This window comes from Narcine bancroftii, unplaced genomic scaffold (assembly GCF_036971445.1).
Source record: "Narcine bancroftii isolate sNarBan1 unplaced genomic scaffold, sNarBan1.hap1 Scaffold_110, whole genome shotgun sequence".
In the NCBI taxonomy this organism is placed as follows: domain Eukaryota; kingdom Metazoa; phylum Chordata; class Chondrichthyes; order Torpediniformes; family Narcinidae; genus Narcine; species Narcine bancroftii.
The window spans coordinates 952,910-1,012,970 of NW_027211840.1; the positions used below are offsets into that span (position 1 = coordinate 952,910).

At 44.6% G+C, this 60,061-nt stretch overlaps 2 protein-coding genes across 4 annotated transcripts; both read right to left on the reverse strand.

The window, feature by feature from the left end:
• Positions 1-14,785: 14,785 nt before the first annotated feature.
• On the reverse strand, positions 14,786-20,634 carry LOC138750246 (glycogen synthase kinase-3 beta-like). The gene is made up of 4 exons (XM_069912366.1): positions 20,484-20,634; positions 19,192-19,379; positions 18,468-18,548; positions 14,786-15,148 (listed from the first exon to the last, which is right to left on the reverse strand). The coding sequence occupies exons 1-4, from the start codon at positions 20,485-20,487 to the stop codon at positions 15,068-15,070; spliced, it is 354 nt and encodes a 117-aa protein (XP_069768467.1). The 5' UTR covers positions 20,488-20,634; the 3' UTR covers positions 14,786-15,067.
• An 8,527-nt stretch (positions 20,635-29,161) lies between these two features.
• LOC138750248 (uncharacterized) lies at positions 29,162-52,355 on the reverse strand. 3 transcript variants are annotated; one of them, XM_069912368.1, is made up of 8 exons: positions 52,304-52,355; positions 51,180-51,282; positions 50,046-50,121; positions 41,923-42,017; positions 40,314-40,373; positions 38,341-38,481; positions 35,429-35,587; positions 29,162-30,455 (listed from the first exon to the last, which is right to left on the reverse strand). In XM_069912368.1, exons 1-7 carry the CDS (start codon positions 52,307-52,309, stop codon positions 35,454-35,456), a joined length of 615 nt encoding a protein of 204 aa, XP_069768469.1. In that variant the 5' UTR covers positions 52,310-52,355; the 3' UTR covers positions 29,162-30,455; positions 35,429-35,453. The 3 variants fall into 3 exon arrangements, with proteins under 3 accessions (XP_069768469.1, XP_069768470.1, XP_069768472.1); XM_069912369.1 differs by lacking the exon at positions 40,314-40,373; XM_069912371.1 differs by lacking the exon at positions 35,429-35,587.
• Positions 52,356-60,061: the final 7,706 nt, after the last annotated feature.

Consider the following 60,061-nt stretch of genomic DNA (forward strand, 5'->3'; position numbering starts at 1 on the left):
GTTGAGACCGTGGAAATGGCCACTTTTGATGAATAAAGCCAAAGTAATCTTGCATTTGCAACATAAACATTTTTAAATGGAGACTTAGTTCAGCCCTTGACTGAGTTGATGAAATTTTGGTCGAAGAAAATAGCCACTCCACTGTCTCTTTGAAAAGACAGCAGATTCATCATGTGGAACAGATTCTGAAACCTCCCTGCAAGAGAGGAAAATAATCTCTCGCAGAATAAGTTTAAGAGCAATGTTTTTTCATCCAAGAAATTCAGACGAGTTTGAAAGAGGACCGATGACGAGGTTTTGAAATCCTTCAGTTGCTTTTGCCACAATTTAAAGAAATCGACATGGTGTGAAACGACTCAAATCCAGATACAACCCTTCACAAATTGAGCTCTTCCAGCTCCATTGGGTTTAACCAGCGAAAGATGAAGGGGTAAAGCAACAGGGTTAGAGAGAGTCAGCAGGTCAAACAGGCATAGAGCAAAGAGAAAGAGACATCAAACACGTTGTGGGTTTGTCCCTTCATCAAGGAAAGATAAGGAAGAGAAGGTCAGAAATGGCACCATTAAATTGTGGGGGTGGAGGGCAGGAGGAAGCCAACACACACAGAGAGGGGACTTGGGTACCTGGGGCAAACAGGCGGTTCCCTCCCCCTGCCCTTCTCCCCCTGCCCTTCTTCCCCTGCACTTCTCCCCCTGCCCTTCTCCCCATGCCCTTCTCCCCCTCCCCTTCTCCCCCTCCCCTTATCCCCCTCCCCTTCTCCCCCTGCCCTTCTCCCCCTGCCCTTCTTCCCCTGCACTTCTCCCCCTGCCCTTCTCCCCCTGCCCTTCTCCCCCTCCCCTTCTCCCCCTCCCCTTATCCCCCTCCCCTTCTCCCCCTGCCCTTCTCCCCCTGCCCTTCTCCCCCTGCCCTTCTCCCCCTGCCCTTCTCCCCCTGCCCTTCCCCCCTGCCCTTCCCCCCTGCCCTTCTCCCCCTGCCCTTCTCCCCCTGCCCTTCTCCCCCTGCCCTTCTCTCCCTGCCCTTCTCCCCTGCCCTTCTTCCCCTGCCCTTCTTCCCCTCCCTTCACCTTCCTTGCCCAGCCTCCCCCTCGCCCTCCAACTACCCCGTCACCCTGCCCCTTACCCCTGCCTGGCCCCGCCCCCTCCCCTCATCAACTTTACCCTCCCACTCCAGGTTCCCGCACCTCCCATCCCCCTCCCCCTGCCCTCCTCCCCCTGCCCTCCTCCCCTGCCCTCCTCCCCCTGCCCTCCTCCCCTGCCCTTCTCCCCCTGCCTTTCTCCCCCTGCCGTTCTCCCCCTGCCGTTCTCCCCCTGCCCTTCTCCCCTGCCCTCCTCCCCCTGCCCTCCCCCCTGCCCTCCTCCCCCTGCCCCTCTCCCACTGCCCTTCTCCCCCCTGCCTTTCTCCCCCCTCCCCTTCTGTCCCCTCCCCTCCTTGCCCAGCCTCCCCCTCGCCCTCCAACTCCCCCTTCACCCTCCCCCTTACCCCTGCCTGGCCCCGCCCCCTCCCCTCCTCAACTTTCCCCGCCCCCACCGGGCTCCAGCCCCTCCCATCCCCCTCCCTCTCCCTCATCCCCCTCCCCTCCCCGCCCCCTGCACCGACACCTCGGCTCCACCCAAATACCCCGCCGGTACCGGCCACTCCCGGGTGGGGCCCGGCGGGCTGCGGGTCGCCCGCTTTCCCTGGACCGCGCGGCTGAGGAAGGTCCCGGCGCTGCCGCCAACTTCTTCCCTTTCGGCCCGCGGCGATGGACCCTGAGCAGACGACGCCGCCGCCAATGTCCCGCCTCCTCACAGCAAGAGCCAATCAGCCCGCGAACCCGCCCATCAATCCAACCCGACTTCAGCGTCCAATCCAATAGCGGCCTCACCGGATCAACACATTGGCTCGCGCAACTGAAGCAACCAATCAGCGAGCGAGCGTGCGAACACACAGGTGAACCCAATCAGCATCGCAAGACAGAAAACAAAGGCAGTGGAAGGAGCAGGAGACCTTTCGGCCCTTCCACTTTCAACTACCCCAACAACTCAATCAAATCCTTGAGAAACACAGGATCACTTTGTTTTTGGCTCCAGGATTCCTCTGGTCTCAAGAAATACATTGTACCCCAACTGCAAGGGAGACTATTTATTATCAAACTTTCCTTTATATTTATTACCGCTTCCAATTAAATGGAGGACACAAGTGGTTGTGTCAGCCAGCTGGACCGCCTCGGGGAACCTCATGGAGCAGGCAATCATGGTGAGAAGGTAACCCGTCCCGCGGGAGGCCGGTAGTGACCCTACAATGTCATTGTAGATGTGGCTGAACCTATGTGGTGCTGGCTCGAATGTCTGGCATGGTGCCTTCACGTATGTCTGCATTTTGGTCATCTGGCAGAGTGTGCAGGCCTTGGCCCACTGACAACCTGTTTCTGGAGGCTCAGCAAGACCAACCTATTGACCACCATTTTGACAGTACTGATGGCCGGGTGCGTCAGGTTGTGCACCTCATCATAAAACTGCCATCTCCATGCTGTCGGCACGATGAGGTGGGGTTTGCCATTGGAATGTCGCAGAGGAGCGTCTACTTACCAGGATCGATGTTAACATCCTCCAGCCTGAGCCTGGACATTGCTGTCTTGCTTGCAAGGATCTCAGGGTCATCCTGCTGTCCCCTGCCGAGGGCTAAGTAGTCTATTCACTGGGACAGGGCCTGGATAGACTTGATTGCGGGGATGGGGCAGTGCGTCACCCACGATGTGTTGAATGTCTGTAGTGAACTCAGACTCATATGAGAGGAGTCGCTGCTGCTTGGCCGACCACAGGTCCAACACTTTATGGAAGGCAAAAGTTAATGGCTTCTGGTCCATGAAGACACTGAATTGTCTACCTTCCAAAAATACCTTCAGTGCCTGACTGCCAGGTACAGCACCAATTGCTCTCAGTCAAAGACGCTGTATTTGAGTTCAGGTGGCCAGAGGTGTCTGCTAAAGAAGGACAGGGGCTGCCATTCCACTTTGATGAATTGCTCCAGTGCACCCCCTACTACTGTGCTGGAAGCATCTACTGTGAGAGAGGTGGGTGTCTCTGGCCTGGCGTGTACCACAAGGGTTGTGTTGGCCAGTGCGTCCTTGGCCTTCTGGAACGCCTCCAAATCCTCATTGTCGCAGGTAATGTCTTTACCTTTCTCCGCATGATGTGGGCCACGGGGGGCGTGGCAAGATGGCGTAAGGATCAGACGTGCCTTCCAGTTCTCTCCTGACTCTATCTTAATGTTTTGTCTAGAAATGCCCCTTAAAATTCTTTAAAAGTTTAGATAACTTCAGTGCTGTTAATTTAACTTATGATGGTACAATTGGTGGAAAAAAGCAAAAAAAAACGACAACAGATTATCAAAAAACGACATTTTCCAAAAGTTCAAGTTTTGGAGCCTACCTACAGGAAAGACATCGAGACTCAGCCTGAAATGGATCCCAGGAGAACGGTACAGCTTTCGGATGTAGAGTTCAATATTACGTCGGTAGAGCCCTCTAAAGAGGGTGCCAAACAGCCTTTCGAACAAAGAGTTACTCAGGTTCGCACATGTGCAGTAGCATCTGACGGCAATGTTATGAATGAACCACTTGTAGTAACATCAGTTGAAGTACCGGCTGGGGAAAGGCATTTGTCAACTGTAGCGGTGGCACTGCAAACTGCACCTTTTGAGATAAAAGAACCTATACAACTTGATGGACTGGGGAAAACCCCGGCCAGCGTCCTCCAGTCATTGCTGGAGAGGCTGTGGCTGGGGTTTCCACACGCAGCTATACTACAAGGAAGGCAACCAGAATGAAGGAAGCAACAGAAGACCCTTTGGTTATGCCGAAGAAGCAGGAATCTGTTGAACCAGAATCTCTTCCAATTGAAAAGATTCTTGTGAATCTTGAATCTAAATTATCTTATACAATGCAGGGATTATCCCAGATTATGACTGAACTTGATACTAGGTTTAATACTCTGTGGTGAAAATACATTCTCAACAGATGGCTGAGTTTGGAGCTTTTAAGCTTGAAGTGAGAGATAAATTTAATTCGTGTGAAGATATAGATGAAATACGAGATCATGTTTCAGATGTGACCAAAATGGTCAAAGACTTACAAACTCAAAATAAAAATTTGGTGAAAATGATTGATTATTTGGAAAACCAATCCAGACGGAACAATATAAAGATTATTGGTTTGCCGGAAGGAATGGAGGGACCAGACCCAAGAAAATTTTTTACTGAATGGATTCCGCAGGTGCTTGGTCAAGAACATTTCCCGGGGGGGGTGTGGCAAGATGGCGTAGGGAGTGGACGTGCATTCCCGGTCTCCCCCAGGCAGTTATATAAATACTCGTTTTAAGAAGTCTTTGTTTTGTTTATCAATTGTTTTTAGTTTAAATTGGCAACAAAGATTCAGGAAAATAGAGTTCAAATACAGAACAAAACTACACTCTCCGACTTTGGAAGAAACTCGGCCTACTTGCCCAGACAGAACCACGGAGTCAAGGCTGGAATTTTCTTAAGAACGGAGCTCATTAATTGGACTGTCGGATAAGCTGGCCTTGGACACCCCTCTGAAAGGTGTTTAAAATGGTAATAAAGATTAAGGAAAATAGAGTTCAAATACAGAACAAAACTACACTCTCCTACTTTGGAAGAAACTCGGCCTACTTGCCCAGACAGAACCACGGAGTCAAGGCTGGAATTTTCTTAAGAACGGAGCTCATTAATTGGACTGTCGGATAAGCTGGCCTTGGACATTCCTCTGAAAGATGGTGATGAATATTGATTTGAAATGTTTTATGAAGATAAATTGCAGTAATTGGCATTGGTTGCCCGTGAGTTTTAAAAATCCAGATAACATTAAAGTTTATTAGTGATTTTTTTTGGATGGAATATCGGAAGGATGAACTTATTATCTATAAATACAGAACAAAATTACATTCTTTGACTTTGGAAGAAATTTGACCTATTTGCCCAGACAGAGCCGGAGTTGGTGCTGGAATTTTCTCAAGAACAGAACTTATTAAAGTTGATTTCGGACTCCTTTTTGAAAGATGGCGACGAATGTTGATTTGAAATATTTGAAATATTTTCTGAAGATAAACATATATATGGAACTCCTTGACCTGCAATAAGGTTTATTAGTGATTTTTTTTTGGATGGAATATTGGAAGAGTGAATTTATTATCTGTGAGTATGCATACATTGCAAACAGATTTTAATAGTTTTGAAAAGGTTTTTTTTAAACTAAACAAGATCAGTTTAATATTGAGAAAATTGGAAAAAACGGAAACTTTATTATTAAATTTGGATATTCAGTGGAAAGAAACTATGAACAAGATTGATGATTTATAAAATTAAAGTCGAAAGAGCAATGTCTAAGAAGAGTTAAAAAATTTTGAATAAGTTTTTCTTGAAAATAAACAATAATTTCAACTTAACATTGAGAAGATTGACAAAGTGGAAAATTTGGTATTAAATTGGGAAACACAGAAGAAAGAACTTATGAATAACATTGATGCTTTAGAAGATCAAGACCGAAGGAATTATGTTCAAGAAAATTTTAAAAGATTTGAAAAAAACTTTTTTTGAAAGTAAGCTACAAATTCAACTTGAGACTGAGAAGAATGGAAGATTCGGTGTTGAACTGGGATGTTCAGAGGTGTTTTAATTCAGTAGATGAAATTCAGGAAGACTTGAAAAAAAAATTTAAAAAAAAAACTTTTTTTGATTGTAAACAATGTTTAACTTAGTGTTAGGAGGGTGGAAAGGGTGCAAAATTTAATATCAAGTTTGGATTTTCAAAAAAAAGAATTTATGAATAAGATTGGTTAAATTGATGGACCGGGGTTTTATGCATATAAGAAATTATGATTTTTCGGTTTATACGTGTATTTTGTCTGCCTGGGGGGGAGGGAGTGGTACTTCAGCCACCGAAAGTCATAGGCCACTTGTGGTTTATACCACACCCATTTGGGTTTTTGGGAATTAACCACCACAAGGTGGTTTCCTAAGGGGTTAGGGGAGGTGGGGGGGGGGGTGAAAATTTGGAAATTATTTAGTATCTATTATGTAATATTATACTGTCAATTTGAAATGAATGTATGGAGATACTATAAATAAATTTCGGAAAAAAAAAAAGAAAATTTCCCGGAAGGCCTTGCGTAGAAGACCTATTTCAGGTCAAAGTCCAAGACCTGTTTTGGTTCGTTGCTTGAATTATTACGACAAAGAAATAATTTTACGAGTGGCTATTAGAAATGCACAACAGAGAAAATCACCCTTGATGATTCAAAATAATCGAGTTTTCTTCTATGCGGATTTGAGTCAAGAAGTTATGTTCCAATGACGGGAATTCAATTCTGCTAAAGAGTTGTTGTGGAAGAAAGGTTATAAGGCAACCTTTAGATATTCAGCTGTTTTGAAGGTTTTTCAAGATGGTTGCCAACCAAAGTTCTTTGATTCTCCAAAGGAAGCTATAGCATTTGCTCAAGAGCTGCCAATTACTCGGTTTCAACAGAGACGTAGTCCGCCGCGATCTCTAAGGAGACAAGAGATGGAAGAAAAGAGCCGTGCTCCAAGAAGGAATGGTTGTAATGGTAACTCGGCAGTTGGAGCTGATTAAAAGAGTTGTCCTTTTTTTTCTAATGTTTTTTTTTAATAAAAGGGATATTAAATAATGATGATGTTAGTTTAAGATGAAGTGAGAGTTGGGGGAGAGAACTGGATAGGTACTATTTCCTGAAAGTCATCTGCTACGTGTGAGTTATCTCACACCCATTTTTTTTTGGAGTTATCGCATTGCGTGGTTTAGACGGGAGGGGTATTTTTAACCTCCTACCTGTTCTTTTTTCCTTTTTTTGTATTATTAGATTAAAGAGTTAAGAGTTTTCTTTTGTGTTTATAAAAAAAAAGCATAAGAAAGTATTTGATTGTTTAAAAAACTAAAAATTGATGTGGTTTTTTTTGTAAAGTTTATTCAGTAGATAAGGAATATTTGAAATTTAAATGTGAATAGGATGGATAAGTTTTTTTTAATATTTTTTCTTTAACTTTAAGGTGAAAGGAGTGGTAATTCTGGTGTATATTATTTTGCTATTTTAGTTATAGAATGAAGGGAATAATGGTGAAAGTTATAAATTGAATTGTACAATTCTTAATGAGGCTTGAATTTTGTTTGTGGCTTATGCTCTATTTGTTGAAGATATAGATTTCTGTTGTAGATGTATTTTTATTATTTGGATATCTGAATTTTAACGTAATGATTGGGATATTTAAATGTGGTATTGGAGCTTTTATTGGATAATTATTCAAGGTTAAAATGGAAAAATGGTGGAAGAGTACCAAATTTGAATTGTACAATGTTTAATGAGGTTGGAATTTTGTTTTAAGATGGCAGTTTATGTGACTAATATGATGATAGATGTGAAGTTAGTTGATATTTGGTGAAGGTTTATCTCTATAGAGAAAGTTTTTTTTTCATCTTTTTTTTCTCATGCTACAATTTTCTTTTAAAGAATTGATTATTGTTTAAGAATTTTTGATAGACAATGTTACTAATTTTACTAATTTTTTATATTAAGTTTAAGTTAATTATATGTTTCATCTTAACTCTGTTTGATTTAAATATGTTTTTTAAGTCTGATATCTTAGTATTAATTACTTTTCTTTTTGTTAGTATTTTAATTGGTTATGTTTTTGTTTTTTTTTGTAAGTGGGTTCTTTCTCACATATATTATTAACTTTATTAATTCTTCACTCTTTATTTTGGGGAGGAAGAGGGGTTGGACTAATTTGAGTTGGGTTATTAACGTGTAATAATTATTGGGGAGGGTATAGTTTATTTAGATTACTGATACTGTATTGTAATTTTGTTATTTTGTTCTTAATTTTTTAAATGTAATTCTATATGTTATTCATGTTATAAAATCTTAAATAAAGTTTGAAAACAAAAAAATGGTGTCAGCCACTACCGGTATGAATCGGTGATAAAAATTAATCGTACCAGTGAATTCTTGCAGCCCCTTCATTATGTGGGGTTTGTGGAAGCACTTAACAAACTCTACCTTTGCAAGCAGGGTTTAGTTCCGTGCCTGTTGATTTGACCCTCAAGGAAGTCGAACGTTTCCAACCTGAACTAGCACTTTGCAAGGTTTATATAGTAAGTCCAAATTCCCGCAGCCAGGCGCACCGTCACATTAGACGGTCTCTGTTTAGCTTCATTGCCACCACTTTGACATCTTGTGGTTACTGCCACCCTCTGCTGTTGGAGAATATCCTCCTTGGTCTCAGCCCCTCAATGTAACTAAGAACCCTTAAAATGCCCCTAATGTTTTGGCCTTCATCACTACTCCTGGCAAGGCATTCCTGACACCCACAACTCTGGGTAAAAGAAAATACCCCTGATATCTCCCCTAAATCTTCCTCCCTTTGCTTTAGACAGATGTCTTCTAGTGTTTGCTACTCCCATCTGGGTTTCCGGCAAACTGAAGGGCATCTTTCACCGAGTTTCTGGTTTTCCAGCAGTTCTGGATGTTTGTCTCTGGATGCTCTGCTCCGTGGACCACCCCGCAGTATCCCATCTAGTCCTAGAGTCTCTGTGTCAGACATTCTCTGCTGACCACTGCCTGATGGCTTTGTGGTCAAATGTGTTTGTCTATGAAACCGTTCCCAGGAAGGTAAAGGGGCAAAGTCCTGCTGACTGGAACAATGTGCAGCACCAGGGCCAGGCCAATCTTTCGCAACACCTGAGCCAGGTAGAACCTCAGCACATAGCAGCATTTGGTGCCCTTGCACTTTGGTTGCAAGCACAGCCACACACAATTATGGCCATGCTGGTTACACCCTTGTCCGCATTGATTGACGATGTACACGGTCCTTCTCCAGACTCTATCCATTTTGGACCCCCACATGAATAGGAAATTTGTTTTGGGAATTGACAGGGTGGTGGTGTGGGGATGGGCCAAACCTGGCCCACGTGCAGCAGGACCGAAAGTTCCTTGCACATTGCACCTGATAATCAGGTTTTACCCGAATGACAGAGATGGGTATCTGTGTGGTTCTCCCTGTCTCCTGGACCTGGGGGTCTTTGTACTGCTCCCCATCTCCTTAAGTTGGTGCTTTGTTCTCCACCACCCCCACAAGAAATCCAAGACCCCTGGATGGAGGGCAGAGGCGCAGAGAGATCAATGAGAACACGGGTAGTTTCAACAGGGTGGGGTCCATTCAGACGCCTGATAACAGGAGGAACCAAGTGGGAAGGAGGATGCAGGGCATTCGATAGCAGAACATTGCGAGAGAGTGGATTCCTCGAACTCTTTTTTTTTTTATTTTTATTTTTTTATTTTATTTTTTTTTTATTTAATTTTTTATTTTTCACACCATAAATCACAATAGCCATGATATACACTTTTTCTTTTCCACACATTTACAGTGACTTTTTCTCCCTCCCCCCTCCCTCCTCCCAAGCCACCCCCCCATCCCTCCCCCCTCTCATCCATTTTAGTTATACAATCTAGGTTGCATTAATTCAGTTAGACAATGTTGTCATTCAACAAAAATACACCAGAAATTCTACTGAGTCCATTTTTTTCTTCTCTTCTCCTTCCATCAACTTAGGTAATGTTTGTTCCCGGTAGGTTTTCGCTATTGTATTTAATGTAAGGCTCCCATACTTGTTCGAATATTTCAATATTATTTCTTAAACTATATGTTATTTTTTCTAATGGAATACATTTATTCATTTCTATATACCATTGTTGTATTTTCAAATTATCTTCCAATTTCCAGGTTGACATAATACATTTTTTTGCTACAGCTAGGGCTATCTTAACAAATCTTTTTTGTGCATCCTCCAAGTCAATTCCAAATTCTTTATTTTTTATGTTACTTAGGAGAAAGATCTCTGGATTCTTTGGTATATTGTTTTCTGTTATTTTATTTAATATCTGATTGAGATCATCCCAAAATTTTTCTACTCTCTCACATGTCCAGATTGCATGAATTGTTGTTCCCCTTTCTTTTTTACATCGAAAACATCTATCAGATACTGTTGGGTCCCATTTATTTAACTTTTGCGGTGTAATGTATAGTCTGTGTAACCAATTATATTGTATCATACGCAGCCTCGTATTTATTGTATTTCTCATCGTTCCAGAGCATAACTTCTCCCATGTTTCCTTTTTTATCTTTATATTTAAATCTTGTTCCCATTTTTGTTTAGTTTTACCATTTGTTTCCTCATTTTCCTTTTCTTGCAGTTTAATATACATATTTTTTATAAATCTTTTGATTAACATTGTATCTGTAATCACATATTCAAGGTTACTTCCCTCTGGTAAACTCAAGTTGCTTCCTAATTTATCTTTCAAGTAGGATCTCAGTTGGTAATATGCCAGCGCTGTATCTCCCGTTATATTGTACTTATCTCTCATTTGTTCAAAGGATAAGAATCTACTTCCTCAAAAACAATTTTCTATTCTTTTAATCCCTTTTTTTTCCCATTTTCTAAAGGCAAGGTTGTCTATTGTAAAAGGGAGTAGCTTATTTTGCGTCAATATTAGTTTTGGTATTTGGTAATTTATTTTATTTCTTTCTACATGAATCTTCTTCCATATATTGAGGAGATGGTGTAATACTGGAGAAGTTCTATGTTGTACCAATTTTTCATCCCATTTATATAATATGTGTTCAGGTATCTTTTCCCCTATTTTATCTAATTCTAGTCTCGTCCAGTCTGGTTTTTCCCTTGTTTGATAAAAATCTGATAGGTACCTTAATTGTGCGGCTCTATAATAATTTTTGAAGTTTGGCAATTGTAAGCCTCCTTGTTTATACCATTCTGTTAATTTGTCTAGTGCTATCCTCGGTTTCCCCCCTCTCCATAAAAATCTCCTTATTATTTTCTTTAACTCTTTGAAGAATTTTTCTGTCAGTTGTATTGGCAATGCCTGAAATAAGTATAGTATCCTTGGAAAAATGTTCATTTTAATACAGTTTATCCTTCCTATCAGTGTTAGTGGTAGCTCTTTCCAATGCTCTAAATCGTCCTGTAATTTTTTCATTAGTGGATTGTAATTGAGTTTATATAATTGGCCTAGATTTTTGTTTATTTGCACACCTAGGTATCTTATTGCCTGCGTTTGCCATCTGAATGGGGATTCCTCCTTAAATTTTGAGAAATCCGCGTTATTCATAGGCATTGCTTCACTTTTATTTACGTTTATCTTGTATCCCGACACTTCTCCATATTCCTTCAATTTCTTATATAGTTCTTTTATTGATAGTTCTGGTTCTGTTAAGTACACTATCACATCATCCGCAAACAGACTGATTTTATATTCCCTGTCTTTTATTTTTATTCCTTTTATATTATTATCTCTTCTTATCGATTCTGCTAGTGGTTCTATAGCTAGCGCAAACAATAATGGTGATAGTGGGCATCCCTGCCGCGTTGACCTGCTTAAGTTAAATTGCTTTGATACATGTCCATTTACTGTCACTTTCGCTAACGGTCCCTTATATAATGCTTTAATCCAATTAATATACTTCTCCGGTAAACTGAATTTTTGCAATACTTTGAACAAGTAATTCCATTCTACTCTGTCGAAGGCCTTCTCTGCGTCTAAAGCAACTGCTACTGCCGGTGCTTTATTTCCTTCTACTGCATGAATTAAGTTAATAAATTTACAAATATTGTCTGTTGTGCGTCTTTTTTTGATAAATCCTGTTTGGTCTAAATTTACCATTTTCGGTACCTGTTCTGCTAATCTGTTCGCTAATAGTTTAGCTATTATCTTATAATCTGTGTTTAGCAAAGATATTGGTCTATATGACGCTGGTGAGAGTGGATCTTTCCCTTGTTTTAGTATCACTGTAATTATTGCTGTTTTACATGAATCTGGTAAGTTTTGTGTCTCATCAATCTGGTTGATTACATCCAGGAGGGGCGGTATTATTAGGTCTTTAAATGTTTTGTAGAATTCTATTGGGAGTCCATCCTCTCCTGGTGTCTTATTATTTGGTAAATTTTTTATTATCTCTTGTATTTCTACTGTTCCAAATGGTTCTGTTAATTTATTTTGTTCCTCTATTTGTAGTTTTGGTAGTTCAATTTTAGTCAAAAATTCATCTATTTTCCCTTCTTTCCCTTCGTTTTCGGTTCGGTATAATTGTTCATAGAATTCTCTGAAGTTTTCCTTAATTTCTTTTGGATTATATGTAATTTGTTTGTCTTTTTTCCTTGTTGCCAATACCATTTTCTTAGTTTGCTCTGTCTTAAGCTGCCATGCTAGGATTTTGTGTGTTTTTTCCCCTAGTTCATAATATTTCTGTTTTGTCTTCATTATATTCTTCTCCACCTTATATGTTTGTAATGTTTCATATTTTATTTTTTTATCCGCCAATTCTCTTCTTTTGGTTGTATCTTCCTTTATTGCTAATTTTTTTTCTATGTTTATTATTTCCCTTTCCAACTGCTCTGTTTCCTGATTATAGTCCTTCTTCATCTTGGTTGCATAACTTATTATTTGCCCTCTAATGAATGCTTTCATTGCGTCCCATAGTATAAACTTATCTTCCACTGATTCCGTATTTACTTCAAAGTACATTTTTAATTGTTTTTCAATAAATTCTCTAAAATCCTGTCTTTTAAGTAGCATGGGGTTTAATCTCCATCTATACATTCTTGGAGGGATGTCTTCTAGCTCTATTGCCAATAACAGGGGTGAGTGGTCCGATAATAGTCTAGCTTTATATTCCGTTTTCCTAACTCTCCCTTGTATGTGGGCTGATAACAGGAATAGGTCTATCCTTGAGTATGTTTTATGTCTAGTCGAGTAGTATGAGTATTCCTTTTCTTTTGGGTTTTGTTTCCTCCATATGTCCACAAGTTTCATTTCTTGCATTGATTTAATTATAAATTTGGTTACTTTGTTCTTCCTGTTAATTTTTTTCCCCGTTTTATCCATATTTGGATCCAAATTCAGATTGAAATCCCCTCCTATTAGTATGTTCCCTTGCGTATTAGCTACCTTCAAAAAGATATCTTGCATAAACTTTTGATCTTCTTCGTTAGGTGAATATATATTAAGTAGATTCCAAAGCTCTGAATATATCTGACATTTTATCATAACATATCTCCCTGCTGGATCTATTATTTCCTCTTCTATTTTAAATGGCACATTTTTGATTCCTCGAACTCTTGAGGGGAGAAGGCACTGGTCGATCCATCAGTTTAGGTGGGGCAGGGTATAGACATGGCAGCTGACTGGAATTGTCAGCGGGTTACTGAGACCTGGGAAAGGAGGGGAAGGAGGGTGCAGTAGTGTTCTGAGAGTGCTGAGGGAGAGGCAACATGGGTGCCACCTCAAGGCAACGGTCCCCTGATTGTTTGCAGGGATGGGCTCTGTAAATAGACTCATAGATATCCAGCTCAGAGCATCTTTGTCCCCCTGCCATCAGGAAGGAGATATGGAGGAATAAAAGCAGAGCAGCCAGGGAGGGAAATAGCTTCTTCCCACAGGCCGTGCGATTGACAAGGCAACATGAGCTGGATGGGAGCTAAGAATGAAAAGGGTGAGAGGAATATGGACTGATTACAACAGCTCAGCTAGCAGGAGAGAGGGGCTGAAGGGCCTGTTTCTGTTTTGTCTATCTGGACCAGCCTTTTGAGTTCAAGCTTTAAAAAACCCAAACATTTTTAAATTTAATATCAACGGTACAGAATGAATCAAGAGACAAGATGTCTGTCCAGCAGCAAGCGTCGAAGGCACTTCCTGAAACGGAGGCTCTGAAACCACAGGGAGGTTCTGGACGGACAGAGGCCCAGCTTCTTCTGGAAGGAGGAGAGGAGAGGCAGAGGAAATGCGGGGGAAGGGAAGGGGAGGGGAGGGGCTAGGGATGCCGTCCACCATTCACCTCTCCTTTCCTCTACCCCGTTCCCCTCCCCTTTCCACTGCCCGTTCCCCTCCCACATCCCCTCCCCTCTTCCCTTCCCCAGTTCCCATCCCCCGCTCGCCTCCCCCATTCCCCTCCCCCTTCCCTTCCTCCTACTCCTAACCCTAACCCCTAACAAAATCCTAAACCTAACCTTAACACTACCGATACCCCCTACCACCACTCCACGTCCCCTAACTCTATCCCCACCCCGTCCACTAACCCTAACTTTATCCCTACGCCTATGCCGCCCCCTAACCCCAACCCTAATGCTACCCACCATCCCCTAACCCAAAACCTCACTCCTCCTCTACCCCACTGCTCCTACCCCCTTCCCCCATACCTAACAGAAACCCACTTCCTCGAACTATAAACCTAACCATAAACCAAGATATAGCCCTACCCCGTCCCCTAACACTAACCCTAATGCTACCTCTACACTGCTCCTAACCCTAACTCTACCCAACTTCCCCAACCCTAAACTAAACCCTACCCCTATCCCTTACAATCTACCCCCTTCCCCTAACCCTACCACCTATCCCTTCCCCATACCCACACCCCCTACAACTACCCCCTACCCTATCCCTTACAACCTACCCCCTTCCCCTAACCCTACCTCCTACCCCTTCCCCATACCTGCACCCCCTACCACTACCCCTACCCTATCCCTTACAACCTACCCACTTCCCCTAACCGTACCTCCTACCCCTTCCCCATACCCGCACCCCCTACCACTACCCCCTACCCTACCCCTTACCACAACCCCTACCCTTACCCCCTTCCACTACCCCCTTTCTCCTACCCCCTTCCCCTCCCCCTCCTTCCCCTAGGTTAGGGGTAGGAAGGGGAAAGGGAAGGGGGAGGGGAAGGGGAGGAGGAGAAGGGGAGGGGAAGGGGGAGGGTTAGGGGAGGGGAAGGGGGAGGGGAAGGGGAGGGGGTAAGGGGAAGGGAAGGGGAGAGGGGAAGGGGGAGGTGAAGGGTGGAGGGCTGGGGTTAGGGCATAGGTGTGAGGGAAGGGGAAGGTGAGCGGGAGGGGTAGAGAAGAAGAGGGGAAGTGGGTGAAGGGACATGGAAAAGGCAGGGAATGGGGTTGGCAGGGCCAGAGGGAGAAGAAGAGGAGGGATTCAGGCCATCATGATGTGTCCGTCCTCTGTTCAGCTGGGATGCGAGGTTCTTCTGGACTCGTGTCTTGTCTCTGAGATCGCTCCTTCTCCTGGGAAGAGAAATATGGGTGATAGAGATATTGTCTCTGAGGCCTGATCACAATGACTTTGGAGGGTCCCAAACCTTCCCCCATCATCCCCCCTACCCCTGAACACTGGAGCCTTTCCCCTTCCTCTGCTTAACCTGAGGAAGTGTGTTTTGGCGAAACCCACGATCTCTCTCTGCAGAGCTCAGAGCAACGGGTCTCCATCAGGCAACACCCTGGTTCTCCACGATATGGCAGCAAGATGCTAGACAATCATGGATGGATCAGTCGAGACCGTTCAGCTGATCCATCTGAACCTACCCCACAACAATGTTACCCTCCCCTCCCTCACACCAATACCCTCCATTTTTCTTTAATTCCTGTCCATATTAAAATCCTTTTCATGCCTTTTTTGGACTAGCCTCCGCTACTACCCCGGCAATGCATTCCAGCCACCCACTACATTCTGTGTGAATAAAATGTACCCCTCACGTCTTGACTAAATTTCCCTCAGCTCACCTTATTTAGACGTCCTCTGGTATTCTCGCCCCAGGAATGCACACAATATTCCAAGTGTGGTCTGACGAGAATTTTATACATCTGCAACGTTACCTCTCGGTTCTTGAACTCAATCCCATGACTCCTGAAGGCCAGCACACAATACACCATCTTAAACTCCCTCTCAATTTGCACAGCAACCTTGAGTGATTTATGGAGCAGGATCTAAATATTTCTCTGTCCTGCACACTGGTCATAATCCTGCCATTAACCAAGTGCTCTGCCCACACATTCTTGTAATCCGCATTCAATGAAGATATTGGTCTATATGAAGCTACTTTTAATGGGTCTCCAACCTTCTTTGGAATAACTGTTATTTGTGCCCTTGAAAATGACTCTGGAAATAAACCTGTACCAGTTGCTTATTTTAGTACATCTGATTTACAGGATTGAACTCCATCTGTCACTTCTCTGAAAACTAGATGACCTATGACAACCTTCTACACTGTCTACAACATCTCTACCTCTGTGTCATCCCCTGACGTACCCACCCTTCCACTCCCATCATCATTCATAAAAATCACAAAGAGCAGGGGTCCCAGAGCAGATCCCTTTGGAGCGCCACTAGTCATTGTTCCATCTACTACTACCCTCTGTTTTCTGCAGACAAGCCAATTCTGAATCCACACAGCCAAGGCTCCATGGATCCCACGCCTCCAGACATTCTGAATGAGGCCTCCGTGGGGACCTTGTCAAGAACCTTACTAAAATCCTCGTGCAGCACATACAGACCTTGACCTTCATCTATTTCCTTTGACACCTCCTCGAAAAACTCAATTTGACTCGTGAAGCAGGACCTGCTCCTCACAAAACTTTCCATGAGTTTGCCCAGCATGTTTGGGCATTGCCCTCGGCCCCAGTATCTGCAGACTTTCTGGCCAGTCCCTCCCTTACCCCTTCCCAGAGCTTCCGCATCCATTACAACATCAAGCATTGCTGCCGAGTACAGGCCCTTTGGCTCATAAAGGCTGTCCTGACCTTTGGAAATGTTCTCCACAACCTTTACCTGTACCACACCCATAGGAACATTGGAAGTGGGAATAGGAGTAGGACAAAAATGGCCTATCGAGCCTGCTCCGCCATTCAATACGATCATGGCTGATCTAATTTATGACCTAACTCGACCTACCCTGCCTTCTCGCCATATCCCCAAATTCCTCTATCATATAAAAATTCTGTTCCCTTACATCGACATGCTCGTCTCAGAGACTTTTATATGTACCTATTCTACCAACCACTACCACTTTCTCCGGTGATGCATTCAAAGCTCTCACAACTCTCTGCATAGAAAAAATCTCGCCTTACCTGACACTTTAGGAAAGGTTTCTGGCTGTTAATTCCATCTAAGACCCCACAATTTTATTTAGAATAAGTTATTAAGCTGTGGAAGGGGCAAGTTGGGAGAGGGAGGAGGGGAGGGAGCTGGTGGGGGAGAGGTGAGAGCTGGTGGGGAGGGGACAAGGCCGTGTTGGGGAGAGGGATCAGGACCGCGTTGAGGTGGTGAACGGGCAGACACGGGTGGATCTACCTGCCGAAATAAAGGAGCAATAAGAAGGCCATCTCGGGATCTACCAGCATCTTCTGGGGCTTGATGTCTCAATGGCAAACCCCCTGAGGATGGATGTAGGCCAGGCTCTGCTACAGCTGGTACATGAACATCTGGCAACACAACTATATAACATGACCCACTCTGCCTCCACACTGGCCGGGTCTATATCCTGAGGATAAGGGGAGGTGGGTGAAGGGCCCCTCCCTGCCAATCAACATCCATCCTCATCATCCTCCCCACCCCTCTCCCCTCACTACCCTTTATCTCCTCACCAATACCCATGGAGACCCTCATGCACCCTTCATCGATATCCAGTCCCCAGCGAGACTCAGCCAGTAAACTCCTTCATATCCTCCAACCCCACCATCCAAGCTTGCCCCAGTGGACAACTTGACCACCCAGACCCACAACCACCTTGATGTAGATCATGGGAATGGGCTGCTTGGCCTTGTTGAAGTGCTGGGCCATGCAGTGAACCGTCTCGGGAACATAGTCCAGACCCACATTCAAATAAACCTCCTCTTTCTCTTGAACACAATACAAACCTGTCAGCTGGATTTACCCTCCAACACCCAGCGCCTCTCCCAACAGGAGTGCAAGCCCCTCCTGTTCTCTGTAGGCATGATGCCCCCAGTGCTTAACACAACATGGCATGAATCCAAGGGCTCAGCGAGCAGAGCGTCAACAGGCCGTAGTGGACCCGTCCGCTGCCCCATCATTCGGCTTCTGGTGAGACTGCACAAAATGTGCAGCTCTGACCGACCTCCCTCGTGAGGCAAGGATTCACCGGGAGAGAAAAACCATTGACGTTTCGAGATGAGAAATATATGCAGCCGGGTGTTGGCTGGGGTCGAACATGTGGAGGCTGAGTTGTTGGGACGATTCAGAGCAGGCGTTGATTTGGAAGCGCACCAAAAGGTTCTGGGGAAGTGAGTTATGGGGGAAAATACATTCGTGAAATGAATTGGGGAAACAGACTGGAGGGGCTGAGTGGCCGAATTTGGCGACCTTGTCTTGTGGTCTTGGCTGCTGCTGTCTGGAGTTGAAATGGCAAGAGGTCATGAGTTAATGGGTGAGGAGCAGGGCAGCCAGCGTTAAGGAGTCGACACTGGTCAGAGGGGCAGGATGGAGGCAACAGAGGGGCTGCAGCGAGACAGATCGATTGAAGGAATGGGGAAGGTAGCAGCAAATGAAATGCATCGGAGTGGGGGTGGGGTGGGTGCAGGTGGATCTTACCTTGACTACAGAGGAGTAGAAGTTGAGAAGAGGGACGATGATGGTGTGATCCAACTTTCGCACGATCTGCAGTTTGCGGTTCTATGGCGAGAGAGGAACATCAGCAAGGCTGGGCGATGGGTCGGGGCCCTGAGGGGCGACTTGTCCAAGTTGAGGGGGGAGGCGGGGAGGAGATTCGTCAAGAGGTCAGAGGTGGGGAACTCCTAGGGAGGCCGAAGTGGGGGACTCATCGAGAGTTGGTGGGGGGGACTTTTCGTGTCGCTGGAGCGGGGACTCGTCAGGGGGTTCAATTAAGTATCACTTCAGTTTTTATGATTGTTTTCCCAGCTTCTACTAAACAATTAATTTGCAGAAAATCTCTGATATTTGCCAGGTGTGTGTGTGTGTGTGTGTGTGTGTGTGTGTGTGTGTGTGTGTGTGTGTGTGTGTGTGTGTGTGTGTGTGTGTGTGTGTGTGGTGGGGAGGGTGGGTGGTTGTGTGTGGGGAGTGGGGGTGCTGTTGTGGGTTTGTGTGACTTTCTCTGTTTCCAAACCCCATGGCTGCTTTGGTCTCTGTCAGATGCTCCTCTTTCCACCCACCCTTCAAAAATGTGTTTGTGGTGTTTTTCAATTGGGTGTAATTGTGTGAAACGGGCTCATGTGTTGCAAGGGCCTGTGAACATGCTGTAGGCCTAAAGTTAAATATCATGATATTCCATTTCCCCACAACTGCTCCTCCCCCTCACCTTGAATCTCTTGTCCTGCAAGATCTTCTTGATGGCAATCAGCTCTCCGGAGTCCACCAGCCTTGCCTGGTACACCACACCGAAAGATCCATTGTCGATGATTTTAACATCTGTGCAGGACATCACCTTGGGGACGTTGGGTCCATGACCCGGTGTGGCCACCTCTGTTGTGACCTTATTGCCATGTTCTCTAGGGCAGAAGCAGCAGCATTTACACACCCAGAGGGTACACAACAGGTCATTTTTACCAACCCAGCCTTGCTGTCCAAGTTAGTCTCCACCCCTTCCTCTAACTCCCTTCCAAGGGTCACCAAAATGTCAGAATTGGTCCTCTGGTGGTTCTTTCCAGCCTCTCAGTAGAAATATTGCCACCCCAGTTCCCTCTTTGATCACTCTCCTCAGACTGAGGCCAGTTCCGCAGCCGTTCACTTTGTCTACAACCCTCCCTCCATGAGAGCACGTCCCGGGGAGATGAAGCACTCTGAACCCCACCACGGGTTTAGCAGAAGCCCTCCACATTCCCAGAAGCTCAGCAACACCGTGATCTTCCATGATGCAAGCGAGACCTCGTCGGATGAGGGAGCAGGTGGGGCGGAGATAGACCCATGCTTTATCGCTCAACTCTGCTGGGTCCGCCGTAGCAGAAACACTTTCTAGCACCTTGATCCAGGTCCACTGGGGGAAAGAATCCTATCCAGGTTTGGCGGGTGTGGGGGTGTATGCAAGGGTGGAAGGGATCTTGTAACCCGGGGGGGTTGGGGGTGGGTGGAGGAGTGGTCCTGTCTCTCAGTGGACAGATCCCATTAAGGTGGAGGGGGAGCTCTGTCCCATTTCTGTTGAAAGGTCTACCTTCCATCCCCCTCGCAACTTCTCTTCTCCCTCAGACACCTCACACTCTCCTCTGCCCCGATTCCTCTACCACACTCTTATCCCCCACCCAACACCACCCCCATGGTTTCCCCAGTGCTTTCCATCCCCTCGCACCCCATCCCCCCAGCTCAACCCTATGTCCCCTACCTCTGATCCAATCTCCCTTTACATTACCCTGTGGTGCAACACCGTTCCTTCATTCTCCCCTCCAATCCTACAGACCCCATCCCTGTATCCCCTCACATGCCATTGTTCTCCCCTCCCCAGCCCCCTCCAGTGGCCTCATAAAGTGCCCTGCACTCAGGATGGGGAGACGGGAAATTAAATGCAGCCTCCATTCTCTCCGCCCACACTGGTTGAAGGATGGTGCCAGAGGAGGCTCTGTCCCAGTAGGGGAGCCTGTAACAGGCTCTTTATCTCACCCATTGGTGCAGGGTGCTTCCAAACACAACCCAGTTGATCAGAGGGTCACTGGGATGAGACAGCGTCCTACTCCAACATGGGAGCCAGAATCCCCTTCCAGGAGAGGCATCTTTCTCGTGTTGCTGTGCCATGGCACGACTCAGCTATGGCTGCCCCATGCAGTGACATCATCACCCCCTCTGTGTCATCATCTCCCCCCTCTGTGACACCTCCCCTCTCTGTGACACCACTAGTGTAATGGGCAGGGACATCCAACCATTTAAACCCTCCTCAATTTCCCCAAGCAAGGGGAGAATAATTCAGCTGGTCTAAATTACTCGTTGTTATCTATTCTAACTCCTAGATATTTGATTCCATTTTGCCTCCACATTTGTTGACTATTTTCTTGACATTGGCTCTAATCCCCCTTCCTAAGTGACATGATTTTGCACATATCCCAAAAGAACTTATACCCAGAGATCTCCCCATAGTCCTCCAGGGTGGAGCACAACTTGGGCAATGAGTGTGTCGGGTCTGTCAGATATATCAGAACAACTTCTGCAAATAAATTGATTTCATGCTCTTCCTGGCCTGTTCTGAAACCTTTAATGCCTGAATCCTGGTGAATGGCCTCAGCTAATCACTCCATGGCCAGTACAAACTCACTCACTGGGGGTGTGGGGGGGGGGGCGGTGTCTGACCTTGATCGGCATGCCTGTTGGCTTCCTCTGTCCCTCTCATCTCGACATCAGTGGCTCAGGTTGGGAGAGTCTGTGCTGCCTCCTGCAGTGCACAGCAGCACTGCTGGACCACCTTTATCTCCTTATTTTCCTGGGCCCTCTGCAAATCTTTCCTTTCTATGATCTCACATTGGTTTCCCAGGAGAAACACTGGCAGCCAAAAGGCACCCTCTGATTCCCCTTAGATTTTGGGAACCCCGACTTCTTGAAGTGGGACCACACGTGGTGACCTATTTTCTCAAGATGTGGATCCTGGAGCTTGGACCAGTCTACCAATTTGCCGTGGTCCACCAGCATGCTTGCCAAGCTCCCCAACCCTGCACTCTCGTCAGTCCACCACCAGATCTTGTTCTCCCTGCCTGCACTAGATTTCCTGTCCCGATTCCAAAGCATCTCCACTGCAGCTGTGTTCAGTCGGAACTCAAAGGACCCTGCTCACTGCACCAATTATTATGTGTGTGAAACTGATTCGAGGGGTCCCAAGGGTGGAGAATTTGAACACAGTTGTCTTTTATTGACATGTAGTGAAGTCGCATGAGGAGTAAAAGACACACACAGACACAAACTCGCCGGATTAATCGATACACTTGCAACCACTCGTGGAGAGAAGACTTGACAATCAACTTGTCACATACGATACCTTGAACAGGTCATTCATTCACTCATTGATCTTGGATGCCTGTGGGTGGTAGGGGATATGCAGGTGGCCCCAAATACTTGGCATCACCACCCATTGCTGGTCGGACGTTACCCGATAGGGTATTCCACATATGGAGCACGCTTAAATGGTGCTTGATCGGCCCGCTGGCAAGATATCCGAGTATGTGCTGACCATCGTGAGAAGATATCACTTTTTATTTTGGCAGGGGAGAGGCCTGTTATGGTCAATTTATCAGACTTGGCCAGCTCCCGAACCCCAGCGAATGTGGCCCTTGGTTTTAATTGGTGACAAATAGGGCATTTGGCCATCACAGTTCTTGCAACATCATGAGACCCCCAGATCCTTTGTCCATCATAGTTCCCCCATATGCCCACATTTATGATGCACCAATGCTGCCAAGGCTCCGGGGTCACTCTGCTTGCGGAAAATAGTGGCAGAGCATATTTGAGCAGCTCAGTTCCAAGTGGCATCGCGTCAGCTTCAGCGGTTTTCCTGGAGGGGTGTCCATCCACGTGGTGGACCCTGACTATTCTTTTGTTGTTCCACCTCTCAGAAGATCTGCCAGTGCTGTTGTCCTCAGAGCAGGCAGCCATGGATCTGCCTCCCTGTCTCCTGCCGCCGACCCATCCACACTGACGTGCTGTTTGGCACAGTCCAGAAATCCTGTGGCACTAATCGGAAAGGAGGCTCCTGGGCCCGCCTGGTTGTCCCTTTTCGGATCAGTGCCACAGCTGCCAACTTGGACAGTTGGCTCTCCCCTCCACCTCACCCTCTTGTGTCAGTACTTTATCTGTGGTGGGCTGGAGCACTCCCACCTTACACCGCTGTTTTTCGCACCTCCATCAGCCGGAGCCGTCAGTAAACCAAGCTTTTTCCTGCTGTCCAGCATTAAGGATGTTGAACGGTTTGCCCCAGGCCATGGTGCCAAGCTCTTCTCGGGGTCATTCAGGTGGGAGGCTGTCACTTTCGGGCAGGACATGATCTGTTCTTGCAAGTGGCTCAGCCCTTCGGGCCCGGCCTCTCTGCAGTCTGCCATGTACTATTTCTTCGGTCCGCTGTGAGTGGCATCCGCAGATTTAACCCATCACATGTTGGGGAGGTGTGGCTGGAGTGTGACTGTCTCAACTGCCATCTGGTTCTCTGTGGTGAGCAGGCGAGCATCTGACACTCACATGGGGAGTCGCGGGAGGCAGCTTCCAGGAGGGAATTGAACCAGAAGCTGTGTGGGACTCGGCGACCTTGCCTCTTTTGCTCGAGGCTCCACTAGGCCATTGTCTTCATGGCAGAGACAAATAATTCAAAGGGTCTTCCAGTTTTGAGGGGTTGGGGGGTGCTTGTGGTCAGTGGCAGTGGTGTTCAACAGCGTGTTTTGCCATTTAAGAAGCCATTTGTTGTTCAGGTCATCAATGAAGCGTAGAGTTTTTTTTTCTGGGCAACATTGTACAGTAGATGGAGGGGCAGGGTGAGATGGGGAATATGTTGGCACCAGTAACCCAAAAGACCCACAAAACTTTGTGCCTCAACTTGTTGGTGGGCACCGCAATGAGGATTTTGCTTTGAGCAACCATTGATATTTCTCTGCTGCCTGGATTCTCAGGAAAAGGACTGTTGGACTAGGACCCTGGACCTTTTCCAGGTGGTGCCTCCCTGGTGCCAGTGTCTGGGGTGTTGCTGCTGGTGTCCAAGACATCCTAAAGTGGGCCAGAGGTTGTGGTATATGGAGATACCAATGACATAGGGAGGAAGAGGGAAGAGTTCCTGAAAAGTGGGTCCAGGGAGTTTGGTGAGAGCTGAAAAGAAATAGAACAAAGGGAGTCATGTTGGGATGACTGTCTGGGCCATGCGACAGTGAGAGCAGGAACAGAATGAGGTGGAGGATGAAGGCGTGGCCTGAAGGTGTGGGTTAAAAGCCCCTTGAGGACATCCTTCTTGCCTTGCTCGGGAGGCTGATGTCGGAAGTCGATGAGCCTTGCTGCCATGTCCTGATGAGCAAGAACATCATGGAGGAGTAATGGATGTCATCAGCGGTGATCTCTTGGAGGTGGAACTGGTCCTTGGCCTGTTTAAACCCCACGTGTGGCTGCGACATCCAGAACGTTGACAGCTTCAACCAAACCATCTGAAGAGCCACCTGGACCGTGACTTCAAGTCCAACTGAAGGGTTGGGTCCTGCTGAGGTCACCACTGTAGCAGACACTTCTGTTGAGGAGAGAAGGGGGAGGGGGTAGGATATTGGGGATTGGGTGGGGGGTGGTTTCTTTATTCTTTCTTTTATAGATGCCACACATTAGATGAGCATTATCATTGTGTGAATTTGTTGTGGTTTTAAGTTTATAAATATTTTTTTAAAATGATCGGCAGGACCACGAGTGGCAGATAGGATCATGGGGACTCTCTCCCCCCAACCCACCCACCCCAAATATCAATGGGATAAACCGGGTTCATTGTCAAAGTTGTCGAGGATCCTTTCCACCTGCCCACAGCATTTGGCAGCTCTTGTCGTCGGGAAAGAAGTCGAGGAATATCGGAGCCAGTTGCACCAGGCCCAGAAACTGATTCTTCCTGCAAGCAGGGAGAATGGAGAATGATGGATGACCGGCTCAGACAAAGACTCCATGACTCTGCTATTGATTCAACAGAATTTATTTCTTTTTTGGGAGGGACTGCACATGTATCATTTGTCTCTCTGTGCATAGGTCCGGTTGTGTGTTTGCAGAGGTTTCCACCATGAACACAGTTTCCTCGGGTTCAATTTGAATGGGTACAGAGGAGCTTTCCTGGATTGGAGAATGTATCTCATGAAACAAAGTTGACTGAGTTTGGGCTTTTTCCTTTTTCACCCCAAAATTAACTTTATTCTAAAATTATTGACCAAGAGGACAACTGTTCCATGTCTTTCCTCATCCTCGTGTTGCATGCCTATATTCCTTTCACTGCACCTGTTCTCTGTTTAGCATCATTCTACCACTTTGACACCTCGTGGTTACTCCCTGCACTCTGTGGTTGAAGGGGTTCCCCTTAGTCTCTGCCCCTCAAGACCCGGAGGATTAGAGTCCTTCCCCACAGCGCCCTCATGTTGGCTGCGCCAAGCCTCAGTGCTTCTCTGGAATAGGCCGGTGGGCAGCGTTCCCTCATGCACATCTCCATGTGCTAAAAGACCAGCAGGTTAACGTCGAACAGCTATGCCCTTCGGACCTCGATGTTGTTCTGACCTATCAATTCCAAGCAAAATAAATACTAGACCCTTCCTCCTTCATAACCCTCCATTCTTGCAATGGAGGGAGTGCAGAGGTGATTCACCAGGCTGATACCTGGAATGGCAGGAATGACTTATGAGGAAAGATTGCGCAAATTGGAATTGTACTCGCTGGTGTTGAGAAGATTGAGAGGGGATCTCATAGAGACATATAAAATTCTGGCAGGACTGGACAGAATGGATGCAGATGGGATGTTTCCGATGATAGGAAAATCCAGAACCCGGGGCCATGGTTTGAGGATAATAGGCAAACCATTTAGGACCGAGATGAGGAGGAATTTTTTTACCCAGAGGGTGGTGAATCTGTGGAATTCATTGCCATAGAGAGCAGTAGAGGCAGGTTCATTAAATATATTTAAGAGGGAATTAGATATATTTCTTCAGTATAAGGGTATTAAAAGTTACGGAGAGAAAGCTGGGACGGGGTACTGAACTTTAAGATCAGCCATGATCTCGTTGAATGGCGGAGCAGGCTCGAAGGGTCGAATGACCTACTCCTGCTCCTATCTTCTATGTTTCCTTCATTCATGTGTCCAAGAAGCCTTTAAATGCTGCAAATATTTCATCCTTCATCACCACTCCTGGCAAGGCATTCCTGGCACCCACAACTCTGTGTAAAAACAAGTACCCCTGATATTGTCCCTAAACCTTCCTCCCTTTGCTTTGGGCTTCAAGTGTTTGCTTCTCTTATCTGGGTTTCAGGCAGACCAAAGGGCATCTTTCATTGAGATTCTGGTCTTCCAGCAGTTCTGGATGTCTGTCTCTGGATGCTCTGCTCAGGGGACCACCCCGCAGTATCTCATCAAGTCCTAGTCTCTGTGTCAGCAGGAATTCCATGCTGACCACTGCCTGATGGCCCTGTGGTCAATAGTGTTTGTCTATGCAACCATTCCCATGAAGGTGATGGGGCAAAGTCCTGCTGACTAGGACATTGTGTGGCATCAGGGCCAGACCAATCTTTCGCAACACCTGAGCCAGGTAGAACCTCAGCACATAGCGTCTTTTGGTGCCCTTGCACTTTGTTTCCAAGCACAGCCATACACAATAGCCACGCTGGTTAGGGTTATGCCCCCATTGATTGACGACGTACATGGTCCTCCAGACTCTATCCATTTTGGACCCCCACATGAATAGGAAATGTGTTTTGGGAGGTGTGGGGATGGGCCACACCTGCCTCACGTGCAGCAGTACCAAGAGCTCCTTGCACCTGATGACCAGGTTCTACCGGATTGACAGAGTTGGGCATCTCTGTGGTTCTCCCTGTCTCCTGGAACTGGGGGTCTCCTTACTGCTCCCCATCTCCTTGAGTTGGTACTTTGTTCTCCACCATCACCACAAGAAAACCAAGACCCCTGGATGGAGGGCAGAGGCACAGAGAGATCAGTGAGAATACGGGTAGTTTCAACAGGGTGGGGTCCATCCTGATGCCTGATAACAGGAGGAAACCAACGGGGGAGGAGGATGCAGGGCATTCGATAGCAGGTGGGGCAGGGTGTAGACATGGCAGCTGACTGGAATTGTCAGGGGGATACTGAGACCTGGGAGAGGAGGGGAAGGAGGGTGCAGTTGTGTTCTGACGAGAGAGTACTGAGGGAGGGGCAACATGGGTAGAACCTCAAGGCAAGGGACCCCTGAATTTTTTGCAGGGATGTGCTCTGCAAATAGACTCACAGATATCCAGCAAAGAGCATCTTTGTTCCCCCTGCCATCAGGAAGGAGATATGGAGGAATAAAAGCAGAGAAGCCAGGGAGGGAAATAGCTCCTTCCCACAGGCCGTGAGATTGACAAGGCAACATGAGCTGGATGGGAGCTAAGAATGAAAAGATGGAGAGGAATATGGACAGATTACAACAGCACAGCCAGCAGGAGAGTGGGGCCGAATGGCCTGTTTCTGTGTTGTCTATCTGGACCAGCCTTTTGAGTTCAAGCTTTAAAAGACCAAACCATTTTTAAATTTAATATCAACGGTATAGAATGAATCAAGAGACAAGATGTCTGTCCAGCAGCAAGCGTCGAAGGCACTTCCTGAAACGGAGGCTCTGAAACCACAGGAAGGTTCTGGCCGGAATGAGGCCCGGCTTCCTCTGGAAGGAGGAGACGAGGCAGGGATAATGTGGCGGAAGGGGTGGGGAGGGGAGGGGGTAGGAATGCCTTCCTCTATTCAACTCCCATTTCCTCTACACCGTACCCCTCCTCATTCCCCTGCCCATTCCCGTCCCCCATCATCTCCGCATTTCCCGTGCCCCACTCGCCTTCCCCGCTCCCCACCCCAACCTAACCCTAACCCCTAACAAACCCTAACCTTAAGGTTAACACTACCGATACCCTTAAACACTACACCACGTACCCAACCCTAACTCTTATTTCCACCCTGTCCCCTAAACCCAACCCTAATCCTACCCACCTTCCCCTAACCCCAACTCACACCCCACCTCTACCTCCTACTCCTACCCCCTTCCCCTAAACCTAACACAAGCCCACTTCCCGAACTCTAAACCTAACACAAAACCTCGACCTAACCCGAGCCCACATCACCTAACCCTAAACCTAACTGTACCTCTACCCGTCCCTGACCCTTTTTAATTCTACCCACATTCCCCAACCCTAACCTAAACCCTACCCCTATCCTCTACACCTACCCCCTTCCCCTAACCCTACCCCATACCTGCACCCCCTACCACTACCCCATTACCTACCCCTACCCTCTCACTACCCCCCTTTCTCCTACCCCCTTCCCCTATCCCTCCTTCCCCTAAGTTAGGGGTAGGAACGGAAGGGGAGGGGAAGGGGAGGAGGGGTAGGGGAGGAGGGGAAGGGTATGAGGCGAAGGGGAGGGGGAAAGGAGAGGGGAAGGGGAGGTGAAGGGAGGAGGGCTAAGTTTAGGGCATAGGTGCGAGGGTAGGTGAAGGGGAAGGTGAGCGGGAGGGGGTTGGAATGGAGGAGAGGTAGGGGAGAAATGGTGGGGGGGGGAAGTGGGTGAAGGGATATGGAATAGGTGGGAAATGGAGTTGGCAGGGCCAGAGGGAGAAGGGGAGAGGTTCAGGCCATCATGATGTTGTCCGTCCTCTGTTCAGCTGGGCTGCAATGTTCTTCTGGACTCGTGTCTTGTCTCTGAGATCGCTCCTTCTCCTGGGAAGAGAAATACGAGTGATAGAGATGCCGTCTCCGAGGCCTGATCACGATGACTTTGGAGGGCCCCAACTTTTCCCCCATCACCCCCCTCCCTACCCCTGCACACTAGAGCCTTTCCCTTCCCCTGCTTTACCTGAGGAAGTGTGTTATGGAGAAAACCACAATCTATATCTGCAGAGCTCAGAGTACCGTGTCTCCATCAGGCAACACCCTGGTTCACCACGACATGGCAGCAAGATGCTGGACAAATCATGGATGGATCAGTCGAGTCCCTTCAGCTGATCCATCTGAACCTACCCCACAACAATATTACTCTTCCCCCCCTCTCACCAGTACCTTCTGTTTTTCTTTTATTCCTCTCCATATTAAAATCTTTTTCATGCCTTTTTTGGACCAGCCTCCACTACTACCCCTGGCAATGCATTCCAGCCACCCACTACATTCTGTGTGAATAAAATATCCCCCTCACATCTTGTCTAAAGTTCCCTCATCTCACCTTATTTAGACGTCCACTGGTATTCTCGCCCCAGGAATGCACACAATATTCCAAGTGTGGTCTGACTAGAATTTTATACATCTGCAACGTTACCTCTCAGTTCTTGAACTCAATCCCCAGACTCCTGAAGGCCAGCACACAATATACCATCTTAAACTCCCTCTCAATTTTTTTCAAAATTTATTTATAGTTCTCCATACATTCATTTGAAATTGACTTAGTATAATATTACATAATAGATACTAAATAATTTTCAAATTTTCACCCCCCCCCACCTCCCCTAACCCCTTAGGATACCACCTTGTGGTGGTTAATTCCCAAAAACCCAAATGGGTGTGGTATAAACCACAAGTGGCATATGACCTTCGGGAGCAGAAGTACCACCCCCTCCCCCCCACCCCCATGCAGACAAAATACATGTATAAACCGAAAAATCATCATTTCTTATATCCATAAAACCCCGGTCCATCAATTTAACCAATCTTATTCATAAACACTTTTTTTGAAAATCCAAACTTGATATTAAATTTTCACCCTTTCCACCCTCCCAACACTGAGTTAAACATTGTTTACAATCAATAAAAGTTTTTTTTTAAATTTTTTTTTCAAGTCTTCCTGAATTTCATCCACTGAATTAAAACACCTCTGAACATCCCAGTTCAACACCGAATCTTCCATTCTTCTCAGTCTCAAGTTGAATTTGTAGCTTACTTTCAAAAAAAGTTTTTTTCAAATCTTTTAAAATTTTCTTGAACATAATTCCTTCGGTCTTGATCTTCTAAAGCATCAATGTTATTCATAAGTTCTTTCTTATGTGTTTCCCAATTTAATACCAAATTTTCCACTTTGTCAATCTTCTCAATGTTAAGTTGAAATTATTGTTTATTTTCAAGAAAAACTTATTCAAAATTTTTAACTCCTCTTGGACATTGCTCCTTCGACTTTAATTTTATAAATCATCAATCTTGTTCATAGTTTCTTTCTACTGAATTTCCAAATTTAATAATAAAGTTTCCGTTTTTTCCAATTTTCTTAATATTAAACTGATCTTGTTGTTTAGTTTAAAAAAAACCTTTTCAAAACTATTAAAATCTGTTTGCAATGTATGCATACTCACAGATAATAAATTCACTCTTCCAATATTTCATCCCCAAAAAAAATCACTGATAAACCTTATTGCAGGTCAAGGAGTTCCATATATATGTTTATCTTCAGAAAATATTTCAAATCAACATTCGTCGCCATCTTTCAAAAAGGAGTCCGAAATCAACTTTAATAAGTTCTGTTGAGGAGAAAATTCCAGCACCAACTCCGGCTCTGTTTGGGCAAATAGGTCAAATTTCTTCCAAAGTCAAAGAATGTAATTTTGTTCTGTATTTATAGATAATAAATTCATCCTTCCGATATTCCATCCAAAAAAAATCACTAATAAACTTTAATGTTATCTGGATTTTTAAAACTCACGGGCAACCAATGCCAATTACTGCAATTTATCTTTATAAAACATTTCATCACCATCTTTCAGAGGGGTGTCCAAGGCCAGCTTATCCGACAGTCCAATTAATGAGCTCCGTTCTTAAGAAAATTCCAGCCTTGACTCCGTGGTTCTGTCTGGGCAAGTAGGCCGAGTTTCTTCCAAAGTAGGAGAGTGTAGTTTTGTTCTGTATTTGAACTCTATTTTCCTTAATCTTTGTTGCCATTTTAAACTAAAAACAATTGATAAACAAAACAAAGACTTTTAACAGAAAAGAAATATTCTTAAAATGGGTATATATATATAACTGCCTGGCGGAGACCGGGAATGCTCGTCCGCTCCCTATGCCATCTTGCCACGCCCCCCAATTTTCACAGCAACCTTGAGCGATTTATGGAGCAGGATCTAAATATTTCTGTAAGTGTGATAATCTCCCAAATATTTATATATGTAGCGGATACTTCAATAGAGCTACTAAAGCAACACACACATACCAGGTTAGTCAACACAAGACTGCTTTATTCATTCTTTACAGGCTTCTTCTATTTACAGCATGTCCCGGGCTCCATGGGTCAAGGTGCGACATCATTTATGAGTTTTCTGCAGATCCACAGGACCACAGGTTTAAATTAAGCCCTGTGAGTGTCCTGTACCTTCCGGCAGGGGAAATCACAGATCAACGTGCCGTTCCTCGGCACGCAGCACCACGTGCATGCGGTCAATTAAATGGCTGAGTTCCCAGCTGTCTGCCTTATGATTTCATGTGCTCGCCAAATAACCTTGCCCTCTCGGCCCGCTATACAGCTGCTACACCCCCCCAGAACCGTCGCCAGAAAGTAAAACAGCAGCTGCATGCACCTTAGGTGGACACCCTCATTGTCTGGGCTGGGGGCACTGAATGGGTGAAGCGGGATCCACATGGGCAGGGTTGTGTCTGTCCAAACTAAACAGCTGCGAATGTCCCCTAATGTCCAAAGTATACTCAAACCTATCCTTCTTCACCACGCAGAAAAAGCCCTCATACGGGTCATTGTAACAGCACTCCTGGGTCCTGTCTGCACACAAAAACAAAATCAGCGTCCAGGAGTGGTGGGGCATGTTCTGTTAAGGGGATCCAAGCCAATGGGTAGGAAAAGCTTTGCTGATCACGATACCATGTCGAAGCTGCTGAAGGATGTTCAGATCAGAGTTGGTTGAAAAATAAATGTCCCATGAAACTGTAAGGACCAGACCATAAACCATCTCTGCGGACAATGCAGATATATCTTGCGTTGAAGCTGTGCGCACTCCCAAAAGAGTTCATGGCAACTCATCAACCTAATTGGGACAAGTGAGTCGGGCCTTAAAAGTGGACTTCAGTTGTTGGTGGGAACGTGGGTTAATTGTGTTCCATGGACTGAATTAATGTGGGAAAACCAAATCTGGCCATCCAGTTGACGATGAATGCTCTGGCCCTTTTGTCAGTGTCACTGGATGGCAACGGGATGGCCTCTGGCCAGCGCGTGAAATGTTCTACAACTGTTAGAATGTATCTCATGTTTTGAGATTCTGGCAATGGTCCAAGCAGGTCCATATGCACATATTCCAACTGCCTGCATACTGTCAGTAAATGTTGAAGAGGTGCCTTAGTGTGGCACTGAATTTTGGCAGTCAGGCAGGAGATAGTTGTGCAAACCCATTGCACGACGCCTTTTCTCAGTCCATGCTATACATATTTATTTGACATGAGCTTGACAGATATTCTGATGGATGGATGAGATAAGCTGTGTCTCTGGTCAATAAGGTGTTTCCTCCAAGATGCAGGAAACATTGGTCAAATGTAGCCCAAAAACATGTCACAAAGTAAGGTTGGCCACCCAGTTGTGCTGCCCCCTGCTGTATGTCCAGGTTAGTAATGGCCGTACTGTATGCCTGAACATCGGGGTCCATTGCCTGGACACTGGTTAATTCAGGAATATCAATGTCACCCTGAATATGATATACAGTCGGTCTGGACAGAATATTCGTGATGCCATTGTTTTTACCAGATGTTATCCAAGTAGATGTAAGGGAACTCTAAATCTCTGCCCAGAGTGTCTATAACCCGCTGGCAGGTTTGAACACCATTCTGCAACTCAAGAGGCATCCAAAGACATTCAAAAAGCCCAGAAGGGATAATAATCACCATTTTAGGAATATCTTCCTCATGGATGGGATCTGATGGTATCTCATGACAAGGTCAACCTTGATGAAAGCACAGAAATTGTGCAGATGGGAGGCAAAATCTTGCATATGAGGGACGTTAAGACAGTGGGTCTTATCCTGAGATATGGTCTGCTGGCCTTCATAAATCATAGCATAGACTAGAGTATAGCTGGAAAGTGATGCTGCAACTGTTTAAGGCATTGGTAAGGACAGGTTTGGAGAATTGTTTTCAGTTCTGGTCTCAAATATAGGAATGAAATAGATAACGTGGAGAGGGTGCAGAAAAGATTTATTAAAATGTTACGTGGCTTACAACATCTCGAGTACAGAGAAAGATTAAGGAGACAGCGACTTTATTCATTGGAACGTAGGTGGATGAAGGGGGTTATGATAGAGGTATTCAAAATTATGAAAGGAATAGATAGACTGGACGTGAATAGATTCTTTCCCCTGAGGGCAGGGTAGGTTGGAACAAGAGGGCATGACTTCAAGGTAAGGGGCAAATTTTAGGAGGAATGTGAGAGGATGCTTCTTCACTCAGAGAGTGGTGGCAGAATGGAATGATCTTCCAGAAGAGATAATTGCGGCAGGGTCCTTTCTGTCATTTTAGAGAAGTTTGGATGTGTACATGGATATGAGGGGGTTGGAGGGATATGGCCAGAGTATTGGTGGGGAAAACTAGTGGAGTTGTTCATGTGAACTGGCACAGACTCGAAGGGCCGATATGGCCTGTTTCCGTGCTGTAAACTGTCATATGGTTATATGTGCTGGGCTCCAAGGGACAAGGTGGGACATCATTAAGAGTTTGCTGCCAGCGGGTTTGATTTAAGCCCCGTGAGTATCCCGCGCTTTCCGGCAGGAGACTCCAAAAATCGAAAAGATGAATTAACTATTTCCATGAGCCCTCCCCTTTTATGTCTATTTTTCTAAACCCACTCCATGATCTTGAAATATTCACTTAACCCAACCCATATTTCTTCTCCCATTCAAAGCACTCAGTAATACACCAAGGCAGTAAAATAAAGACTCAATGCTGGGTATACTCAGCAGATCATCTACTGGAAAAAATAATCGGAGTTAAAACCTTCAGGTCGATAATCTTTGACTGGGATTCAGAAAGATGATCAAATAAATCTGATTCTCTTTGCTGAGAAAAAGAGGGGAAATAACAAATTGAATATGTGGGATTAAAAGCCCGAGCAGCAGAAATGGCAGTGGTGCTGGATGAGTGGAGTCGACTCGTTGATCAGCATATCTGTCTGGATGGAGGGGTAAAGGATAAACAAGTCAAATATGATGCCGTCACTGTGAGGTACAATACGACAGCTGCAGAGAATCTGAAATGAAGGAATGGTGAAAATACTTGTTTTTGGATCAATGTGACAAAATTTGACCTGACAAAAGAAAACAAAATTGTTTTGCTCTGCCAGAACTCTCTAGATCAAGGGGCACAATAAAATAATCCAGAAGCCAACATTATGAAATTGAACAGCAAAGTTATAGAAATCGGCAGCAAGAGATAAAACACAGTTACATAATTCCATGAAAGTGGTGTCACAGGACGACAGGGTTCTAAAGACAGCTTTTGTCATCTTGGCCTTCATTAATTAACATATTGAAAATAAGAGTTGGGAAGTTATGATGAGGTTGGATAAGATGATGGTGAGGCCAAATATGGAGTATTGTGTGCAGTTCTGGTCACCTAGCTACAGGAAGGGTATTAGTAAGATTGAAAGAGTGCAGAGAAGATTTACTAAGACGCTGCCAGATCTTCAGGAGTTGAGCTGCAGAGAAAGGTTGAACAGGTTGAGACTTTATTCCTTGGAGTGTCGAAGAATGAGTAAAAGATTGCTTAAAGTGGCATATGAATGGGAAAAAAGGCTGAGAAAGACTGCAGTGGACCCAATTGTGAAGGAAATATTTTGCCTGAGAAAAATTGTCATTGGCCCATTTCCTCTGGAGTTATGAAACCACGCACAGAACAGGTCAATGACGTACAATTAAAACAGTGGTTTTCAAACTTTTTCTTTCCAATCACATACCACATTAAGTAATCCCTTACTAACAGAGCACTTCTGTAAAAGGGATTAAGTGGAATATGATCCGGGGGGTGGGGTGGGGGGTGGAGGAGGAGTTTGAAAATCACTGCTCTTGATGAAAAGGTTTCTCCATCTCCGTTTTAAGCAGACATCCTTTTATTCTGAGGTTGTGCCCACTGGTCCTAAACTCTCCCACTACTGGCAAAATTCTCTCTATCCAGCCCTTTCACTATTCATCAGATTGCAATAAAGTCCTGCCTCATCCTTCTAAACTCAGGCGAGTCCAGACCCAGAACCATCAAATGCTCCTCCAACATTATTCCTCTCATCCCCAGGATCATTTTTGTAAATCACCTCTGGGCCATCACATCCTCTCTTCGAAATGGGGCCTAAAATTGCTCACAACACTTATTAGATCAGGACAACAAGAAGGTGGTCACGGGACAGCTGCAGGGCTGCCTAGAGTCCATGGATTTGATGGTGTTCAAGGAGTCAGCTGAGGGGAGGGGGGATTGTCGTGGAAGAATGGCATCGGAAAATGACGTGAGAAGACACCTCTCCCTGACTAAACTGTTCAATACTCGAACTGTAGTGACTTTTTTGATTTTTATCAATGTTTTGAACAGTAATTTACTACAGTAGGATTCTGGAAATGAAGAAAGGAAAAAAGCAGTGTTGGGCACTGCCAGTTGCCCCAATAATCACAGAGACAAAGAATTAGGGGAATGATAGGCTTTATTACACACAAGACTGCAGGCCCGGGTCCAAGTGAGGGAAGTGAAGGGATGGAAGAGGTGGCTCGACCTTTATGGCCGGGTCACAGTGGAGGAGTTCAGGGAGGATTCTAGGAGAGGATGTCATCAGGAGGGTGGGCCATCCCATGCCTGTACTGGTAAGTACATACAATACCATTTCATTACCAGCAACTTAGAAAAAACCTAGGTTTTCAACCTGTGAAAAGTGCAGAAGAAGCAAGGCCGACCTTCCAGAAGGAACCTCGGGAGCAGTTAGAGATAGATCCGAATCCTCAACGTGGAACTTGGGAGAAGCTGGAAGAAACATCCACATCCTCTGTGCATCCAGTGACGCAAGATGTCGTCAATTTGTTTGGCCTGGGGGCGGGCCAGGAGGAGTGCGAGGTCTGCCGGAAGATATTGAAGGTTCAGATCCTGTAAAATTATTTTTGGAAATGGATTCCAGAGATGCTGGGAGTCGAGTCTTTTGAGATCGGGCTCATAGGGCGTGAAGGAGAAAACCTTTTCTGGGTCACATGTCAAGAGCGCTTCTTTTAAGATGTTTGTGATATCAGGATAGAGAAATTATATTGTGGCTTGCGGATCAGAAAGTCGCCTTGATCAAAGCCCTACGATGTATCAAGGCAATAGGGTTTTATTTTAAGCTGATTTAAGTCAGGAGATTATTAAGTGATGGAAAGAGTTTAATCTGGTCAAAGCAGTGCTGTGGAAGAAAGGGTATAAGTTTACCTTTTGGTATCCGATTATATTTAAGGTGATTTATGGGCAAGATCAGTCTCAATGTTTTGAGAGTCCTTATGGTGCATTATCTTTTGCAAATTCCTTCCCAGATTTGAAGGAATTGATGGGGAAAATGCCCGAGGATAAGATTGGGAAGGGAATGGGAATCGGTGAATGATGTTGAAGATGAAGCTCAAGCTCAATGTGGCTGTTATCACTGGGATGACTGATGGGTTTTAATGTTCGGTTGGGGGGTGGTGGTTGACTATACTACTTCTAAAGTCATCTGCCACTTGCGGTATTGACTGCACCTGGTCCACAGAGGGGGGTCTGACTCTTGGGCTCTTAGGTTTTTACATTTTTTACAGGGCTTTCTTATTGTTTGAAAGGGGGGTTTGGGTTTGAAAAAAAATTATATCTAATTGTAATTGCTGTGTGAAGTGTCAAACTCAGGAGGAAATTAAGTTATGGCTCATTTAAATTTTGTGATCTTTAATGTTATACGACTTAATAATCCGATTGAAAGGAAGGAAATATTAAAGAAAATGAAGGTTGATCTTGCTTTTTTGCAACAAACTCATTTGTCTGAGAAAGAACATATGAAATTGAAAAGAGATTGGGTTGGACATGTTTTTCATCTCCATTTAATTCGAAAGCTCGAGGTGTTGATACTTTGGTTCATAAGAAGATACCGTTTCAGTTGGAATCATTCTCTGCCACATTGGGTCGAGAGCTGTTGGTGAATTGTAAAATTTTTGCTGAAGCATGGACTTTGATGAATGTTTATCCACCCAATTAAAATAATGAAGACGCTATTTGTGAAATTTTTTGAATCTGGGTCAAGCTAATGAAAATATTTTGGTTGGTGGGGATTTTAATTGTATGTTGGATAAATTTCCAAAAACTGCACAAAGAACGAAAATGGCAAAATGGATGTTAGACTCAATGAAAGATTTGAATTTGGTAGAAATCTGGAGGAAATTAAATCTGACAGAATAACTTTTCTCTTTATTCACCCAGACATGATTCTTTTTTGAGAATTGACTTTTGCTTAATGTTAGCACAATTACAGGGTCGATTTATACATGCAGAGTATAAGAGTGGGATTTGTCTGATCATTCCTCATTGTTAAGTAGAAGTACACAATCCTTTATCCCGACATCTAAAATCCGGAAAGCTCCAAACACCAGCAAGTGGGGAGAGAGACGGCAGCGCGAGGCAGGCGGGAGAGGGGTGGTGGGGAAATGGCAGCATGACTGGAAGGGAGTGGGGGTGGATACAGCAGCACAATTTGGGTGGGCTTAAATCTGGGTTTCTGAAATCTAGAAAAATCTGAAATTCAGAACACAGGGACCCCCCCCCCCAAGGGTTCTGGATAAAGGATTGTGTACCTGCACATGTTCTGGTTTGCATAATGTAGACACCCCTTATCGGTGAATGTTTAATGGGATGTTATTGAAGCAACCAAAGTTTCTAAGTTATATCAAAGACCATATTCAGTCTTATTTGCAAATTAATACATATTCAGTACAAAGTAAATTTGTTTTGTGGGATGTTTTAAAAGCTTATTTAAGAGGTCTGATAATCAATTATACTGCAAGAATTAAGACACAGCATTTGGCAGAGAGCCAAAATTTGGAGAAGGAAATAACAATTTGAGAGAAGGAATTCCAACGAAATTCGATTGTGGATAAAAAGACTTTTTTGATTCAGTTGAAAGTGTTACAATATAATGCAAACATATAAATATGAAAAATTAATACAATGATCCAAATAGCATTACTATGAGTAAGGAGAAAGAGCGTATAAGTTTTTCGCTCGGCAATTAAAGACTGAACAGGCATCAAGGACAATAAATGTGATAAGAAATAATACAGGACTCACTTTTGAACCTCAGGAAATGAATAATGAATTTCACTCATTTTACCAGAATTTATATTCTTTTGAAGTAAGTCAGGATGAGGAACGTGTTGAGTCTTTTTTAGGTAGCTTGGAGTTATTGGTTTTGGACGATAAAGATAGGACAGAATTGGAAGTTCCTTTCAATTATTTAGAAATTGAAGAAGCGATATTGAATATCACCTGGAGAAGATGGGTTTACAGGAGGGTTTTATAAAGAATTTTATGAAGTCTTGTCTCCTGTTTTGATGGATGTTCTTAAACAATCTACAGAAGAGCAAAAGCATTTCCAGAATCCTTTTCTAGAGCTAGAATTAGTTATTGCAAAAAAGAAAGAGCCCCAATGAAAGTTGCCTCATATCGAACAATATCTTTATTAAATGTAGATTATAAGATAGTAGCTAAGGTATTGGGCAATAGACTTGCGAAGTATTTAACACGTTTAATCGAGCCTTTGATCGAGTTGAAAGGTACTTTTTATTTAAAATACTTGAAAGATTTAAGTTTGGAACTTTTTTACCTGGTTGGTTTAAAGCCTTGTATAAAAAGCCTTTGGTGAGTATGGTGACAAATAGACAAATTTCAGATACGTTTAATTTAACACACTCCACAAGGCAAGGTTGTCCTTTGTCACCATTGGTGATAGAACCGCTAGCCCAAGCTATAAGACAAAATGATAAAATTAGTGGGATTAAAATAAATGAAGAGAATATAAGGTTCCTTTGTACCAATATATTTAACAAATCCTCAGTAATCATTATGACATCGACAAACCTATTTGGTTCAATATGGAAAAATGTCTGGTTATAAGGTTAATCGGGATAAGAGGAACATATTACTAAAAACACAGGAAGATTATCCTGCTTGTAAGCAGATTACACAGCTTAGATGGACTAAGAAAATTAAATATTTAAAGCTAATGGTTGATGTGGATTATGTGTAAGTTTAACTATGTTTCTCTATTGATAAAATTAAAGCTGATTTAATTAAATGGAAAGATCTTCCTTTGACATGAATGGCACATGTGAATTGTATTAAAAATGAATATTTTTCCTTGAATTCAATATCTTTTTCAATCAATTCCATGTTCGTGTCCAAACATATTTTTTAAAGAGTTATGCAGCAATCAGAATATTTTTATAGAAAGGTTCATTGTCTAGAGTATTGTTGCAAAACTTAACATGGTAATATGCATTAGGGACAACAATGGCCTCATCTTCAGAATTATTTATTAAATTAATAGTTAATTATCAGTTAAAATTTATTAATAGGATGTTCAATGTTAATCAACCTCCACACTGGGCTAAAGTGTTATTATCATAGATTTCACATTTTATTATACATTAGTGTATATTTAGATGGACTCCTCGTCTTTTGCTTTATTATAATTTGCCAGTATTATGACATGTATGTGATACTTGGTATAAAAGAAATCTGTCAATAGGAACTGGAGATAAGGTTTCATTACAAATTCCATCATATCAGGATAAATACATCTCCTTCTCGATGAATAATCTCAGTGTTTAAAGATTTGCCAGATGAAAGGTGTTCAAGTGTTAGCAGATTGTTTTGAAGATGGGATATTTTTTTCTTATGTTAGGCTTCAGGAAAAAATTGAGGTACCGTTAAATTCTTTGCTTGCATATTTTCAAGTACATGCTCCAGTAGTGAAGAGTTTTGGGCGGGAATCGAACATGCCAAAGTTAACTAAATTTAAAAATTTAATTGTAAATGGGGCAGAAATTGATTTATTTCAGAAATGTATTCTTTGTTGCAAGAGAAAATGGCTAAACTGGATTGAGATAAATCAAAGCTTAAATGGGAGAAAGATTTATCCTTAGAATTATCCCAAGAAGGATGGACTACTCTGTGTGAAGATAGTGTGACTACATTTGGTGAACTACAATTTTCTCCATCAGTTGAATTAAACACCAGAAAAGTTAAAAGATATGGATTTCATCATTCAGATTTATGTATTCATTGTGGGACTCAAATTGGTACTTTTTTTTTCAATTCTGTCTGGTTATGTGATAAAGTAAGTCTTTTTGGATAAAAATTAAAGAGTTTAAGGCAGATTTATTAGAGACTACTTTAATGTTAGATCCACTGCTTTTTTTTAAATGGGGTACATTACAACTTTAACAATGGGTTTAAGAATGGATAAATCTCAAATTTAGTTTATTCGGTTCGCATTAGCATTGGTTGGGGAATCTATTGTTATTACGTGGAAAAATGATGTGGATTTAAATATGAATCGTTGGCAAAATGAAAACTTGTATTTGTTTGGAAAAGATAACATAATTTACGTGATAATTATTTTTTTAATGTGAAGATGTGGTCTAAAATTTACAGTCTTTTGCCTCTCTTCCTTCTTAAAGAGTGGAGTAACATTTACAATTTTCCAGTCCAGCCTGGGCAGACAAGGATAGATAGATTTTAAACATGAACATGGTGAGGAATTAGCAAAGCTATTCATTCAAATATACTGCTTACAACTAGGTAATTCCAAATCATCCAAGTTATGGGGTTCCATATGAGAGACGAGGCCAATAGCTGCAGAGATCAAGACAAAGCAGAATCATGCACACCATTACTACCAAGATTTACATTAGTGACATATCAGAGTCAATGCGATACTTTAAGATTAGTTACAACACAGTAACAGACCGTTTAGGCCCACAAGCCTGTGCTTCCCAGTTGACCTTCAACACCCCCATACTTTTTGAACAGTGGGAAAAATTTGGAGGCCCCTCCCCCACCCTGGGGAAAACCTAAGCACACACAGGGAGAACATAGAAACTCCTCATAGAGAGAGCAGGATTTGAACCCCACCCCTATCACTGGCAGCGCAACAGAGTTCCGATTGTGCCATCCACTGTCGAACCATGTTGGACAGGAAGAAACTCAAATCAAGAAAGTCAATAAATGGCGAGCATCAATATTTCGTGAATTGGTATGGATTAGTTCAGATTTTGAGAAAAGATGGATGGACAGTACTTTGCAACAACATAATGACAGACAGTACAAAAGAAGGCACAGCAAGCTTTCATGGGAGCCAGGAAGGGAAAGTAGCCACTTTATTAAAATGGAGGCAAGAGAATGGTCTTAGGAGCAAGAACCCATGGGAGAGAAGTTCTGGTTCACGAGCAAGTCACTAAAACCCAATGATGCCTTCCAAAGTGCATTCCGATTTGGGAATACGAGGCATTCATCTCGACTTATTTCTCCAGTTTGGGCATTTTAGATCATTAATATTCCCCGGTATTCTTAAAAATCTGATGATGAGGTGTTACATGTGTTGCTATTAGGTGTAACAATGCATCTCGCAGTATTTGCACAGCAGATACAATAAGGGATCCACCCTTCCCCCTCTCCTTCATAGTGTCTATTTAAGACAAACATTTTTTCTGTCAATTTGCCCATAATCTGCAAAGAAATGATGATGAGATCACGAGATGAAGCAGTAGAACTTCATTCATCTTTTGATTTGATCGTCTAAACAAGTTTAAAAAAAATTACAGAGCAGTGAGGGTCTGGGATGCATTGCTGGGGTGGAGGTGGGGGCTGGTGCAATAAGGACATTCAAAACACTCTAAGATACATGGATGGAAAAATAATAGAGGGTAATGAGTGTGAGGTAGGGAAGGGTTAGATTTGTAATGGCACTGATATACCATCGTTTACAAACAATTAAAGAATACCCTCACTCGTTTCTTCCAGAAGACAATGGAGTCGACCTTCTTTATCCTCCTCAGACACAACATTGCATTCTTCAACTCCCCAAAGACCACCCAGCCAAACCCCTTTGACCTTCGCATTGGCTCATTGCCACATTGTAATCCTGACCCTCTCTCTCTACTCCTCCTGCATCGGAGATCCATCACCCATACACTGATGTTTAACACTCTCGGACACATGGGCTATTCCTCCAGCGCGATGCTTCAAATACATTATCAGCGGCAAATGGCACTGTTCCCAAAGCAGGCAGATGCATCACCGTGACAGCCCCCTCCCCACCCTCACCTCCAGCCTCCGAGCCATGCAAGGAGGCGACTGAATGGAACTGTCCCCAGTGTAACGGTCTGGAGGGTTGACAGTTCACCTGATACTGGAAGACAGGCGATGCAGGGATACGACTGGTCCTTTTGCTCTGGCCCTGATGCAGAATGTGGACATTCGAAATACACTGGCTTCAACCTGTTGATGGAAACAGTGTTACCTTTTCCATTCCTGTCAATAACAAAACACTATGGATGGTGTCATAAGACCTGGAAAGAACCATCGTAAATGGGCTTAAGTGGTTTACGAACAACATCATGTCAAAGAAACACACGAGTACAGTGTTGACAATCATTTGGCACATCCACTGCAGAAGATGCTGCCACATATGAGAACATCAGAGTAATCTCATTTTCTCAAAGACGGTCAAGATAACTGACCTGTTCATGGAGCACTGTGTTTGGACTCAGATTCACAAACTCACCTGGCAAGGTCAGCATACAGTCATAGACTATCTCTACCACTAAACATCCATGATCTGCCCTCAGAGCTGCAGTCACGCAAAGGAGAACCATGGGCAAACGTTCGCTCCATGTAGATGATTTTCTCCCTGCTGTCAATGGTGCTTTCGATCGTCAATGGAAATGCTCAAAGAAGCTGTTGGCCCTGAAATGCTTAGCCATAATTCAGGTAGTGACCAGAGGATCAGTGAGAGCTCAGACCAATGCTGACTCGAACTGAGACCCTCGATCTGTTGTAATAGTGCCCAGAACACCAAAAGATGGAATCCAATGATCCACAAAAGCCCAAGCAATTGTCTCTGCAGAGATGCCGATGATAGGAATTTCGTCCTTCCACCTGGTAGTCCTGTCCTCACCCGTGAGCAGAGAAGTACATTGCCAAGATGGCGGAAGTGGACCTTCCAAGCCACAAGGTGCATGTGCTGGAAATGGGAATCCAAAACAACAAAATCCCCCAGCTTGAATTTCATGTGCCTGGAGACTTTAGGGCATTGACTCAGCAAGCAAGTCCTTGCCCATAATCCAACATTCTGTTTAACACGAACCCAGGTAAGATGTTCCTTAACCAGTTTGATTGATGCTCTTCTACCAGGAAGAGATAGATTGTGAAGAGAAAATCTCCTGCCTCATAGCCACCCACACAAACAGCCTCGTCCTTTCTGTTGGGGAAAAAAAAAATCACAAACCAACTTTTCACCTGATTCATCCAGCATCACATCTTGAAAATGGAGACCAGAGTTGATCTGGTTTCACCGGATGAAATCGGCATCAGTGTGCCGTGCATGAGCCATGGCACTGAAATTGATGGATGTAGTTTTATGTAATGTCGAGCCTGAATAGGGCACCAGCCACAGCATTCACTTTTCCTCAGATGTGCTGTGTGTCCGATGAAAATTGTAGGATGAAGTCCAAGTGCCGAATCTCTCTGGGCAAATAGAGATGTGTGCTTCTGCTTGCAGTATGCAGACGAGGCTGGTGGTCTGTACAAATGGTCAAAGAATGACCTTCCAATAAAAAGCTGAAATATCAAATTGGAAAATGGGATTCATGAGAGAATTACAAAGAAATTTATTTCAAAATTGTATCTACTATTTCAAGAGTAATCTCCAAATCCAAACTTGAATAAATCAAAAGAAGGATGGGAATTGGATTTGGGAACTGAAATTGACCCTTTTTGCTGGTCTGACGTTTGTTGGGACAATAATTATTGTTTTTGATAGATTAGTTAATAATAACTTTATTCATCAATTATATTTAAAGCTACAACAATTAATTTATTCCTAATTTTTCAAATTCATATTTTGGATGTGGCACATAAACTGGTACATTTATACATTGTATCTGGAGATCTCTCAAGGTGACATCATTTTGGAAAAATGTGGGCAAGTTTTTGGAACAAATTATCATAATGTTTACCATTAACACCTGAGCTTTTACTTTTGGGAAATGTTTATGATTTGGAAGCCTAATTCAATTTCTCAAAGAACAATTAATTATTTTAATAAGTCGCATTGGCAGTTACCAGGAGATGTATAACAATTCCATGGAAATCTGAATCCCATCTTAAAATTGATTGTGGGGAAATGTAAAATTGTATTCCCTTAGCAAAGGTGACTTATAATATTCGAACTGGGTATGATACATACTTCAAAATATGGAAACCATATTTAGATATGGGTTTGGATATCTAATGTATTCACTTCTCCACCCCACCACCAATTTTCTTTAATCTTAATGGTTGAACCTTATCATGTTGGTTTAATTCTACTATTTTATAAATATCCTGCCTTTCCTTTTGGGAGGGAATAGTTATCACAGTAGCTTTGCACCTAGATCTGTATTTTTTATCTTTTATACTTTTTTCTCTTCTCACTTTTCTGTACAGTTCAACCATTTATTTTTTATTCTATTTTCATAATTGTAAGTTTCATTTGGATACGATTCTATAATTATATTGAACTGTATACAAAACTATACATATATTTTTTTTAAAAACTGAAATATTTCACTGCGAGATAGATAGCTAAGAGTTCTTGCCCAAATGTACTATATTTTCCTGAGCTGGTGACCACTTGGCTGGAAAAAAAATGTCAAAGTTTCCAATTGCCCACAGACTCGTTGTTCGAACACTGGTCCCACAGCACTGACAGATGCATCTGTAGTAAGAGAGCAAGGCCTTGGGCATTTGATGTACAAGCTTAGTGGCCTTTGTAAGAACAGTGTTCACATCATGGAAAGCATACACGGCATTGTCTTTCAAAGTTAAGGTCTTTTTGAAACAGGCATCAGATCCTTTGAGTCATTCAGAAAGAGGTAATAGAGATGCTGTGGCATTCACCAGGGAACAGCAATAAAAATTCCTCCAACTTAAAAAAAACATCACAACTGGCCAACTTTAACAGCGGGAGGAAATTCTCAAAATTTACGCATTTCCCATTCATCAGGCAAAATACCATGTTGCATAACTCTACGTCCCAAAAATACAAGATCAGCAGCTCCCGAAACACTTTCCTGGGATTGATCACGATGCCACATTCCTCAAGCCTCGGAACCAATGAGATAAGGTGGCTCTTGTGCTTCTCTTCATCCACACTAACAACCAGAATCTCCTCGATCAACACAAGCACCAAAAAAAATCCAAGGCCAGTGAGTTCGTGGTCCATGAACCACTGGAATGTCTGAGCTGCATTCCATAGACCGAATGGTATTCTCAGAAACTCAAACATGCCGAACGGGAGCATCACTGCTGTCTTCGTGACATCCGGAGAGTCAAATGGAATCTAATAGTAAGCATGTACTAGATCTATTTTAGCAAATACATATTTGCCGTGGAGGTTGGCTGAGAAGTCTTGTCAATTTGGAATATTGTATCAGTCAGGCACAGTGGAATTGTTCAGGGGACGATCATCTCTGCAAGGCCGCCAATCCCTAGTATTTTTCAGAACCATATGCAACCGTGAAGCCCAGCAGCTGTCAGATCTGTGGACGACACCCAACTCTTGTCAATCCAATCTTGCGATTTTAAGATAATCTGGGGGCATTACGACCTGCGTCTCAGACCGTGCCTTTATATGGTGGCTTATTGCATGTCTGTACACCATTACGATGGGGTCACGAGGCGAGGAAAACACTTGAGCAAGGCTTGGAAAGGGCAGGAATCAGGTTGAAGGCTTGTCAGGCAGCAGATGGCATTGGAAGGACAACAAATGCAGCTCAGTTGCATTCAAGAGCTGCAGTCCACACAACAACGTTTTTTCAAATACATAACGGAAAAATGTGACAAGAAATCCACTCCCAAAATGGAATTTTCCACATTTACAACTGAAAAACCACCCAAAAAGATTGCAAGACAGAAATGAAGCACGAGTAACCTGTGGCCATGTTTGAAAAAGAGAATCATTTGTAGCTGAAAGAACACATGACATATTAGAAAGACTATGTTCCTCAGGGATTGGAGGGACCAGCACTGATCCAAAGTGACAGATAATTTTGGAGTTTTACATAGAGATGGCAAACAAATAACCTACTCCAACAATTGCCTCAAATTGTTTCCATTTTTCTCAGTTGCCTTCGATAATCTCTCTCAAATGAGAACAGGATCCCAAGACAAAAGAACAGAACCAGGCCACCAGGCCCATCGAATCTGCTCCGTAAATACACACTGAGCTACTCTGCACTCCTTCCAATTTCCAGCCTTTTCCGCATATCCCTTCATGCCCTCACTAACGAGATACTTGTCTATTTCTTGTTTAAATACTCCCAGTGATCTGGCATCCACTGCTGTATGAGGCATTAAGTTCCACAGCTCCATGACACTCTGGCGAAAGAAGTTCTTCCCAATATCTGTTTTGGATGGATAACCTCTAATTTTCTTGTCCTCGACTCACCCACCAAGGGAAACATCTTACCCGCATCCACCCTATCTAAACCTTTCAAAATACAAAATATCTCCATGAGCTTTCTTTTTTAATTTCCGATACCCCAATGAATACAATCCAAGAGCTGTCAAACACTCCTCTTACATTATATTTTGTATTCTGGAAATCATCCTCATCATTCTCCTCTGCACCCTCTCCAACAACATCACATCTTTTCTCAGATAGGGGGCCCAACACTGCACCCAGTACTCAAAAGGAGGTCTCACCAGTGCCCCATAGAGCCTCATTAACATCACTTTTCCCTTGTACACTATTCATCTTGAAATGAATGCCAACATAGCATTCGCTTTCTTCATGACCAATTTCACCTGGTCATTAACTTTTAGTTTTCCTTGCACAAGGACACCCTACTGCAACTTTACGGTTTCTACATTTCCTACTCTGTCCCCTATCTTGGTGACCTCCGCAAATTTGGCCACAAAACCATTTAAACCACAATTCAAATCATTAATTTATTTTTCCTTGGAATATATCTATCCTGCATTCCATTTATTACTGCCACATGCCAATCCAGAATCGATCATGACTGAACCTGAACATGTTTATTGTGATAAACATCTTCTAATAAATGTTCTGGGTTTAATGTTTTAAAATGTTGTTGTGGTTCCTCTTCATCACCTCTTTGGAAGCTGAATTCACAAAATTTTCCAAATATTTTTTCAGCAATAATTCTGTGGTACAGAGGATTACTCATCTTTCCTTGAGGTTAAAAGTTGCATTTTGATTTTCTTGTCTCAACTGAACATTGTACAAGGTGAAGGCTGATTAAAATGGATTCAGTAATGATGGCCTTTAACTTTGCATTATTGCTGTGGCTACACAGCTTGAATGATAAACTGCTGTTTCTACGGGGAATTAACTCATGGAAATGTTCTAAATACATTCATTGGAGATAGACCTTTGTGAAAAGTTTATTGCCCTTCGGCAACAATCCTTGAAAAGAGATGAATCATCACCCAACAGAGCAGCCCAGGAATAGGCCATTTGGTGAACAATGTCTGTGGTGACCATGATGCTCATTTAAATTAATCCCATCTATCAGCACATGGTCCATACACATCACCCATTATTCCCTCTTGTTCATGTGCCCAACCAAATGCCTCTTAAATCGTGGTGATTTCACCACTATCCTGGCAACGTGGGCCAGACCCCCACCGCACTGTGCATAAACCTGCCTCACTTCTCTCCTTTTCCCCTCTCATGTTCAATATAGGCATCATAGTATTTTTACATCTCCCACAGGGGAGGGGGAAGAAGAAATCTACCTTCTCCAGGACTACAATAATTGGATAAATTTCAACTAGGTCATCACTCAGCTTCCAATGTTCCAGAGAAAACTATCCAAATTTGTCCAACCTCTCCCCAGAACCAATGCTCTATCCCAAGCAACCCCCTGATAAATTCTTTTTGTCATGCAGCAACTAGAAATGCAGAAAACACTTGAAATGTGGTCTAACCACATTTATACTTCATGCCCTGCTCAATGAAGAATACTTTCTTTAACACCCTACACTTTTGTTGCCACTTTCAAGGAGCTCGCGCTTGCACCCCAAGATCCCTCATTGCAACTCTACTACAACTCTTCTCAAAGTGCAAGACACTTGTCCAGATTAAACTCCATCTGCCATTTCTCTGCCCAATTTATGTCATCTGGTTTGGAAGGGAGAATATGAGGGCAACTGGGTGAATCAGCAGGAGAGAGAGTGAAACTTGGAGGGGGCGGTGGGTGGTCGGCAGGTTCCATGAACTTGGAAAATTCCATATTCATACCATCGAGTCATAGAATACACAAGTGCAATAAGAGGAGGCAGAAGACAAAGGTTAGTGGGGAGAATTTAAAATACCTTGTGACCATGATCCAGATGGCCATTGTGATCAAAGTGCAGGTGTTCAGCCAATCTGTCATTTACTCTCCATTGGGTTTCCTTCCACAGAGGGTTCGGACATGGTTGGAGGAGGAGAATGTGAAACTTTCCCCTGCATGAGAATCCCTGGATGGTGGTAACTGTTGTAGATTGCAGGGGAAAATGCCCGAGGACAGGGAGGAATTAGGAGTCTGTAATTAGTTGAAAGATCCTACTGCAAGATTCATCACCAACGAGTTGGAAAGCCGCTTCACACTATTCTCCCTTTCAGAAAGATTTAGTTAATAAACAAAACAATCTTTCAGCACAGCCAGGGGCAAAAGGGCTCTTAATTTAGTCTTACAATCAACAGACTTTGAAGTTACCCACCGTAAATGACTCAAAATTCAATTCTAGATTCACTTCTGGTGGAAGTATAAGAGCCAGTGGCTTGCTAAATCAGATTAGCCTTATTCTGAGTTTCCATTTTGACTTTCACACCATCAAATGCAAGCCCCAGTTTTTTATCCCCAAGTATTTTCTATCCTTACCCACTTTGCAACCACACCTACCTGAAATTGGAACAAACAACAGCTAATTTTAACATGTATAAATCATATACAAAATAATTTACCCTCATTTTCACATCACTGTCGCCACCGAGTGATAACTTGTGCCCGTCAGGATACTGCACCAGCCACAAAAGGGTGCTATTTACCTTGGTGTTACTGACTCTTTTCCAGTGTTAATTTTAGACATAATGACATATTCAACATGCACAATATTTCTTTTCTTACTGACGAGAACTAGAAAGCATTGTGTAAAAAAGAGAAAAGCTCGTCAACCAGGAGATACAAACTCCTGACTGCAATGTTGCTGTGCACATTTGCTACATTATTGAAGTCTCACAGTACTTACAACAGATATTCAAAGTCAAGCAATAACAGAAATAACAGAATATTACGGCACGGTACAAGCCCTTTGACCCACGATGTGTTGATCTTGATATTTCTAACAAAAAAATAATACCCTGTAGCGGCTACTGCGGTAGCTGCTACTAAATAAAGGCAAACACATACAAAGGTAGTCAACTCAAGACTGGTTTATTGCAGACATACACAGACCTTTTTTTCCCTGCCTGTCAATGAGAATATTAGTTAACACCTTCCAGTCCACAGGACCAGCAGGTTAAAGCTATGAGCCATTAGTGCCCCATGCCTTTAGGCAGGGGCTTCATCTGATCCACTCACTGTACTTTGGTACCCAGCACTGTTAGCCCGCGACATGTCAGGTAAGTCTGTGAACTGATGGTGGTGGTTTGTAATACTGCGCTGTGCATCCGATACAACCCTGTTTTTCTTTCACCCATATATGACTGTCTAAGAGTCTCTCAAAATGCTCCTTACGTGATATTGTAATGGATAAATATATTTGGAGAATTTGGTAATATTTGGTATTTTGGTAAGATTTAGAGTAGGTTACATACATACACACACATACATTTTAAAACATCTTATTTGAAAGACTGAAGAAATATTGAAGATCTCTGGAGAATGTTCTGCACATTCACAAGTAGGTGTTAAGCGAACTGATGTCATAAAATGAATGACCATTGTTTGGAAATGGAGCCAGGATGGCTACAAGTACCTTTCTGCAGGCTGCTTACAGGAAAGTCACTCCTAGGTTTTGTTTATCTAACACTAGGTTAAGCAGAAGAAAGAACTCCTGTTGTTTGGAATAAGACGAATGGAACTCTGTAGTAGCTTGCAGAAATAAGTTACCATCTGGAAAACCCTAACGGGGCAAAGTTCATCAGTGAGACATTGAGGTGACTAATGGTGGTACCTCAGTTGTGGAAATTCTGGAACAACACATCTCTCTCTAAAAACCCTACAAGAACTATCCTGAGCGGTAAACATTTACCTTTCGAGCACCAAATCCTGGTGAAATTTATACACATTCCATTCTGTGCACAGCGGAATTGCCTGCATCCAGAAAACTTGGAAGAAAGAGAAGTAAGATTGAACTGTGAACCAAATCATTTTTCTTAAATTTAAACACATTAGAAATATGTGCACTTAGAATTAAAAAGAGGTTAATTTGGGTTTGTTAAGTATAGAGTTAGGATAAAATTTAATTCTATTTTCATGATTAAATTTGATTAAAAATAACTTCTCTTTTAAAAACCACTTGTCTTGGTGAATGTCTCTTGGTGCTGGGTTTTGGGATCCTTTGGGCTCTTAACAATATCTGCTTGGATAATGACATTGGGCCTGTTCAAAGTAGGAAATGGCTTCTACCAGCAGGAATTTCTATTTGATAAAAAAATATTGATAGGTGGCTGGCCACATACTTTTCCTAAAAATTAATACCCTCTCCCTCCCTAAACCACATTCAGCCCCGTGACATCTTTCTCCGTTGCATTACTGGGACCACCAAAGACCTGACCCATTTCCCATCTCTCCTTGCAATGCCAATAATGGCAGCTGCCATTAAGAAGTGACAAATCACATTTTAATTCAGCAAGCAAGATGAAAATCATCCTGACATACTGCTTAAAAAAAAGGGTCAACAAACCTTCCTAATTTTGTCACTTCATTTTTATTTTGCTTCCCATGGGGCATTAGCAAAAACTGTCCTATCCATTGGCTCACCAAATTATGAGTAAAATCATGATCCCTGTTCATGAAAACCCATAATTTTCAATGTTACACAGATAAACTAGGAAGAATTCTGTAATAAAAGTGAATGAAACATTGAAAGAATTTCCCCCTTATCAACGCTGAGATTGTAGCGCACCAGGCAACTGGGCAAGCAAAAAAGGCCAAATCACTGCAACACTTGGACAGTCCAAGATGGCACAGAGTCCCCTTTACCACTGAGCAGGAGCCTGGGCCTTGCACCATGTGCGGGCTGAGATGCCCTTCACTTCCGCGTAGCGGCCAGCCAGCTGGAGAGTGATGCTGGAAATCAGAGGTACGTCACCAGAAGTGGGTGGGCCAGTGAGCACATGTGGGGAATTTAAACCAGAAAAGCCAGTCTTTGTTTTACACTCACCTTGGTTGGATGTCTCTTTATTTGGTAGCGCTGCCGCAGCGGATGCTACAAATGAAAAATTTCTTACTTGCTGCAACCAAACAGGTCTGCAAGATACACCAACCTAAATAGAAAACATGACCAGAAATCTCAGAGATCATAAATTCAAAAGGATTGGTGAAATCTTTACTCTGTATTTTTAACACCAAAGTCCCTATATTTTTAAGGCATTCGATCAGGTAACTGAGAAACATTACATTTTAAACACATGGTACGTCAGGATCAGAAGGATTGGGGCATTATTGTTCAAGTGACACAACTTTAAAAAAATAACATCTAACTTTATGAAGAATGTGATGCTACAACAGGAACAACGGATGGAATCAGACACATTCTATGAGCATTGGGAAGCAAAAAATGGATTAGTTTTCCATCCCTTCCTCAGCGACCCAATGACCCCGACAGGTCCTCCCCGACCTGCGACCATAGTGTAGTCCAAAGGATCAATCAGACCCCACAATGGTCGCAAGTCGGCGTTTTGCCCCCGTGCGAGGAGCCCTGAAGTCTTGTAGGAGTTTATAAATAGTTATTATTTTAATTAAAGGAGTTTAGTCCAAAGGTCCCACAAAGGTCGAGTCGGGGAGGAGGGTGGGTCCACGATGGTCGCAAGTCGGGGTATTTCCCCCGTGCGAGGAGCCCTGAAGTCTTAGAGCCTATATTTAAAATCAAATGATTTGACAAACGAGAACAATCACAGGATTGACTTTGTGACTCAGGGTCCATGAGCTGGGGGCAGCCATCTTAATTTCTGTGCGCATGCGCCAGTCGTCAGTTGCCGCTTGCGCAAAGGGTTCGTTTCGTCGCCCTCAATCGGCACATGCGTATCTTCAACATATGCGCGAACTCACCACGCATGCGCAAACCAGACTTGCCAATCACCTGACACCGCCCCTTCCCGCTGCAAGTAACCCCGCGGCCTCCAGCCTCGCCCTGTCGGCGGCATCAGGCCTCGCACCGACACCTCGGCTACACCCAAACACCCCGCCGGTACCGGCCGCTCCCGGGTGGGGCCCGGTGGGGTGCGTGTCGCCCGCTTTCCCTGGACCGCGCGGCTGTGGAAGGTTCCGGCGCCTCCGCCAACTTACTCCCATTCGCGCCAGAAGCGACACGACGGACCCCGAGCAGACGACGCTGCCGCAAATGTCCCGCCTCCTCACAGCAAGAGCCAATCAACCCGCGAACCCGCCCATCAATCCAACCCGACTTCAGCGTCCAATCAAATAGCGGCCTCACCGAATCAACCCGTTGCCTCGCGTAACTGAAGCAACCAATCAGCGAGCGAGCGAATACACAGGTGAACCCAATCAGCATCAGAAGACAAATCAAGCAGTCGAAGGATCAGAAGACCCTTCGGCCCTTCCACTTTTTACTAATCCAACAACAATCAAATCCTTGGGAAACACAGGATCACTTTGTCTTGGCTCCAGGATTCCTCTGATCTCAAGCAATACATTGTACCCCAACTGCAAGGGAGACTATTTATTCTCAATCTTTCCTTCATATTTATTACCGCTTCCAATTTAATGTCTGCTACTTTTTTCAAAGTATCTACATCTAAGTTCAATGCATATGATCCCTCTACGATTGGGTACGGCAATAAACTCATCACAAGTCCACGGATCCCAATTTCAAATGCACCTTCAAAAGCGGAGAGAATTCCAAGGATATTACATTTTCATTGAAGACATTTCTTAAAGTCTAAGCAGCTGATCGGTTATTGGGAAATTGTGACACTTGGTGTTCGGCTCCTTTGCATTATCCTCTCTCGATCCGTGCTGCTGTGTCCTCTCATAATGTTGTAAGGTCATCTCCCTTTTTACCAACGACCAAGAGATCCACATTCAAACTTTCCTTCTATCACCTGCTTAAAACACCCCAGAAACAAATCTGACGATCTTTGTGCACTTCTCATGCTTCAGGTAAGGAAACTGTACACGTGACTCCCGATGTAAGATGAGCAAGACCATTCGATGTGAAATTAGAGCGTGCGCGCTACTGTGATGGGTGGAAAGGCGGACACACGCCCAAACATTCAAAGTCAAAGACTCCTTTATTACACTCGCAGCTCTGCTTCTATTCTCTCCCTGCTGCTGTCGACTGGAGTGATGTCACATCCATGCCGGCCTCCAATTGTTCGGTGTTCCCTTCTTTGTTGATTCCTGCCGTGTGCGTTGTCCCCTGGTATGAAAGTTGTTGGTCCCCGTGGACTCTGAACAGTTGCCACATTCGTCGGCCATCTTGTGTACAGGGTGGCATCCCAGTTAGCATGATGCCCCACCTCCCTAGAACCAGCACTGTTCGCTGCTTTCGGTCGCCTATATCTGGGTCGTGGGGACTGAATTTGCTAATGTCCAGATGTGCTGGTTTGAGGTGGTCAATGGTGAAAGTCTCTTCCTTTGCACCGATATCCAGCACACTCACCATGATGTGTGGAATGAATGATACACACCCGTGAAGTCGAAGTCGAAGACTGGTTCGTTGAACTGGCAGCTCTGCTTATATACTCTCCCGCTACTGATGACAGGTCTTTCGAGATGGCAAAGCCAGCCTCGGATTGGTGGGTGTTCTCGTCATTGCTCATTGCTTCCCACTGTGCGGGATGTCACCTGGGACGAAGATGATTGGTTGCCGCAGGATCTGTGTAGTCACCGCATTCGTCATCCATCTTGTGTACTGGCTTTCGTCCTGGTGAGCAGGCCGCCTCAACCATATATTGTGGAAGAATATGGACCCCATATTTACAAAGGTGGCTCTAACATTCCCTTTCTCCTTAAGGCCTCAGTTTTTGAAAAGGAACGTTAAAGTAATTGGTTCTCCTGTTGGGGGTCCCTTGTCCTCATTTTTCTTCTTTTTCTTTTAGAAAGGGGATGGAGGGGAGATGGGGTGGTTTAATGGGGGGGGATTTTTTTATTCTTTCTTTTAACTATGACAAGTGTATTTATATATTATTTGTGTTATTATTAATTTTGTGAATTCTTTGTGGATTTTATTTATAAATAATATTTTTAAAAAATGATCAGAGGTCAATCCACAGGACGTAAAGTGGGCTAGAGCAACACTGGGGACACCCTCCTGCCCCACCCCCCCACCACCCCAAATATCAATGTGATCCACTATGATCATTGACAAAATCATCGAGCACCCATTCACACGGCCAACAGCATCATCCAGCTATTCCCGTCGGGAAAGAGATCCAGGACTTTCAGAGCCAGTACCACTAGGCCCAGGAACAGCCTCTTCCTCCAGGCAGGGAGAACGTGGAACGATTGATGAGCTGCTCATACAAATACTCCTCGACTCTGCTATTTATTCAACAATATCGAGTAATTTTTTCTGGACGTGCTGCTCATGTATCATTTGTCTGTTGTGTGAGGGCTTGGTTGTGTGTTTGCGTATGTTTATCCCAAGAACTCTGTTTTATCAGGTCGTACTTGTGCTATCCAAGGGTAATAAATTTGATGTTGTACTCTGGAGCGGGTGCAGAATAGATTTTCTGGATCGGAGAATGTATCTCATGAAGCAAAGTTGACTGAGTAGGGCTTTTCTCTTCCCCTCCCCCCAACCCCGCAAAATAGACTTTATTTACAAATTATTTCCAAAGAGGAAGACCATTCCAAGTCTTTTCTCCTCCTCCTGTTGTATCCAGATATTCCCTTCACTGCACATTGCTGCATACGTCTCTGTTTACCTTCATTGCCACCACTTTGATACCGTGTGGTTACTGCCCCCCTCTGCTGTTGGAGGAGTTCCCCTTGGTCTCAGCCTCTCAGTGCACGGTTATGGAAGGATTATGATCCATCCCCACAGTGCCTTCGTGTTGGCTATGCCAAGCCTCCGTGCATCCCTCAGCATCTACCCCTGCAGCCTGGAATATGCCAGTCGGCAGCGGTCCTTCCCCGACATATCCGCTTGCTGAAAGACTGACAGGACACGTTTAACATAGAACATGAGAGCACAGTACAAGCACTTCAGCCCGCGATGTTGTGCCGACCGATGTATTCATACCAAAATAAAAATAACTAACCCCTTCCTCCCTCATAACCCTCTATTTTTCTTTCATCCACGTGACTCAGAGCCTCTTAAATGCCCCTAACGTTTCAGCCTTCACCACTACCCCAGTTCTAGGGCTCGTCCCATGTCCATGACCTGGTACACATACACTGCATTCCCTCCCTTTGTCACCCTCCTGCTCCCCCCACCCCGAGCCAGTAGTGAAGGTGATTTCTGTCCCAACAGGTGTGGCGGACGTCATCCAGGGAGCAGATCCGGGAGATGAACCCAAACTGCAACGAATTCAGCTTCCCGCAGATCAAAGCACGTCCGTGGGCCAAGGTGAGTGACCCGAGGTGAACCAGAGCTCCAGGGGTGGTTTGTCCTCTGGGTCCTTCCCTAATACTGTCCCCTGTCACCCACCTGGCCCTTCCCCAAAGCCCTCATCTCCCACCAGGCCTGTCCCCAAAACCCTCCCCCTGCTGAGATCATCCCCAAAATACTGTCAGGCCTGTCAACAAAGCCCCTATTCCCCACTGGGCCCATCCCCAATGCTCCACCCATTGCTTGGACCGTCTCCAGAGCTCCTGTCTCCCACCAGGGCTTTCAACAAGCCCCTGTCCCACAACATGCCCAGCCAAAAGTCCCTGTCCCCGTCCCCCACGCCAATTCACCTGTATCCAAAGGCCCAACATCAGGTCTGTCCTCCCACCAGACCAGTTCCCTCACTGGGACCCTCTCCAATCGATTACCCATCACAACTACCCCACCAAAGTTCTTTAACCAAAGTTCTTTAACCTTCCCCTTCCCCCACCCACAGGCCTTGGTATCTGAGCTGCTCCTAGGACCCCTAGACAGTGGAGATGTGGGGAGGGCAGTGCTCCATCTCATTCCCGTTGACAGTGTCCCATACCTTCACAAAGCTGGGGAATCCCCTGACCCTTGGCACACAGATATCTATCCCATCTGAGCCAGTCCTCTCTCTCTCTCTCTCTCTCTCCCCCCACCATCCTGGAGAATGTGGCCCAGTTCAGCTAGCTGCTACAGTACACACTGCCCTTCACCTCTTCCCCAGGACTTCTGCTCCCACTTGTCCTTCAACGAGCTGTGTGCCCACAGCCAGGAGCTTCCCCCTCCTAGTTAACCTTGGCCCTGTGGGTGAGTGGGTGGGACATGACAAGGGTTTGTAGGTGGTGGAATTGGGGTAAGAAAGTTTGGGTGAGACCTGGGAAAGAGAACGGTGATAATCCGGCCGGTGTGAGGCATTGAAGACGGAGTCAATGGGCAGTCCCCTGCCGGGTCCATCCCCCAGCATGTCTATCTCCAAAACTGACATCGCCAGGTCCATCCTCAATATCATCCCCTGCCGGGTCCATCCACAATCCCGTCCCCTGCTGGGTCCAACCCCAAAACCGTCCCCCGCTGAATCTGTCCCCAATACCGTCCCCCGCCGGGTCCATCCCCAATTCTGTGCACGCCGGGTCCATCCAAAATCCCGTCTCCCTCCGAGTCCATCCCCAATCCCACCCCCCGCTGGGTCCATCCCCAATCTTGTCCCCCACTGGGTCCAACCCCAATACCGTCCCCTACCTGATCCATCCCAATAACATCCCCCACCGGATCCATTCCCAAACGCATCCCCGCCGGGTCCATCAACAGCCCATCTCCTGCTGAGTCCATCCCCAATGCCATTCCCAACTTGGTCTGTCACTAATTCTTTTGCCCGACAGGTCCTCCGACAAACCCACTGGTCTCTCCCCAAAGCCCCTGACCCCCACCAGGTCCATTTCCAAAGCCATTGTCCCCCACCGGCTGGTCCCCAAAGCTCCTGCCTCCCCACGGGATCTGTCCTGAAGCCCCAGCCCTCATGTCTGTCATGTCTGTCCTCCCACTGGACCGATCCTCTCGATCACCATTCAGAACTACCCCTCCCCAATTCCCAAACCTCCCCCTTCCCCCACTGACAGGCCTTGGAACCTGAGCTGCTCCTGAGACCCCCATTTGGTGGTGATGTGGGGAGGGCAGTGGTCCAGTCTCCTTGCCGGTGGCAGTGTCCCAGACACTCATGGAAAGTAGGAGGAAGAACCCTGGGAATAATTGAGAGTGGCGAGGTTAGTGCCGCGGTTAGAAAAACGCTGATAAGGGGCCAGCGAGCCGGGAATTCCCTGACCCTTGGCACCGGGACATCTGTCCCATCTGAGCCAGTTCTCTCTCTCCCCCCACCCTGGAGGCTGTGACCCTGTGTAGCTGGCTGCTACAGTACACACTGCCCTTCACCTCTTGCCCCAGGACTCCTGCTCTCACTTGTCCTTCGACAAGCTTTGTGACTACAGGCTGGACCTTCCCCCACCTTGCTACCCTTGGCCCTGTGGGCGAGTGGGTGGGCCATGACGAGGGGGTTGTAGGTGGTGGAATTGGGCAAGAAAATTTGGGTGAGAGCCAGGAGAGACTGGTGATCATCTGTCCAGGGAGAGGCATTAGGGACAGAGTCACTGGGCAGGGGTCAGAGTCTCAGGGAAACATGGGCACTGGAATTGGAAGCAATCACAGCTCATGGAAAGTAGGAGGAATAACCCTGGGAATAATTGAGAGTGGCGAGGTTAGTGCCGCGGTTAGAAAAACGCTGATAAGGGGCCAGCGAGCCGGGTTCAAATTTGACACTGTCTCTGGGGAGTTGTACATTCTTCCTGTGTCTGCGTGCATTTCCACAAGTTGCTCCTGGTCCTTCCACCATTTAAAACATACCGGGGTTTGTAGGTCATTGGTGTAATTGAGTGGTTGTGGCTCAGAGGCTGAAAGGACCTGTTCCCGGGCTGCATGTGTCAATCTAAAATTTCCATCTAAAATGATAGTCCAGCCTGTCATGAATTATTTAAGGATTCAACTCAAAAGTGTGGACAAGATAGACAACTCCGAAACCATCCTTTTGGCCCTTCTTTTCTGATGGCCAAGCTGCTTGCAAACAGTCCATATCCCTCTCATCCTTTTCATTCCACGGACCCATTCAACTCGCATTGCATTGTCAATCTCACGGCCTGTTGGAAGAAGTTATTTCCCTGTCTGGCAGCCTGATTTTGTTCCTCCATATCTCCTTCCTGATGGTAGTGGGTCAAAGATGCTGTGTGCTGGATGTCTGCGGGTCTATTTACAGGCCCCATCCCTGTACAATCAGAGGCTCCTTGTCTCGAAGTCCCATGCATGTGGCCTCTCACTCAGCAATCCCTCGTCGGTACACAACTACCCCCTCCTTACCTACCTCTACCAGCCCTTAGAATCCTCATGACAGTTCCAGGCACCTGTTATGTCGACCCTTGCTGACCCGCGCCAGCTCTAATTTGGACACTGCCTCACCTAAAATATTGGAATAACCAGCGCCTTCTACCCTCGAGAGCCCGAGGGAATCCGCACCCTCAGCAGTGTCCTGCTGGTGCACCATCGAATGCCCTCCATCCCCCTTCCACAGGTTCCCTGCTGTTATCAGGCTCCTGTATGGACCCCACCCTGGTAAAACTACCCATATTTTCACTGATCCCTCTGTAATTCAACATTCCGTCTAGGGGTCAGCGTTGTATTGTGGGACTGGTGGAGAACAAAGCACCAATATCAGGAGACAGGGAGCAATGTAGAGACCCCCAGCTCTGTGAGATGGGGAACATTGCAGAGACTCCCAACTCCAGGAGACAGGGACTAGCACAGAGACCCACAGTTCTGGGAGAACGGCTGAGTTGTACACAAGTCTGGAAGTGGCTGGGCCCAGAAGTATACAATGCTATTTTCCAGGGTAAACTGGAACAAACGCGAGGCAATGCACTTTGGTAAATTAGTCCGCTGTCCTCTTCACAGTCAGATCTGACTACCTGAAGGTGTCGGGGAACTGGCTTGGAGGGGCCAAGGCATGCAACAAGAATTGGTCAGAGCCGATTGTAAAGGTCCACCAGAAATTGGGTGTGTGGGAATGACATTCCCTCTCAGAAATGGGGAAGAACCTGGTTATCAGGTGCAAGGTGCTCTCGGTACTGCCGCATGTGATGCAGGCGTGGCCCATCCCACATACCTCTGCCCTGGCGATTACCAGAGCAGTTTCCCTCTTCATGTGGGGATCCAAAATGGATGGAGTGGGAAGGAGATCCATGTACGTCACCAGACTATGGTGTTATGAGCCCAAAGGACCCCAAAACCCAGCAGCAATAGACATTCACCAAGACAAGTCGTTATTTAAAAATAAGTTGTTTTATTTATCTTTTAATATGAAAACAGAATCAAACTTTAACTTATCTCTATTAACCTAACTAACCTTAATCGCCTTCTAAGTCTAAGTGCACGTGTATGATGTGTGTGTAAATTTAAGAAAAGTTATTTGGTTTACAGTTCAATCTCACTTCTCATTCTTCCAAGTTCATTTGTTGTAGGCAATTCTAATACTGTGCACACAATTGAACATGTATAAAGTTCATCAGGCTTTGCCACTCAAGAAAGTTCCGTAGGGTTTGCAGAGAGAGATTTGTTGTTCCAGGATTTCCACAACTGAGCTACCACCATTAGTCACCACAATGTCTCGCTGATAAAACTTGGCCCATCAGGGTTTCCAAATGATAACCTCTTTCTTTCAGGCTACCACAGTGTTCCTTCCTGTTGCACTTATTCCGAGAGAAACATCAGACAGATAGCACTTCCAGCCATCCGCCACTCTTGAGATTTCTGTTTCCTACAATATTCTCCTGGCTTGCACTGTTCAACTGCTTTCAATGCCATGCCCACTCTGGCTGAGAGAGCTTGTTTAACCCCTTTCTCTCTCTCTCTCACTCCAACTGAGATTGCATGTGACTCTCTCACTTGAAAACCACCCCCCCCCC

What these genes read in the sequence shown, in the direction of transcription:
- LOC138750246 (XM_069912366.1), bottom strand. An exon ending in TGCAGGACAAGAGATTCAAG is followed by an intron (nt 18,549 to 19,191) that starts GTGAGGGGGAGG and finishes CTCTCGCCATAG; the next exon opens with AACCGCAAACTGCAGATCGT. An exon ending in TCTACTCCTCTGTAGTCAAG is followed by an intron (nt 15,149 to 18,467) that starts GTAAGATCCACC and finishes TTCTCTTCCCAG; the next exon opens with GAGAAGGAGCGATCTCAGAG.
- LOC138750248 (XM_069912368.1), bottom strand. An exon ending in TGATTTGGAATTACCTAGTT is followed by an intron (nt 38,482 to 40,313) that starts GTAAGCAGTATA and finishes TTTGTCTTATAG; the next exon opens with CTTGGGCTAGCGGTTCTATC. An exon ending in CAAGGCTTTAAACCAACCAG is followed by an intron (nt 35,588 to 38,340) that starts GTAAAAAAGTTC and finishes ATCTTCCGGCAG; the next exon opens with ACCTCGCACTCCTCCTGGCC.